This window comes from Sinohyriopsis cumingii, chromosome 7, assembly GCF_028554795.1.
Source record: "Sinohyriopsis cumingii isolate HCF-2022 chromosome 7, ASM2855479v2, whole genome shotgun sequence".
Taxonomy (NCBI): Eukaryota; Metazoa; Mollusca; class Bivalvia; order Unionida; family Unionidae; genus Sinohyriopsis; species Sinohyriopsis cumingii.
Genome location: NC_142967.1, coordinates 108848365 through 108919880, shown reverse-complemented (window position 1 = coordinate 108919880; position 71516 = coordinate 108848365). Strand labels below are relative to the sequence as shown.

Here is a 71516-nt window from a genome sequence, read left to right as displayed (position 1 = left end):
CTGCGTTGAAATTCTTTATTGATTTGTTCTATTTGGTATGACCCAGTTGGTATTGTAACCTCATTCCAGTCTGGGGTCCCATCGGGCTTATTTGTCCATGCAAAAACCAGCGAGTTATTAGGTTGTTGTCCGTTAAATGCGTCCGCTCGGATATTAGGCCAACTGTGATATACTCGCAATTTTGCCAGCGCTATTTCCTTCACTGGAACCGGCGATGGGAAGTTCACACTGAATTCGGGTTTCGTTGACGTTATCGATATCATATTTGTTTGTACCGGAGTGGTGTTCTCCGCGATCCGCTGAAGTAATTGAGACCCTTCGGGGTTCAGCGACATTATTATTATTCGTTGTTTTTAGTGTCTAATTTCAACAACCAGGTGGTTCCGGCTTCCAGTTGAAAATCCTCGATTTTTGACATCGCGGAGCTATATAACTGGACCATCGTGGAGAATTCAACATCGGATACGAACAAATTATCAATCGATAACGAGATCAACCCGGATAATTTCGAGTACGCGTCGGATACTATTTGATGTTTTACTGTATACTCGTTGAGTTTTTTCTGAAAACACGATGATATCTTCCTAGTGATTGCGTTGGCGACTCCAGCAATTGTTGTCATCGCGGAGATAGCGATTGGAACAGCGATCGGGGTTATCGTGGTCACCGTGGATAAAATAACACCGGCGCCAGCTACTATACCCGATACCGAGTACACGACCGCGTCGATGGCGGTTATTTTTCTGCGGTATTTTTTTATTTTTGCACGGTATTGTTCGGAAAGCGTTTTCAAATTCGCGGAAAATTCTTTTGCGGTATCGAATCGATATTGATGTGACGTCGGTGATACCTCTGATTCAATTTCCTTGGTGGTCATTTTTATTTTAAAAGAGCTAGTGTTTTTAATTACTTAGATTCGCTACAAATTCCACATACCATGTAATGTCTGCCCTAAATATATTGCTATCAACGGTCTTAATCACAAACCGTTCAGTTGCGTCCTTGTCTATAATTGTTGATATTGTATTGTTAAACCCGGATGAACTCGACGATGATATACTAAACTTCGTATTTGAAATCAATGTCAATCGATAAATACCCTTAACAGTTGCGGTGATATATACTGTATTCTGTGTAGGAGTCCAATCGAATGATCCATGCTGAATTGTGTATACTGTGTTGATGATATTCTCATGAGAGATTTTTATTCTTTCGGATTGATCTGTTTTCAATAGTGATTGTCTAAACGCTTCAGCAATAATTTTGATTTTTTCTATTTCCTGTCCATACGCAGTGATATCATTTATAGTTATTGTGATTTCATCCGGTTTGATATTTTTTTTACCAAAGAATTTATCAACGGCGCTATCAATCTTGTTAACATTTTTTCGTAACGAGGATAAATTGGTCGACAGTATCGTAAACTCCAAAATAGTATTCTTTATTGTTGTAATATTTGGTTCGGTTACCGGCGGGGTCCCGAAAAAACTAGCGGTAGTGAGCTGTATATCGGTGATAGATTTTTTCACCTGCGCGTCAAGTTCGGTCACCGATTTATCCAACCTTGTAAAACCGTCTCGGATTAATGTTATCGTCGATAGATGTTCACCCGGTTTGAGTCGTCCGTCGCTGGTATACAGCGCGATAGTGTCCTCGGCGGCATCACGCTGTCGTATTAAAACGTCATTCAGCGACACATTACTGGATTTCAATTTACCCTGGCGGTCTTGAAATACAACTATTTCGCCCGGGTCAACACTGGTTAAATTCAACGTATCAGCGATTTCATCCTCAATTAGTTTTTTTATGTCATCGGTTGCGGCCGTTTCCGTGGGCTTTTTCAGCGCCGAAACCGGTCGTCCCCAAATATCAATCATTATTATTGTAAATGTTATTCTCTAAAATCCGTTGAGCTTCTACGACCCCACTAGTATATTCGTTTACAACCATATGAGGTGGTTTTCGCGATGATGAAATCGCCGCGAGTACGTTCAATACCTCACGGCCACATATCGGTGGGTCGCTTAATCGCTGTGTTGGCAGCGTGGAATAAAAAACCCGGGCTGAACACGCCCGGATATACCGCATGAACTCTTTCGGCGGGGCTAACCCGTATGAATCAAAATAGACGATCGCACGCGGATCAATTGCGTATGCAACCCAATGAGTTCCCGCTCCGGAGGACCCATCGAGGTTAATTATGCCGGTTTCAATATTCCTTGGTGCCGCCGGTAATTGATCCCTCATAAAAACACCTCTGAAGTTTTTTATCGCTAGCGCGTTTGCGGCGTCTATTAAATCAAAATTAGACATAGGAGTCATAGACTCCCGAGTCAATAAACGGTTCCCGGTAGTCTTAGACCCTTTCCCGAGTACCATGAATACGGGGTTCCCGGTAGTCTTAGACCCTTTCCGGCCACGGGTCGTTTTTTTTTGTAGCCTTTCCCGGTTGCCTTCTTCAATGCCATTCCCGCCGCGGTACCAACGGCTCCTAACGCCGCCGCCTTAGCCACTGCTGGTGCGGCCGCGGCAATCAATGCCGGAATCGCAGCTAACAGCGGAAATATCCCACCGGTCTTTTCCATGTTTTTAATTGCTGCGGCTGAAAAATCTATTTGAACTCCCTTTTTATTCTTCATCGCATCATTGAAATGTTTTATTTGACGCGCCGTCAACGATATCTTATGATTACCACCTGCCATCTGTGACGGCTTCAGCGTTATTGTGGTTCCGCATTGTTTAGCCGACTTTGATCGTAATTTCTTGACTTGACCATCAGTCAACTCTACACTGACGACACTATACGACATTTTATTGTAAACGCGTTTATGCTTTCAATTACATGTTTTCCACTGGCGCATCAACGATTCTCATTCGTCCACCAACGCCTTCTAGCAGCATTGATTTATCGCTGAGAATGACAGCAACCGCTCTATAATTAACACCACCCGGGGCTATACGAGCTCTGAAGTGTATATCAACGACGGATTGTCTCGTTAAATCAAGATGTTCCAGCGAAAAATAATAAATCGGATACAGGTTTTTAAAATCAAGTTGTGATATTTGCAAACCAGTGTCGACGTTTTGATCACGACCCATATATGACAGCAATCGATGATACACACGTGCGATATGGTTGTCGCCGTAATTAAGCTGTATATCCTCGGATGGTTCCTGTTGTCCGTTTATTCTCAGCGAAACATCCCTGACTCCTAATTGATCAAATATCATATGGCTGCGTTCTTGACTGCCCAATCGTTCCCTATTCTGTAGCGCTATGAATATATGACGCGGGGCTGAAACACCTTGTTTTGATGCCAGGTGCCATGTAAACGTATCGGCGACGTTATCCTCTTTAGCATCAGTTGTTACCGCTAGCCAACTCAACAACGATTTCCCTCCCTGTTCCATAAATGCTAACAATCGTGCTTCCGTGGTAACTGATGGAGTCAACACCGGCATCCACAATGCCATTTTAGTTAAAACGACTTTACCGGCAGCGACGCCAGCAGCATGCCATATTGCATTGTTATCATCGCCCCTTCGCGTCAGCGCGATTGTATGCTTAGCCCCATAGACAACTTTTCTGACATTTCTGCAGAATCCAAATATGTGATGGAGTGGAATCGCGCATGAAAACTGTCGGCGTGGTCCTTGCAACATTCCTACTCGTGCTGCGAATCCTAGATTGTAATCATTGTTGGTGCTTTTTATAATATTGAAATTAGCGCCTGGTCTTGCTCTGCGGTCTGGATTGGCTGCTTCAGCCTGTGGGTCAACTGCGGTATCTCTTTCCGCCAGCACGTTGATGTACTGAAGATGATCAGCGTTATTAGTGGTGTCCTTTGCGAACATTATAGATGGACCCGCCGATCTTGTATAATCATCCGAATATCTCGCTAACCCAATTATCGTCGTTGCAACATCAACCTCGCGTTCTATTGATTCAATTTCTCGCCCGTCAATAAGATATCTGGCGCTCTCAAATAACGCCATGATACCGTTGTTGACGAAACCAACTCGAACACGATGGTCATCTGCGTATGGTGCATTATCGGCGGCATTTGTCACGAGTTCTCCCTCGATTTCGATAAACGCTTCACACGGCAGAAAGTATTTACTGGTATCTTGGACTTGAAGTTCAATTCGCGATCGTAGGTCAGGTTGCGCTGCATAATAAGAATAATATTGATAATCACGGACAGAATCATCCCTGCGTACTGGGGCGTCCATATCAAACGCGGGATCAGCGGTACGCGCAAACATTCTATTATTTATCATGTTGATGTTTTCAATTGCGATTTTTTCGTCGTAAATTCTTTGAATTTAAACCACTTCCCGCTATCGCGTTCATGAGCGCGTTGGTTGCCGTATCGGCGGATGGCGAAGTCGCCAACGACGGAGTCGTCGCCAACGACTGAGTCGCCGCCAACGACTCTAGTTTTTCTTCCACGGCGTTATTTATTACTTTACTGATATTCGCAGGCATCACTGTCGTTGATGGCATTACCGGTGGTTTCTGTTTTTTTCTCCTGGATTTCACCAACGACATTAGTTTGTCCCGCGCGGCTGAAAGCGCCTTTCCGGCAACATCTCCAATAGCACTAATTCCCTTATCACGAATAACATCAATAGCCTTCATTCCTAATTGTTTGGCTAACGGCGCTACTTTTGGAGCCATTCTTGTAAATAACCCCGCAATGGTGCTACCGAGACCATCTCCATAGTACGCGCGGTAAACAGGCAATCGCGAGTTTACCACGTAGACGAGTACTGGTTTATCGTGATTGTAGTGTATGATCATCCTTATTAAAAACACCAGTTTTCCAATTAATCATCCACGAGTTCGTCTATGAGCGTTCGATATGCATTAATGTCCATAATACCGCCTGCAAATAAACGCTTGCAAATATCAGCGGCCTCATTGATTATTTCCGTAGAGTTATTTCCGGCTCGTTTTCCTCCGATTAGTACTTCCAGCCGTGATATATCACTGAGAACACTATTAGGACAGGTAACGCCGTAGGATTCTTTACCAACAGAGTATCCTTTTCCTTTTTTTGGTGTTATACTCTTAACTTCCTTGTGGAATGCGTCGTAATCGGATTTACTACGATGTGGTAATGCATCTTTATGTTTACTCGCTAAATACACTATTCTTGCCCAGTCCTTTAACGACTTTATATTTTTCTCGTAACCGCTATTGATATGCTTCTTATCTCGTATGTTCTTAGCAAAATTGTTGGCAGTAAAATTAATTAATTCTTCCCTGTTGCTGAAGCCTCTAATTTCATCTATTGTGCTCTTCTTGAGTACAATACGGGGTATATTCCCCTCTTTTTCTTCCGGTATTTCTTCTTCTGGTGTTTCTTCGGGTATTTCTTCTTCTGGTGTTTCTTCGGGTATTTCTTCTTCTGGTTCTTTCGCAGTAGCGCCTAGTTCTTCCTCGTCGGCCATTGTAACATAAGGTTCTTGTGGTTCGGTTATAGCGAGTGGTGGTGGCCTCCGTGTTGTAGCAGCCGCTATTTTTGCAGGGAGTGTTTCTAAAGACCTTTTTGTTTGTTCGGTCTGAGCCGCTATCTTTTCAAGCGCACCAAGAACGGGTACAGTTGCCGCCGTAACATCCTTAGTCGCTTTAGTTACCGGGGTAAAGAGTTGTTCGCTTCCAACAGTAAAATCGGTTTGCATTTGTTGTCGCGTTTGAAGTTGCTCTCGGACCCTGTCTCGTAACGGTATGAACCTTCTAAGCGCTGCTAGCCGCTCTCTGGCTAGCCGAGTAGTGAGTGATTCACCTATCATTATTGCAATTGCGAAGCAATTTCTAATTTCTCGCCGGAGTTTTCGTCTATAATCCTTCTAATGTTTTTGATCTTGCTAGAAATCTCCCGGCGTCGTTCATAAACACGTCCGAGTTTTTTTCGTATTATTTCAACGGCAGTAAATAGTCCAATGAATGCATTTGCGTCATTGTGGTACAGGTTCTCATTAATCGTATGTTGTAATCGTTTTATAAAAAAATACTCGCGGGCCAGGGTAAAACGCCCCCGTTTCGACTGTTCGTTAATAATCTCATAATCGGATAATATTTTTTCACTGTCGAGACCATCAGATAATTCAATTCCTTGATTTTTTAATTTTGAAATCTCGGCTAATATATTATTGATGTCTTCGATATTCATTATTCTTATAAAACATCTTGTTTTTAAATAAAAAAAATGAAAACCCCGTGTATCAATTCCGAGGTGTTCATACTTTGTTTTCTTCCGGAACAGACAATAACGTTTCACACTGTCATGGTGACCTTGTCAGCGCCATAGGCGCTGGTGACCTTGTCACTCGCTAATTTCTGTTATATATGAAAATCGAATTCTGTGACTCGTCTTTTTTGAGATCGCTGTTTGATATACTCGTTCTGCAACAAATCGCACTGCGGGCATACAAATATCAAAATATTTTCCTGCCGCATTCATGGAGTGAAATGTTTTTTCCTCGTGCGTTGTTGTATCAAACGATTTGACACTCTTTGCTTTCTTTGGGTATTTACCGGTTTGGCCTTTTTTGGTGTTTTCACTCTGAGAGATGGCTTGCAGGTTTGTAAGAGAATTATCAGTCTTATTATTATTAATATGATCAATCACAAGCCCATTTTCGATTAATCCGTGAAAACATTCATAGATGATTCTGTGACAGAGATATTTCTTCTTTCCGGCACCAAACATTAAATACCCGTGATTATTTACGGTACCAACCGGCTTCTTCAGTTTGCGGTTTCTAACAATGCCGTCGCGAGACGCCTCGTAACTGACGAACACAGGATGCGGCTGAAATTCTTGGTCCATTTGTATAATAATACTATTTGTCTAATTTATTATTTGGTTTAATTATGAATCTTTCAACGTAGTCTTGGGGGGTTTTGATGACGAAGTCTGCGGTGGGATCAATGACGGCGTTTTTAATTCGCTTGTCATAATAGCGTTTTAGTTCCCTGTATCGCTTTCCGCCACAATTAATACACAACTGCGATTTTCCTCTTACACCGACGTGACAAACCAAGCACGGGAGGGGGCCAAGAGAACCATTACGAACGCTTTGTAAATGATATCCGCAGAATTCACCTCTACATGATTTATTGCACGGGGTTATCGACCCAATCATCAACCATTTGCAGTGATTCATTATACTATGTTCTTTCATTTAAATACTTGTTTTAATTATATGGATGAGTTTGAGAGATTGGCAGCAATTAAGCCCCGAAAAAATATTAAATTCAATCTCGATAGAGTCCTCAAGGACACACCAAAAGCGTTAATAAACGATAGAACCCTGTTGAATAAAATACGTGATTGTATTAATGAATTCAAACGTGATGGTGCATCTCATAGTTGGTCAACATTTCGAATTGATGGTGTTGTTGATGCTACCATGAACGACAACCGCGCAGCAACGATAATATCACAACTTGACGGTAAAAAGTATTTCTTCAGAGTAAAATTCATTGCCCGGGTGGAATCAGGTAATTGGATCATACGTGATAAATTTGAACCGGTTCTCAGCGACAAGAAAACAGTCACTGTCAGCCGCGATTCCAAGCCAGGGCTGTTAACCGGAATTGACAGACCATACTATGAACGAGCGTATCCTGAAACAGCAGTTGTCTATGGAATATACCCGTTAAATAAGAAACCTGATATCGGAAAACTAGCGCCGATGAAACAGTCAACGGGGATAAATTGTGTAGCAGAACGAGTAATAGAGCATTTTACAAATGCGTGTCGAGGAAACAAATTGACTGATTTACGACGTAGCAAAATCAACCAGTGGGAACTAACCGTAAAAGAGCGTGGAGCGACCATCAGCGACATAGCGAGATTAGAAACATCGCTGAGATTTCCAATAACCGTTACAACGATAACCGGTGAAGTATTATACGAATCGAAGTACAAATCAAATGGAGCCCCAATCAAAATTATTGATCATAACGAACACGCATGGACGCCCGCGATCACAATATTTCCACGGGATAGAACAGTAAAGTATATACCCGAAGAATTCCTGGGAGAACAATTCTCCAGGGATGGTTTTCTCGCGGAGAGGAAACTATTTGATGCTATTGCTTGTTTGTGTAAAAACGACCCTGTGTCAATGTGGTTACTTCGCAGCGCTGAAAACGACATGGATACCTTTGATCAGTTTGTAAGACCAAACGGCGAATTATATCGCACTGAAGCATTTCACAACAGGATGAAAAAAACCGCCATAGAATTTGAAGAGCATGATGAACAACTGCTAACAAATTGTTTTACGATTCCATCGGTTGTAGCTCATGTTGCAGCAAGGAAAAATGCGTGGAGACCAACGCGCAAGGAATTTTTACCAGATGTACAATCCAGTTGTTTGGAATACTATCACGGTGGACTATGGAACACTGAATACAACCGCGACGCTATGATTTCCGTTGATATGGTTGCCTGTTATCCAGCGAGTTTTCTCGGGTATGGATCCGCCGCTGAGTATTTCAAACGATTTGGACACCCCAGACATGAAATGACTCGTGTTGCTATTAATGGACCACTGCCTGATTTTGATTTAACCGGATTCGCTTGCATAGTATCATTTGAATTCGCGGCAGGACTCCATCGCTGTTGCTATATTTGGATCGGTAGACACATGGCTGAAAAGAAGTGGCTGCCAATAGCGCTGCTACGGTATATGATTGATTGTAAAATGCTAGTTTCGTTGATTGTCAGTGACGCAATTATATCATATCGGGCGCAGACTGAAGTCTGGTTACCAGAACCGGAGCGTCTAGATAGTATAATTGACGAGTCCAGAAAAAACATTGATGCCGACGAGGAATATATCATCGAATGGTCCAGGAGAATATTTAACCAACGAAACCACGAGGCAAAAGATCTCGGTAGAAGAATAATTGGTAAGTTCACACAAGGTGGAAAAAACCACGACTACAAACGATATTGCTCACGGCTGATTATAGATGACGCAGAATATGATTTCGTAATCAAGGACGCAGTGGCAAAAAATAGATACGTGAACTGCAAAACAGCTTTCTTGTCCAATGGAACAAGGTTGGGTACAGTTGTTACCTACAGCGATGGAGACAGCCCCGCGTATCCACATTTGAGGGCGTCTATGCTGGGTTACGCCGCTATCAATTTATTCTCGATGATAAATAGATTCCCCGATACCGCGGTTAGAGTAGCCGTTGATTCATTTTATATTGACGTAGCGTATAAGGGAAACGTAACCGAGTTTACTAGTCCGGACGAGAGTTGGGGTACATGGAGAATTAAAGAAGAAATACGACGCGATTATTCCCCGTCAGCAAATGTCATCGTTGAGAACAATTACCTACGCGGTGATAAATTGTCAGAATGGTCTAATGCACCATCGTGTTCTGATCCAATTTGTAGACACAAGACGGTTTATTTAAGCGGCTGTGGCGGGTCAGGAAAGACGACTCGGGCAATTGAATTATTTCGAACGCGGGCAAGTATAATCGTGCTTACACCGACCCATAGACTAGCGCGAGAGATAAAACAACGAAATGTTGACGCCGTTACTTATCACAGCTTTTTTCGATACAGCGGCGGTGAGTGGACTCCTGATCGAATGGGGGAAAAATTTATTCCCGACATTATCATCTGGGATGAGATATGTACTGTTTCGTTAGATACTTTACAAATGTTTCTTGAGTGGTTGCTGCGCGCGAATACAGCGGTAATCATGTGTGGGGACCATGGCCAACCACCACCATTTGTCGGCGAGGGTCCACATGATTGGTTAAGGGGTTTTGTGGACTATTATGAAGAAACCGATACTGATTACCGAGCACTTGATGAACAACTGCGCGAGGTTAAGAAATTAATCAGATTACAGCCGGATAGAATTCAATGTGAAATAATTCGCGAGGTGATTCCGGAAACGCCGTTAAATGAATTCTGGGAAACATGGAGACCAAACGATTTAATTGTAGCGAGCAGAAAGATAGTCAGAGACACACTTCAGCGGAGGTTGTTTGCGTTGCATAAGGAAAAGTTTCCAACGCGTCCAGTGCCGTTATGTTATAGACCCGCTGACACACGGCGGCAGAACATTGAAGTTGAAATCCCGGGCCCGACAGCGTCAGGGACAAAAAAACAAATTCTCGTGCTGAATGATATCGTGCTCGTTGATATCGGTGTCGTCGAGGACGCGCTACGTGCTGATAAATCCCCGTGGACGCTAGGATACGCAACAACAATACATTCCTCGCAGGGACTGACCATCACGGACACAATTGTTTGGATGGTTGATAATCGCATCGAATGGTCGAATCTAGTCTATCTTGCAGTGTCCCGAGTACGAAGGATAAATCAGCTTCGAAGAATTGTTGTTGACGGAGCCGGTGACGGAGTCACTGACGAAGCCGGCGACAAAGTCACCATCGATGCAAGCGTCATTGATAGAAAACTCTCGGGTTACCGCCAACAGGATAAAAAAAAACAGCGGCGTTTTGATATTGATGCCGAATTAATAATCTCGCTACGACAACAACAGAATAATCACTGCGCGAGTTGCAATTGTATAATGAGTTGGCGTTATTCGGATAAAGACACTCGCCAATTTACCGTGGATAGGATCGATAACAGTCTCGGTCATGTCAAAAACAATGTGAGGTTGACCTGTCTTGAGTGCAATAGACGCAACGGCGCTAGTTAAGACCACGTGGGGGCAATTGAGTATCGTTAGGTATCACTTGTAGTTGCTCGCGTGTAAATCCGCGCTGAGGAGCAGTTGAATCCAGTCTATAGATCGGTGGTCTACCAGTTGATCGTGTTATCGTTGATATGTTATGTGTGGTAACACTCCAAATAGGATCGGTAGCCCTTTTTTTACCGCCTTCAAGCTCTCCTGGTTCATATAGATATCTAACAGTGACATCGCCAAGAATCGGCTTGGAAACGTTATTTATTTTTGATTTTCCGGGTATATACTCGTATTTAATCGCGTCGCTGGGCTTCATGTTGATTGCTCGGGTAATCTCGTTATTTAACGCTGCAATTACACCTGGCAACCTTTTAACCCATTCACGAGATCGTTTTTCTTGGATGAATTCCTTCGCGTATTGATATCCAAATAACCGTTCAGCGAGAGTCCGATTGAATCGTTCAACAATTGCCTGATCACGATGTAGCGCAGTATGACCTCGTCGTATCGCGACGCTATGATGTTTCAGCGTTGATAAAACAGCGCCGCGAAATTCACTACCGGGATCAACTTGTAATAGATTTGGCCAGCGCAGAGGGCCTCTTCGATAAATTCTTTCAAACGCAGCGGCTACTTCAGTTGCCGACTTTGTTTTTAATGGCTCCGCTTGTTTGTATCGACTCGCAACATCAACTACGGTTAGCGCGTATTTGTAACCATTGTCATGCGGCAAAAATAGTATATCAGCCTGATGAACTTCATTAGGTACGCTGACATCAAAGCGCGAGAAGTTGATTTGTTTAGGCGGTGGTAGATAGATTTGCCATATAGCCTGTTTGGATAACCAATTAGCCGCAGTGGTCTTTGTTACCTTTGCAGCGCTTGCAAGCTTACCAATTGCGGCCTTCCCCTTCCAGTATCCTCTCGGAGAATAATAGATGGAATCCATCGTTTTTCTTGGATGATTGTTATTAATTACCAGCGCCAATCATTAATTTACCTTTCATAGCCGATTTTACCAACCATGAGGCCAATTTTTCTTTGACGGATTTATCAGGAATAGCATTTAGCGCGTGAATTAATTTTACATCTGCGATATGACGCTGTTGCAGATCGCTACTTTTGTAAGCAACATCATGAGCATGACACGCCTTATCGATAGCGTTTATTGGATACTCACCGGGTTTGGGCTGATTTTGATCATCGAGTCTAATATCTAATCGTGTTCCGGGGCCACAGTAGTTATATCCTGGGAGGTGCTTTTCTCCTGGATACTTTGCCCACGGTGTTCCGGGGAGTTTTGCCAATTTGGCTGCGATGTCACCTCCTCGCTTTTTTTTAAAACATCTCCGGGTCTAATAGAAATAAATCTAAATTTCTTTGTACCGCATTGTACACACTTACCAGTAAGCGCCGATCTATTATTTCTTGTTGTAACGGTTGTCATATCATTTGTGCCAGTACGCACTCTACACTTCACACAATATAGATCCATAATTTATGTATAGAAATATGAATATAATTGATTTTTCGGCGACTAAAACAAGAGAACCAGTTAAGCATGTTGCAGCGTTACCAAACTCGATCCGGATGATTATCATCGGACCATCTGGATCCGGCAAGACGCAATTGTTACTCAATTTAATAATGAGATGGATGAAGTGGGATAAGTTGTATTTGGTTGCTCCTAGCGTAGATGATCAACGATGCTACGAGGTGTTGAAAGATTTCAACGAGAATGCATCAGCGATCGCTAAAAAGAATGTTATTGAGTTTATTACGGATATCAATGATGCACCGGGTATTGATGATATTGATGGCGACGTTAACAATCTAGTCGTGTACGATGATGTTATGTTAGACAATCAAAAGAACCCAGCTAGGATATTTTCCAGAGGCAGGCATAAAAACACTGACGTGATATATGTCACTCAAAGATACACTCAGATTCCAAAAGTAATTAGAGACAACTGTAATATTCTTGCTGTATTCAACGGCGTTGATACACACACGCTACGAAATATCTGGCAAACTTGGTGTGGCGGTGACATGGACTTTAATGGTTTTCGAAACTTTTTTAGTCATGCTCAGTCGACCCCACATGGATTTGTAACGATAAATTTACATGATCCTCGGACACGATATCGTATCGGACTTGACCAAATATTCGGTTAGTTGTAAATAATTTTCATTGTAAATAACCACTTAGCAGCAGAGGGGGCGATGACATCGACGCGGTCGTCGATGTGCTTACCGGACGCTGACGACGCTGGGATCGGCGCGCAGAAGGTGTTAATTAAACCAAATGACGTCACCATCGTGTAGGATGGACCGTCGTCGTTTTTTTTTTACCAGGCGCTGACGACACTAGATCGTTGAGTGCAGAAAGTATTAATTAAGCAAAATAACGATTGGACAAAATGTCGGATTCGCCCCCTCTGCTGCTGCTTTCCGTTGTCATTTGGAGTAAGTCCCGCAATCACTAGGTTTCCATAACTGTCTGCATTACCCTTGTCACTGACCCATGTCACATTCGAGATCGGGTTACCAAAGTCACTGCTATAACACTCGAGTATCCCTGTGGTATTCTCAATCCACGGGAAACTATTGTGAACTTTCCTGTCTATTGTGACATTCGGTGTGCTAGGTTTGTCTAAATGAGATATGGAAATTGTAGTAACAGTTATTGTTTAAAGTATGCTTACACGACGAAATATGCTTTTAAATGGTGAAGCGTTTAGACATAGTATACGTGTTACTGTAGTAGAGGTAAAGCTAATACAATATTATCATACAATGAAGTGCACAATTAGTATGATTGTTTTTGTTACATAGACCTTATTTCTCTAAGAACAAACCAATTTGGAAACACGACAAAATTACATTTATCCTGTTTTTTACACACATTTCATGTTTCATACAGACTTTATAGTATAAATCCAGCATTTAATCTCAAGTTATGAACCTAACATAACTGATCGCGAAATACAAAGTCTATGTTGGACAGGGATGTTATTTGGTTTAATTTTTAAAAAAATCATTGTTTGATCAGGATGCTTGTGCTTGATAAAGTTGAAATCCATTTTTGTACCGACAAAACACATGGTTTAAGACATGTATGATCTCCACCGCGTGTGATATATTCATATGTTATGCAAAAGCCCCTTACACCAAACAGTCACAGGATGCTTCCTAGAAGACACAGGCAGCTGATTATCTATAAACCCATCACATGATATTCTCTGGTTCAGGTCACTCTTCATCACGGTTAGGTTAATCTGACTGATCGTTGTATACAGCCCGGTAGTATCAGTAGTATTAGTAGTGGTGATGTTGTTAGTCAGCTTTCTTGTACCCAGCATCCAAGTAATCGTAGTAATGGGTCTTGATGGACTGCTGGTACAGGTCAGCAGTTCTGGATACCCTTCATAAAATACAAAGTTAGTGGACACCGATAGAAAGACTGATGTCACCTCAACTGCAATAGAAGAAGGGCACAATACCACAAATGTTCATCATTGAACAAATAAAGAAAACATGAAATACACACATGCTTTATTAAAGGCTTTATTATAAATTATATGTAGTCATCAAAATATAATATAGCGGTGTGGTATCCATATCCTAAGATTGTGTGCCCATAATAAATGTATCCACTTAGGAACATACATGAACAATTAAAAGCAATGAAAACATTAAGATGCCTACGATATAAACATAAATATACTCTTTCTATATGTCTATCTGGCTGTCTCTCTTTAGATAGATAGATAGATAGATAGATTGCATATGTCCATTACGACAGGTGTTTCTGTATCCACAGCCGAATAAAGTAAAATTCGTGTACACTCAGACACTTTTCTAATTTGCATTTTCTTCCTCGGCTACTAGGGTAAAAACGTACAGCATAAGTCTTAATTCAAGAATAGTGCGACGTTATTTAGTATTTATCCTTTCTTTGTATTCATGAAGGTAAAAAATACGTCTCTTCAGCTACTATAATATTCTAGGACACATTTTTTTTCTTCCATATTATACAAATTTTTTTTCTTCCATATTATACAAACATGCATGTAGTACATTTTAATTATGTAGATCGATATGATGATGCAGGTAATGAAGACATGGAAATTGTTTCGGATGATTCCACACAATTACTGAATGAATGAGAGCGCTGTTTTCCTGCAACATACATGTATATATTTCTCTCTTTTCTTTTCTGTTAAAATTTAGGCAAGATACATCCAGTTTATTTACAAATCATAATTCAATGCTTTTTGCTGGCTGCTATACAATTAACCTTTTAGAATCGAAGTCTTTCAGCCACCACTAACATTTTGCATAAACGTTTATACAAATGTTTACCAATTTACCAAGAAAATATTTGGTTATACGCTCTGAAACCCTAGTTTTGAATACTTATATATATATATATATATATATATATATATATATATATATATATATATATATATATATATACTTTTAACGTACTCACATATTATTCAACGTAAACATTTCTGGATATTGCAAAAATACGTAGAATTACATCTTCAAGGTCTTCCGCTCCCCACGCATTAGGTAATCTTTGTTTACCACACCAAGACAGCAGCAGAGACCTATAGTATTAGCCTGCCTGTCCATAAGTGCATTACACTTTGACTAAATTTGGTGTTCAGGCCATTTCAGACACTATGGTGACATACAAGTTATGTAAACACATTTATAGCTTTGACGATTTTTACTACCCTGTATACTATTATTATTATTATTATTGCCTTTATTATCATTATTAGTATTATTATTATTATTATCATTACTGTTATTGCCTTTGTTCTTCTACTTCTTCTTCTTCTTATTATTAGTATTATTATTATCATAAATATTAACATTATTATTATTGGTATTGCCTTCGCTGTTGTTTTTGTTATTATTATCATTATTATTTGTTATTTATTATTATTATTATTATTATTATCTATAAGATGAATGTTTGAAATAGTGACGCTTTTTGGAATGAAAGTGGGAACAAAAAAGGTCAGATACATGTACAAACCCGTGCAGAAGCGGCTTCGGGTCGAACTATACGTAACTGAAGTATACTGTTCGCCATCTGTTCAGTTTTAAAATGGGTATGGGTTTGGAGCAGTGGAGGTGCAGGATTGGACGATTCATCCAGCCAAAGAAATCTCTAAAATCTACATCAATCACAAAAAAGTAAATCAGTGGTTTATCTCTGGCAGCCAAATGCGTATTATTTTTCCTGTTATCTGTGCATGGAGTAGAGACATCTAGGTCCTGGACCTAGTGGGGAGACCCCCAAAAACCAGTCAAGGAGGCAGAACATATATACAAGGGGCAAAAACGACAAATAGTCCTCTCGTAATACCAGACCACATCATCTTACTGAGGAACGAGTAGCAAACTCGCAAAACATTATTTACGTGGATAGGTAACTCTAAACCAAAGCGGACAAGTCAGATTTAGGCTAGTGCTTCTGTCCTAACTCCCGGGCTTCAGCAAATATTATGACGGAAAGGGAAAGATATGAATGATGATGTCTGTATAGAGTCTGCAGAAACAACTGATTCAAGCTTTAGACTTTTAATGCTCGAAATAAGAAATGAAGTAAGGAAACTTAATAAAAGATTTATATCTACTGAATTTTCACTAGGTAAGCTGACAAACAAAACTGAATTGCTGACTAATCAGAAAATATGGTCCTATGCAAGAAGATTGAGAACCTGACGGAGAAAGTTATTGATTTGAAAACACGATTGCAGGCCAATGAACAAAAGTTTGAGCAGCAAGAGGCGTATTCCCGTCAAGAGAGTCTGGTGTTTTATGGTGTCCCTGAAATCCGCGAAGAGAAGTGGGAGGATACCAAAAAATCGATTAAAGTGTATATGAGGGATGCACATGGTTTAGATTCAGAGAGAATATATATTGAAAGAGCCCATAGGCTGAAATAATAAAAAAACAAGACCCGTCATTGTTATATTTTCAAATTATAAAGACAGAGAGAAAGTGCTGAGACACTACAGTGAAACATGAAAAGAAGTCCTTGAAACAGCGACGAGGACCACGTCTGAGAACAAAAACACAACAGCAGCTAGCTGACCAGTTAACATACGTGTAGCTGAAGATTTTCCATTCGGAGTAAGACAAGTTTACGCCAATCTCTACCCGCCATCGCAAAAAAAGCCATTGAACAAAGGAAAGAAACTTTCTACAAACATGACAAGCTAATAAAAGACGGTTATACGTATTTATTTGATGAGGTTAGAAATATTGCTAATATTAGACGGTTACACGTATGTATGTCATGAGGTTAGAAATAATGCTGTTCTTGTAGACAAAATATAGGACTCCCGGCGAGGCCTACAAAATGTGTAGGAGGTGAACGGTTCCACCTTTGTCCTAGGTTGTTTGGTATGGAATATATCTGGTTTAAGTGAGAAAATTTATAGAAGATAGGTCAGATTTTATTAATTATGTTGAAAAATTGATATACTAAAGCTTTGTTGTAACATGGGCAGAAACTATCAGTTTAATATTAACGGTTATGGAGAAATACAAAGAAAATACACACTTTGTATATAAAAATCAAACGTTAGAAAAATTTAGGTCCTTTATATACCATGATACTAGTAAAATTCCGATGACTAATTTAGCATTGTTTACTATAAAAGCCTTAAAGATTAGAGAAACAGTTTTATCAATGAATCCTGCTAAATAAGTCTTTAGATCAATATCACAAACCTTGCTCCACACAAGCTTTAGAGTTACCCTAAAATCCGTTTGATTGCTGTACAATATATACTAGTATCATCGATCTGACTGCTCCTTTGATATTTGATAAAAACAATGAGACAAGAGACAAGATGGCCGCCATCGCTTAACCCTTCTTGAAGCAGCTGTTCCGTTTTTTAGTGTCGTTTTCATGATATTTGTGCTTGTTGCCTGTTTTCATCTTCATTATTGTGTTCATTATGTATTGGCTGTTAAATTCGTATGTGTTTATTCATCTCCTTGTTTTGGAAACAAGAACAATTAGACTTTCTCTCAGCTGTCTTGCTCCACTGTTTTTCAACAAACCGCCGTCACGTGATACTCGCCAGTCAACCCGTTTATGCTACGATGTACCCTCAGTAATTGCTTTAAATGGTCACTCCTTGGCTCTCCACACTACATTGTGCTCTAGACTAAACGAACTGGGATTACATTCATCATTACCTAAATGTAAACAGAAGCGAAAAAAGAAACGTTGTTTAAAAGCTGGCCGGCGTAGAACAGGAAGAAGAATTCCAGTTATCTCCCTTATTTCTGCGCAACCGTTTAAAAACAATTCGACCGTAATTCTAGATAACCTAATTCAAATCCCTATTAATTCGTCAACCTTTGTGTCAACTATCCAATAAATACCTCTGCGCATAGCATTATTTAATGCCCAGTCAGTAGGACCACCGGAAAAACGCACCAAAATTTTGACATATGTTTACTGATAGAAACGTGGCTAAAACATCATGAGATGAGCCCAAGTGTACGGATCTAACACCAACTGGTTACTCCATCAAGTCGTTCCCCCGTAAGTCTCGCGGAGGTGGAATTGCTGTCATCACAAAGAACTCCATGATAAAACGTCTTAACTACACCACGACGTTCAATTTCGACCACACATCGTTTGAACTAGTCCAAACCACACTCACACTGGAGCAAAGGTCAGTCCATTTTTTTCTGCTTATACCGCCCTCCTCTTAGTAGAAAAAACAAGCTGGCTGACTCTCTTTTTGGAGCAGTTTCCGAATCTCCTGGACTATGGAAATTCGATTGGTGGCAACCTGATTATTCTTGGAGATTTCAACTTTCACTTTGACTGTCCCGAAAACTCAAATACATCAAAACTCATAGATTCCAAAATGTTTTCAACCTCAAACAGTCAGTTAACCAACCCACCCATACCACCCATTAACATGGTCACATTTTAGACTGGATTCTTCATAGACCTGATGTTAACATTCTACGGTCCTCCCTGGTATCTTATGACCTTGCATCATATCACCTCTGCGTTATATGCCATCTTGACGTATCAGTCCCTAACCTTCCACCTTTATCTGCTACTAAGAAAAACCTCCGTATGATAAATAGAACCAAACTAATGCACGACATCCAAGCTAACCTAACAACATGCTTACCTCCTACCGCAGAACAATTCGATAACTGTCTGAGTTTTTGCTTGACAAACATGCCCCTGCTACCAAGTGCAGAGTATCAATTCAAAAGTGGTCTCCATGGTATAGCAGTGTTAGGGACTAGCTTCGCACTGCTAAAAGAGACCGCCGTAAAGCTGAGAGGCTTTGGCTTTCCGCCAGACTCACTATTCATAACCAAATTATGAAGTCGCTAAGAAGCATGTCACAAATATAGTCCATGCAGCGAAATCAGCCCTCTACACTACTAAGATCATGGAAAGTTTCAGCTGCAAAGAGCTCTTCGAGATTACTAACAAGATAATGTCAAGGAACAAATCAACACCACTTCCAACTACCTTCTCTCCAGTCGACCTTTCGGACATGTTTGCAAATTTCTTCCGTGACAAAGTACAAACCATTAGAGATAAGCTTGACACCATAATTTCAATTGACTCGTCGTCACCATGGATTTCGTACGTTCAATCCTGATGAAGAGTGCACCAAAGTCATGTGAACTTGATTCAATTCCAACATCGCTACTGCTTGGGTGCTTAGATCCAGTATTGCCTTCACTAACTGATGTTATTAATACGTCTCTGTTATCCGGAAAATTCCCATCATTTGTTCAAAACTGCCATTGTAATGCCTTTGCTGAAGAAACCAACACTAGAACATATTGATTTTAAGAACTACCGCCCAGTTTCTAATCTCCCATTCATATCAAAAATCTTAGAAAAGGTTCTATCCCAGCTTGTATCTAATCTAAATTCAAACAGTCTTTCTAGCAATGTACAATCTGCATATCGCCCTTGCCACAGTACTGAAACTACTCTTCTAAAAGTAGCTAGTGACATTCTATCTGCGTTGGACAGCGGAAAGATTACAGTCCTCACCCTCCTTGATTTGTCTGCAGCATTTGACACAATAGACCATTATATATTACTTTACCGTCTCCAGCATGTATTTGACATTCATTGTACAGCTTTATTGTGGTTCAAGTCCTACCTGGTCAACAGGAGACATATTGTATCTGCAAATGGAATACGCTCCACCACAGTTGATCTATGTTGTTGTGTTCCACACGGGTCTGTTCTTGGACCTGTTCTCTTCATTCTGTACACTGAGTCGCTCACAAGTGTTATAGGTCATCATTCAGTGTCTCATCAATTTTACGCTGATGACACCCAAATATACAAATCTAGCCACCAAACTGAAGCTGATGCTACCATCCAAGGTGTAGAGAGGTGCATTTCTGATTGATGTGAAATCATGGATGACTTGTAACAAGCTGCAGATGAATGATGATAAAAGTGAGGCCATTCTGATCACAACACAAAGACTTTCTCATTCACATTCTTTACCTCAAACAATAAATATCAGCAACGCCAACATTAAATTCACACAATCAGTACGAAACCTAGGTGGTACTCTGGACAGTACTCTCACATTGCACCAACATGTCATGAACATATGCAAGGCTGCGTATCTTGAGCTTAGACGCATCAGCTCAATTCGCAAATATCTTTCAGTTGATGCCACTAAAACACTTGTGTGTTCATTAGTACTTTCAACACTGGACTATTGTAACTCAATTATGTCTGGTTCATCTCAATATCTACTCCAGAAACTTCCAAAAGTTCAAAACACAGCTGCTCGGATCATACTTAGAGTACCACGATCAGAGCACACCTCCCAACTGATCTATAACCTACTTTAGCTATCCATTCGATCCAGAATCAAACACAAAATTTGTTCTCTGTGCTACGTTTCACTGTCGGACTCTAGTCCAACATACCTATCCGATCTCACCCATGTGTACACACCAGCAAGAAACTTACGCTCCTCTTCTGTCAATGGTACACTCGTTATTCAGACTATGAAAACAAAGTCATATGGACAGCGTTCTTTTACATACCAGGGCCCAGCAACGTGGAATGAATTGCCCACTCAGCTTAGACACAAAGACACAATGATCCCATTCAAGAGTGCTCTCAGAACTCACTTATTTCGACTGCAAGAACAAACTTAAAGATCTAATAATGTTTCCTACCTGAAATATTCTCAGCATATTTTTTATTTTTTAATGTTTTTCTAATTTCATGGTGTTTGTTTTTGTAATAATATTATTATATGTTTTTATCTTATAGGTATTGTCTAATGTTGTAAAGCACTTAGAGCTTCTACAGATTAGGCGCCTTACAAAGTCCTCATTATTATCATTATTATTATCTCACCTATGTCCCAAAAAAGACAATAATTATTCCTTTCATCTATATTACTTATTATACATACTAGGTTATCTTTTTTCGCACTATAGCATCTTTTTGTAGCGCATGATGTATGGATATGTATCATGGTCCAGTGGCCTATATTACAAATAAACACTATTATTATTATTATTATTATTATTAGTAGTAGTAGTAGTAGTAGTAGTAGTATTAATTACTTTTGTAGAATATCTAGAGAGGGGTTATTTATGTCAAATATCTGATTCCAGAACCTATCAAATATGTGTGGACCAGAAAAGAAAATAAAGGGAATAGTTTATCAAATTTGCAAAGTATTTAATGTTGATAGTTTCCCTCCCATTTGTCAACAAGTATAAGGCAAGACATGTAAGAAGAATAGCGATGCTGACGAGAAATGCTGCGCTGTTCAAACATTATATAGTAATAGCTATTTCCAATAAATTACAACTTCTTTCGAGTCAATTTGGATGTGTTTATTTGCATTATTACTTCTTCCTTTAATTAATGCTAAAAATAAAAGTTCTAATGATAAATGTAATATTATTAATTACTATTTAAAAATTTAGTTAAAATAGTGGAAATATAATTTGTTTAATATGTCTTTCTGTTGAGATTTTAGGTAGGAAAACAAACCCACCAATAAGCCATACATATTGAAAGATTTGGGTAACGAAGTGTGCATTGTATCAAGGTTTCCTACAGATCTATACAGTTATTTAAAATCTTTCACAAAAAAAGGAATCAATGGTAAGAAATAGTGACAGACTGATCAATGAAAACTATCACTATGATCAATTTGAAAAAATAGTCTCATTCTTATTTAGCACATTAGATCTGGAAAGTAATAGTCATCTAGAAATATCCCATTCTCTTCAGTTCAATTAACATCGGAAGTAATAGTCATATAGAAACATCCCATTCTCTTCAGTTCAATTAACTTGGATAGTAATAGTCATATAGAAATATCCCATTCTCCTCAGTTCAATTAACTTGGAAAGTAATTGTCATATAGAAATATCCCATTCTCTTCCGTTCAATTAACATGGAAAGTAATTGTCATGTAGAAATATCACATTCTCTTCAGTTCAATTAACATGGAAAGTAATAGTCATATAGAAATATCCCATTCTCTTCATTTCAATTAATTTGGAAAGTAATTGTCATATAGAAATATCCCATTCTCTTTAGTTCATTCAACCTGGAAACATGTCGTGGTAAGTCAACATTGCGGTTACAGAGCTTTCATATTGAGACCATGATATATTACTTAATAACACGGTAATGTAATTGCTGATATTTTTTTTATTAATGTTGCTATTGAACTGAATGAAATGTATAAAATGTATACATAGATATTATCTAGAACTGAAATGCTATTTATTATCCAAGTACTCGAATTTAAATGCTAGCCTAACTGGAGATTTTTTATAGTATGAGAGCAAGAGAAGGGTTGAACGACTCTGCTTAATTTCATGAGAACAAGAGATTGGTTGAACGACTCTGCTTAATTTCATGACAGCAAGAGAAGGGTTGAACGATTCTGCTTAATTTCATGAGAGCAATATATGGGTTGAACGACTTTGCTTAATTTCAACATGAAGTATGTAAAAAACATAACACTGGTGCAGCGGAAGGTTATTTTGAAGTGTCCTAAAACAATATAATCTAAAACAATGGTTACTTGCTCATACATTTGAAATTTCATATCTGTAAGAAAACCACAAAATAAAATGTATAAGGATTATACTGTTTGTAAATTTGTCATAATGAAATAGGATAAGTCAAAAAGATATTTTTGTTGCAATATACATCAGTAACAATTACATGAAATTAATTGCATAATATCATCCAACTGGATAATTTCTAAATCTGAAGGCACTTGTTTGAAAACAATTGTAAGAAGCATTTGATCATAGTATTGAATCTCATTAAATTATTATTTCATACAAATTCTTATGTTATTCAGATATTAAACCCCTTTCAAATAGGACTGTGCTAAAGGAATGTAATCAAAATGAAATTCATGATTTTTATTATTTAAATTGTCCTTATAATTATAATCTCGAATTTTGTCGTCCTCAGCTTGATTCATCAAGTTCTCTTTCTTAGAAACCTTCAAATCGGAATGCACACTAAACATTGAAGAAATGGAAAGCTGTCAAATAATGCTTGATTTAATTGTATATAACCTTATATGAATTATAAGCATCGTTGTAAATTATGACTATAATAACAATGCATCATCCTTACGTTATATTTAATGAACATGGTTTACTTATTCTTTACTGCAAACGTTAACGTGTGTATCATCTAATTTCACCTTTGACGTAGAGCTTTGGTTGGCTCGAAACCACTGCTCTGTCGGGATCAATGTTGTAAGCTCGACAGTAGATCAATTTATCATGGTCATCGTAACTAGGAGTGAAAGAAAACTGACTGATGTTAGAACTCCTCTTGTCTGATCCAATGTACCATTCTATAACTGGGTCTGGTCGACTGCTTCCAGGAACACAGACAAGGGTCACCGTTTTGTTCAATGTCACATTCAGCAATGATAGGTCGGAAACAGGCTGGCTGTTGAGTTGTAGTTTTACATCAGTTACCTGCACTGTTAGTAGGGAAGTGTGAATTACTATTTTCAGTTTTATATAGAGTTTGTGGCATATATCATCGGAGAGAGCTACGCGACATAACATGCTTCAGCGATTTTATAACAATCTCTATTAACGGAAATTAGGCTAAAATATCCGTTGATCACTTATGTATGTATGTATGTATGTATGTATGTATGTATGTATGTATGTATGTATGTATGCATGTGTGTGTATGTATGTATGTATGTATGTATATGTATGTATGTATGTATGTATGTATGTATGTATGTATGTATGTATTCACATATGCCTGCATCTATTAATATATTCAGTGAGAAGCATATACTTCAATCGACCGTTCAAAAAGAAATTAAACATGTGCAAAACTGTGTTTCAGGTATTCATTGGTCTGGTACACTTTTCTCAGGTGGAGATTCAGCGACCAGATTTACGTATCATTATGACAATCAAACTTTACTGTACTAAGTACCCATTCGACATAACCATCAAATAAAACAACCATATGTTGGCTAAGAGGCTTTAAACATTATAGCCCGTGTATATTTAAGATAAATAAATTAATACTCAACGTCTAAGGTAAATATACTAGGATGTTGGTTTTGATTATGTTCTTTTTCTTCTTACTGATTGCATTTCTCGTATTATTGGCAAATTTTGTAAATTGTACTCAGAATCCGGAAGAGAGCCAGTTATCTCTTGATCAATGTTCATCGAACAAAGTTTCCTAGCAGAAATGAAACAACTCATTGTTATATACGTACCAATGAAACGTCTCAATCCTCAGACTTTCCGCAGATGTTAGTGTGCAAAGCTTTATGCCTATTAAAAATGTGTTTCTTTTGTTACGTTTAGGCTCTTACAAAACGTAACAAGAAAAGAGTGAAGACAACAAGCTTTGTAAAATTTAACAGATAATTACGAATTTGCGAATCAGATCCAAAAATAATCCAATAATAATCCAAGAATTAAAAAAAATAGAAGTCCTAGTAATAAAAAGATCTAATTAAACTTAGTTAGAATCCCAATGAAATCCAAATTGGAAGGTGACGACTTATGCTGTGGTCAGTGTCGGACTGACGTGTCAACAGTTCTTTGTTGAATAACAGAAAATAAAATTTCAGCGTTTGAATTCTGTGTAAATTTCAATGACTGTCCTTGTCCAAGAATTAATTTAGAGCACGAGTATTTCCAGCGAAAAAATAGTCTCTTAAAATCCAAATAATTTGAAAAAAAATTAAAAATTCAACTCAAACTGGCCACACCAAAATACCTTTAAGTTTCAAAGGTTTAAAGCCAGACTTATAAAATTCTCTACAGAAAACAGTTATACACTAATTTAAGACGCAAAACAGATTCCCGTATGAGGGACACATGATCACCCTCCTAGAACAACATGGACGTTTTTTACATGCCTAACATCACGTACTCCAAGTATGGCATCGATTTCACTTTATTAATCCTACTCTAAGAAAGATTTTTTTTTTTAAATGTTAAATGTTGTTTACTTCAACTCTTACTGATTCTGAATCAAGGTCAGAAACTAGGTCAGCGTTATATATAAAGTTTCTATTATTAGTTGTTTATGAAAAATAGTCAGGTCAAAAAGAACTGAACTGATTTTCTGGAAACTGTCAAATACAGTAAATAAAGTTACTTTACAATAGCATGTAATGGAATATATATATATATATATATATATATATATATATATATATATATATATATATATATATATAACAACAGCTAACAAACAAACAATTAAATTATATCAAATATAAATTAAATAAAAAATACATAACACTTTCATTTCTAACCGACCTGTAGCGGAAGTGGTTAGAGCATCCGCCTCGGATGCGGAAGTTCACGGGTCGAACCTCGGCCAAGCCATAGCAAAGGCTTAAATAAATGGTACATGCAGCTGCCTCGCTTGTTGGTCAGCATTATGAGGTTAGTGCTAGAAATGGTCGGCCTGGTGTCAGGATAATGTGACTGGGTGGGACATGAGGATACTTGTCTGTGGCAAGATGCCCCAGTGCTAGACATCACTATAAGCTGCCACACTGCAGACATCGTAGCGATATGACTGGAAAATTGTTAAAGTTACGTTAAAAATCCAAATCACACACACACACACACACACACACACACACACGCACGCACGCACGCGCACACACACACACACACACACACACATGCATACACGCATCTTGACACAAACATTAATATACTACCTCTGACGTAAAGTTTAGATTTCTCCGATCCCACCTCTTTTTTCGGATCAACGTTGTACGCTCCGCAATAAATCTCCTTTCCATGATCTCCATCACTAGAGATAAAAGAAAAAGTATTATTTGTTCTTGAGATGTTCTCTTCTCCTCCAATATACCACTTTATGATGGGGTCAGGTCGGCTGATTCCTGTAACGCATATCAAGGTCACTGTTTCCCCACTTGTAACATTCAGGTGAGATGTGTTTCGCAAAGACTGGCCGTTATGTTGTAATTGAACTGATGAGACTTCAACTGACAAAGAAATTATAAGCTTTTATATATATATATATATATATATATATATATATATATATATATATATATATATATATATATATATATATATATATATACAAGTGTTGCATGAAATTTGAAGTTCAATTAATGTTGAAACGAGAGCTTCTTACATAAGTCTTGCACTTTTATAAAATTGTCTCGCAATTTATTGCTCACATCCATACACAAAGTCCAGTAAATGCATACAAATAAATTCAGTATCTGGTTGTAGCAATAGTCTGCGTTTATTATTGCGCCTTTCAAGATGGAACAGTGCCTCTAGCGTGTTTGGAAACTAAAATGCATTTACGTTTGAAGAGTCAAAGAGGAAATATATTGTTTCCAATGATGACACTAATATCTAACAGTAATAATTGTTTCTTGTAATCTCCGCGGATCTATGATATTTGATTTAATTCTTGGAAGATAAATAAATGGAACAGATTATTTCTTAAATGTCGTTCATAATTGTATTCTTAATTAAGACAGACATAATGCAGTAGTTGTATATAGTACTCCATAGTTGAATATTATACACCTGAATAATACATTGCTATTTTAATTTGGAGGTATGGACCATGCAGTCTGTAATGATGTGTGGACCATGCAGACGGAAGTGAAGTATGGACCATGCAGACAGAAGTGAAGTATGGACCATGCAGACAGAAGTGAAGTATGGACCATGCAGACAGAAGTGAAGTATGGACCATGCAGACAGAAGTGAAGTATGGACCACGAAATCTGAAGTGACGTAAGGGCCATGAAGTATGAAATAAAAAATTATTATCTTAACTTAAAGTAACTTACAACGGATCTTGTTCAAATAAGACAATTCATAATGGCGTCAACCAGATTTGTGGCCGAATGGTCAAAACAGCATTTTTCAGATATTCGAAATATGTAAATATCTATTGTTTAAAATATCCGTTACAATTCCGCATCAACGTCTTTGACAACAAGGCCGTCAAAGGTGTTAGGGCCATTGACGCTACAAACGTTAGGATGTAGCTGTATTTAAATATTTAAAAGATTATCCAGATTTTAAACAGAGAATTAAGTGATCTGTACTAGTAGCACTCGCCATTATCCATAATGTATATATTGCACAAGGGAAATCAGACAGCGTGATCTATTATATTTTTGGTAAGGGGTGGGGGTCTATTTAATTGTAATTTCACCCTCTCCCTCTCGGTAACAATAAGAACTATGAATACAGCAAAGTAACATTCGTTGTGTTTTTTTTTACAAAGTGTGACATTGTTACTGTAGCATTCCTGGACTGTCCATTTATGTGTTTATCCATATGTTACATTCCAATGATCAGTTACCACAGGATACCATAGTAACCCATCCACGCTTAATTCCCATACATAGCCCAGAATAAATTCACATAATGATAATAATAATAATAATAATAATAATAATGACTTTGCATAGCGCCTAATCTTTACAAGCTCTAACCGCTTTACAACATTAGACAACACCTATAACATAAAAAACATATAATGATATGATTTCAAAAACAAACACAATGAATTTTAGAAAACATTATAAAAAAAAAATATAAAAAAATGCCGAGAATATTTAAGGTCGGAAACATTATCAGGTCTTTAAGTTTGTTCTTGCAGTCGAAATAAGTGAATTTTGAGAGCCCTCTTGAATGTGATCACTGTGTCTTTGTGTCTAAGTTCAGTGGGCAATTCATTATAAAGCAAGCATATCAAAGATAAACGAGACAATATCAACTGATAGCATAGATAGGTATCATAATGGACATCAGACAAATTCATTTTAGGGGCCCCTAGTGGCCGAATGGTCTAAAGCGCTCCCCGTTACGGATCACTGCCATCTCACCTCTGTCTGCGTGGGCTCGAGTTCAATGCTCGGCTAGCGTGGGTACGTGGGAAAGCCTGCCAGTAGCTTCTCGTGGGTCGGTGGTTCTTTCCTGGGGTTTCCAGGGTTCTTCCTCCACCAGTTATACTAGCCGCCAAGTATAGCCTATCTTGTGCTGGAAAATGGCGTTATACCCTAGAACAACAACAAAAACAAATTCATTTTTGATGCAAAGATCTGATATATATATATACATATATATATATATATATATATATATATATATATATATATATATATATATATAATTTCTTTGTCTTTAAGAATGATTCATTTTATCAAGTGTATCTTTTCATTAATATGACTATAATAATTGTATTCTTTTTGTTATATCGCAATAAATGCTTTTGTAGAAGGATGAACATATAGACTTTGTGAACTTAGAACGGTAATGACATGCAGCAACAGATTGAGGCATACGTGGGAGTACATGTAACCTGCAAATCGTATTCCCTTGGAAGCCAGAGAATATATGTTTCTCGACGAATTCAAATATTCTATCCCACAGGAGAAAGTGACTGTCTTGTCGCTATTGTCAGACCACATGGTGTGGAGTGGAAGTGTGAGATTTATTGTGAAGATGTTTTCTGGGAATGCACAGCTTCCACCTGCCACTTTCACCTCTGTTGTTGTTGGATTGTACAATGTATGTTTTACCGAAGATGTCGTATCCTACAATAATAGAATATAGAATACAAAACTAAATTTGTTCAATATGACTGTAACTAAATATGAATAAAGTTGCCCTGCATGCAAGTAAATATTCCTGATAAATACATCAACGTTAACGTTTGAATACCAAACTGCATCTTAGTAATGAGGAACAATTTGTAATAACAATAATCACATGGAACAGTACACGTTTCCGGAAAGGTAACAATGAGCAATATTTAGACATCTTATATTTACAAGAGATCAAACACTCGAGCGGTGAAAACAATATCGAAAGGGATTAGAGGATACCGAATATTCTAGAACACTTGCAAAAATGTTTACACAACTTAAGTCGTTACTAGGACTTCTTCAAGGACACCATATCATAATCACTATCAGTGAATGTTAGGATCGTGAAATGTATGCATAGCTGGGTTTGAAAAGAGTAATAAATTCAAACTGTTATTTCCCTGCATCATGAAGTAAAGATATTTGTACAAAAAAATAAATAGAACTGATTGTAAAAGTATATTGTAATAACACTGTCCAAAACGCACAACCGATCCGGTGGTCTAGTGGTTAGAGCGTCCGCCTCGGATGCCGGAGGTCGTGGGTTCGATCCCCGGCCCAGTCATACCAAAGACTTACAAAAATGTTACTAACAGCTGCCTCGCTTGGTGCTCAGCATTAAGAGGTTAGTTTTAGGACTGGTCGGCCTGGTGTCAGGATAATGGGACTGGGTGGGACATCATGCTACATGTTTGCGGCATTATGCCCCAGTGCTAGACATCACTATAAACCGCCACATTGTAGACATCGTAGCGATGTGACTGAAACATTGTTAAAGCTACGTTAAAAATCCAAATCACATAACATCACACCAAAACGTACAGGCCATACTTATTTTAAACAGCAAGTCAAATTATATTTTATCATCGAAAAGAATATTATTCCGCTGACCATATAAGTGTATCGCAAGGTACAACGATACGTTGCACAATTACTTCGGTACCATATATTTTAATAAATTATTCAAAATTATTGTATATATTTTCCATAAACCGGACTGTATAACAAGGTACACATCAACTGTAATATAGGTGAATTACATATACAGTAAATAAGTAATGAGCCTTATTTGATCCGATGTTACAGATTAAGAGAGTGATACATTTCTCCGTTATAAAAAAATAGACTGAAATGAATCGGTTGGAGAAAGAACATGAAATGTCCAAGTCATCTTAAGGTCCTATCCAAACATCTTTTAAGTAAATTTGTGATTTCTCATAAATGTATTGTGAATATCTTTGAAAACGTTATTGAACTTGTCTTGCTAACAATTTTTGCTTTATTTTACTTCAGTTACTAAAGATGGTAACAATATCAAGTATGTGTCGGTTTAACAGACCGAAGGATTATATTATGTTAAAAACAAACAACGCATAATTTAGAGCAGTTTAAAGTGCACATTTTCAATTTTACCAAGAATTGATGTTTCCCGATTAATAATGTCTAACTGGTGGCAAACAATGTATGCACCTGCAGGAGAAAGGAGAATAAAACCACAAACTAATTAAATGTTATGCATCATTTTAAACTTTCAGATGACATAAGTATGTGAAATTATAGCGAGTCACCTGACAATGATGCATTAGAAAATGTGCATTTCAAGGTTGGTGACAAGAAACTGTAGGAATGTATTATTTACGATACGCTGTGTGCAAATGTTTGCGGGAACATGGGGAAATTGTTTACGAAAGAGGATTTCAAGTCTTTTCCGTTCGAATCGGCAAATGTTTTCACTCCAAAAAGAATGAATGGTTGTTATTATTACAAGACCAACTAATAATTATAATAGTGACACAGTAAATATATGATTGTTTAAAGACCGCTCAGGTGGCCTAGTGGTTAGATCATCCGCCTCAGATGCGGGAGGTCGCGTGTTCGAACTCTGGCTGAGTCATACCTAAGACTTTTTAAAAAATGACACTAACAGCTGCCTCGCTAGGCGCTCAGCATTAAGAGGTTAGTGTTTGGACTGGTCGGCCTGGTGTCAGGATGATGTGACTGGGTGGGACATGATGCTGTATGTATGCGGCATGATGCCCCAGTGCTAGACATTATAATGTTATTTGTTATTGAAGAATAACTGTAGAAGGCGTTATATACTATTTATTAAATACAAGACATCAATACATCGAGGAACTGGAGTAAAGACTGCCTTGAGAGTATTTTTCCCATGTAACTTAAACCCTAGTAAATGTATAATATAAACCAGCTGTTGGTGTGTATCAGTTCTAATCCAGTTGGAGTCCAGTTTGGAATATCTGATTTATTCTACTGTCAAGTGATATTTCAAAGCTAATTAAATTAAGCCTTACACTATAGACATCACTATAAACTGCACACTGCAGACATCGCAGAGATATGACGGAAAAATTATTAAAGCTACTGTGGTGTGACGGGGATTGTTATGTCGTCACTGTGGCAGGTTGGGGTGGGATGATCCTAATATTCTATTTAAATTTTTATAGAAGTACCACCAAGGCTATATTTCGGTTGGAAATTAAATTAGTGAAAAAAAGATTAAACCGCTCCGAGTCCCCATTCAGTAATGAAACGGTTAAATGATTGAATATATATAGAAAAGTGAAATTCAATCAATAACAATTAAATGACAATTCAATAATCAATTGATTAAACTTTCCCAAATACTTTACTTTCGCTCGACCCTGTGATAGCCTAGTGCATCATTTGATTTGTAGCGTGATATAGCTTTACACCTGTCTTTGTATCCTACTCATCTATGTATTCTTCTCTCCTATTCCTCTAATTCCTTTTCTCTTCCTCCCGACTTTCTCCAAATTTCTTCTCATCCTCGACCTTTCTAAATTCCTCCTCCTCCACTTTCTCCTCCTCGACTCCTTTTCTTCCTCCTCCTTGTCTCTCTCTACCGACTAGACTTGTCGACTCCGACTGGTCTTCTAGTTTCACTTCGGTTTCCCATCTCAGAGACTCGGGGCTAAACTGAATCGGAAGTTCTGTTCCTTCAAAATCTTCCTTTACGAAGCCTTGTATTTCCTTATAATCTCCTAAGTTGTACCGCCATCCGAATAACCCTATATTGCTCATCAATGTTCCTCGGCGAAACTAAATTTTCGCTTGCTAGTTAGAAGTTATGATTCAGATCGAAATTGTTACCACTACCTCTAACTCAATTCCGACTGGATGTCGCTTTTACCCGATCCAATCAAACTTAGCGGACAACGTCCCTCTCCTTGTCTGTCCACGTGGTGACGGATTTAGGACACGCCCCAGTCCCTTGCGGTTCCTCTGATCTTAGGACAAAGCCCTAACACCTATGTGGGAAGTCGCGCTATCTAACGCCTGTGCCGATTCAAGATGCCAGAACTTCTCCCTGGTCACAGTAACCTTGCGTAAGAGATTAACTCTAGCCTCGGCAATCTTCAGACATGAAAACATGGCTTGTAATAATACCTTAATTTATACACGACTTACGAAATGACGCTGTGCAATCGTGACACCTTCGTTAAAAAATCTAAATCGCACATACACACACACACACTGATTGTGTAACGTTTCCATTAAAATATTTTGAATAACGGGTTCTAAGAGTATGTTAACCGATGTACGAAATCTATAGCATTTCGTATAGCAAGAAGTTTTACCTAGAACAAGCCTCGAAAAATTGTAGGCCTCAGTGTCCACGTAGACAATATCAGACAATGTACTTACAGAGAAGTACCATTTCATACTCGGGGCAGGATATGTGCATGTATCCGTTTGACACTGCAGGGTAACACTGGATCTGGCAAGGTCTACGTCTGTGTCCCCTCCGTAAGTCAAAGACAAGCTGCTTGGAAAGGCTTTGAATAAATAATGATACTGTCAGTCGACACTTCTAACATAATTAACGATTATACGAATGTGTTTATTCATTGAGAATATGCTAAGCATTTGCATTGTTAATGACGCTCATATAAATTAGTTACAAATTAACTATCGTATAAAGTAGTTACAAAATAACTTTCGTATAAAGTAGTTACAAAATAACTGTCGTATAAATTAGTTACAAAATAACTCTCGTATAAAGTAGTTACAAAATAACTGTCGTATAAAGTAGTTACAAAATAACTGTCGTATCTAAAGTAGTTACAAAATAAATGTCGTATAAAGTAGTTACAAAATAACTGTCCTATAAAGTAGTTACAAAATAACTGTCCTATAAAGTAGTTACAAAATAACTGTCGTATCTAAAGTAGTTCCAAAACAACTGTCGTATCTAAATTAGTTACAAAATAACAATCGTATGAAGTAGTTACAAAATAACTGTCGTATGAAGCAGTTACAAAATAACAGTCGTATAAAGTAGTTACAAAATAACTGTCGTATAAAGTAGTTCCAAAACGTTCCAATTTACGGACTCTCAATGTGACAAAACCTTACACTTCATGAAATGTTTGCACTACATAACTAGTGTCTTTGTAATCTGTGATCTTTTTATTTGGTGTGAAAACTGATGACAATTACAGTAAGCATACACCGATTAAAAGTATTCTTTCCTTCAAAACAAATTAGCGTTATTATCTAACAAATACCTGTGAATAGGGGAAAACTCTGTACGATCTAAAGCGTTCTGCAAATGTGGACACTGACAAACAAAAGCCATCTCCCCCCCCCCCAAAAAAAAAAAAATAAAATAAAAAAAAAATAATCCAGAATATTCTTTGTGATTGACAACCTTACCAAGATGTTTATATACCTTTCTGTTTCTCTCTATATATCTCACTCTTTCTATATATCGTTTTCTTTATATATATATATATATATATATATATATATATATATATATATATATATATATATATATATATATATATATATATATATAATTTACAAAATGATAATTTTGTTTGTTCGCCATTTTTGTTATATTACATTCTCGAATTAAGACAAACACACGCAACAAATAAAACACATTCACTTGTAATTATTATCAAGCATGCAGAACAATAATTTATCCAGAATCCCAAGCTTAGTGAAAAATTGTAATGCTGTATTTACAGCTGTTTTAACAAGAGCTTTCAATCTGAATCTTACGTGTGCAATGACTTGACGAAAAATTTTAAGGAAAATATTATTTTAAACTTCGCACCTCATCTCCTGTTGATATTTGTCCACGCACAAGGGAAGGAATGTTTAATATAATATATATATTTGTGATATGAACGTCAGTGAGGATGCATCACTTTTACATGCTGTACAACTATTTTTGGCTCACGTAAGTGAAATTATGCAAATATTTATGGCGTACATAAGTAAATCAATTAGTATTATGAATATAAACCAAGGGTTTGTAAAATAAAAGTCAATATCTAAGCAACACTAATTTTAAACAACAGTCTGATTTGGGCTTTGCCACAAAAAAGACACTTAGTGGCTGGCTTAACAATCTCGAACTACATAAATAACACTCTAAAGCTGTACATATTACATTTCGATCTCAATTTGCTGCCTTTCTACTGATATTTTGGTTTATTATAAAATCATCCTTTTGTCATCACTTTTCCAAAGCTCCGTATCGTTTTTCCTCGTTCTAGTTTTATTAGTTACTTTTTGGAGGCCGAGTACGCGTCAAATATTACATTTTGAATTAGATAGTGTTACCTTTCTATGCACATATACTTCTAGCAGCTAAGAGTGAACTTGGTCAAACCTTTTTCTGCTATAACTGGTATATAAAGTATACACTATTGTGTTGTACTGGTCTTTGCCCATATTGATCAGTTACATCCGATTATCTAAGAGCTTCCTGTCATAATGTTTACATGGTAGTCATGACGCCAGTTGAAACTGACACAATTAATTCTAAAACAAACCAAGATATAAATTCAAAGGTAATTAAGTAATCACATTCCCCAATAATGGTTGGTGTTAAAAACGTTTGAGAATTAGGTCATTGATTAAAATGACACTAGCTATATTTTAGCGAAAACTGTGTAGTATTATTATTCATATTTCACAATGTTTTAACTGTTAATCACACATACCAACGGCAATGAGAAAGATAACCTGAAGCGTTTGTCCTCAAGCTAAGTAATTCATCAGCAGATCAATTTAATCTCCACTGTCTGTTAACATCACCCAATGGAATGGTGAGCGATGTTAACATTGAACCAGTCTGCTAATGAAGTCCTCAGAGTGAGGACGAAAGCTTCAGGTTAGCTTTCTCTATACTGTTTGTCTATGTGATTGAATAGTTACAACATTGTCAAATATGAACACTAACTATATGTTATGCGTATAATTTCGATAGTCTACAATTTTCCATTTAATGATCAATTAAAAATAGTCTTTTAGGAGATTTACAGTCCTCCATTTTCTGTTATTTCAGGCGTAAGCAATAGAGCTAATTTTGTCTTATTTATTGATTTAACCTTTTCTACTTTAACTGCATGACAAAGAGTAGAGAGTCACAATTCACACTACACGTGGACTCGTCATGGCACACTTGTCAATACATTGGTATGTGTGTACATACTTACACACACACACACACACACACACACACACACATATATATATATATATAAAATCCAATTTGCACAAAGTGGTACTGACTATAAACTAATAATTCAATGGTGACCTCCTCTGCTGACGAACATTTCCATGTTCCTTGGTCTCTGCCTCTGTCAAGGGATAATATGGTTACTTTTGCTCCATGATTATTTACACTGTATGTATGGCTATTGTCCTTGTTCGCTGTAGGTAAACAATTCTCGGTGGTACAAGATGTCATGACAGTGTGATTAAGCTGAATTGTGTAATGTCCATTTGACGAAGAACATGATATTGTAGCCATCTGTTTCTCCTCGGGTAAAGTTGGATTCACAGTTAGAATTACTCTGCCTGTAATTAAAACCAGTTCAATGATTGAATATCGTTATAGTTGTAACTAAATGTTCAAATTAATGCAAGTGACATTAAAATTAAACAAGATATAAAAGAAAATGCTATGTCTTCCCTTCTTCTAATATACAAAAAAAAACCCCAAATAATAATAATAATAATAATAATAATAATAATAATAATAATCCTGGCGTACCTGTTGGGCGATACGACGTAGCTCATGTATCCCTTTTTGATGGTGGTGGGGGTGGGTGCTAAATGCACGCATGAAGTGTCATGAATACATTTACAATTTGATTTCTGCTGATCTGGCAAAATAGTTTACGGATTGAAATCGAAATTTAGTATAAAGCATATGTACCATAAAACGTAATTTCCTTCCACATGATGTTAGTAGCAATGACTTGCGCCCCTCATCATTAGTACTTTAATACGGAACGTGCTAGGATTATGCAAACGAAAGAATATAAGTGGAACTGTGTGTAAATAATGACACGGACTGTGATGCTGATAATGGTGTCATTCGCAAAATGATAACCACGCCTTCGATTTTTTCGTCATTTGAAATGATTATCTTGCAAGAGAAAGGATATATTAATGTGCATAATGTATTCTATGATAAGGTTTGTTGAGAAATCATTATTAGAAGGACACAAATTGGAAAAGAAATACAGATCAAAATGTTTTTATTTCTCCTTTTACCTTCTTTCTAAGTATTTACGACTTTATTGATGATCAGGATATGCAGCAACTTTCACCATATTCCTATTTCATCTTGGTAAATTCAATAAAACTCCAATTGTTTCAGATTTTTATAAGTTGTAAATAGTCACCTATGGGAATTATCATTACGTCACAAATTTGGTATCGTATGGCCTTCTACGGGTAATAAGATTACGGTAGACGTATAGGCCATATGGTAACTAAGTTTACAGCAAAACAATTAGGATCAGTATGGTAAAATATGGGAATTTCAGAGAAAATCAAATTGTGGGCCAGTTTGGCCACCTACGGGAATAAATATTACGGTATAAATTTATGTCAGTTAATAGCAAGACACAACTTCTGGTGGATATCTCGCCCTATTTGCATTTTAGATTACAGCAAACTTGAGGACGTATGGGTTTCTGGGAATATTGTGATTTATTCAAAGAGCGCATGGACAATACCATTGTGATACATCAAGACTGTTGGCACTATAACACATGCGAGACCGGAAATTCATTCGTAACACTCTATTCTTTTGGACTTGTGATAGAACGTTTAGGAGTATTTTGAACATTAGTTCCCAGTACTGTAAGTTGCTCACAACATTTCATTTTACAATTTAGAGAAATTAAATTATTTATTAAGTTTGAAAAGCTTGTTGGTTACTTAGTTTAAGACAATCGAATCGTAACACAATTACTTAAATGACACTATGGTGATTATATGTTAGTGTTTTTACTTCAGATGATTATACAGCTGTTGGGAATTCCAGCAGTACATGTGGGATTTTCCGTAGGAATGGTTCAAATTTAGGTTAAATGAAGATGTGTATCAATAGGATTTGATAAGGTATTAATTCCTGTGTTGGGTTGGAATGTGGAACTGAAGCAGAGATCAGAACTTACAGTTGTGTTCAGATATAATGCGAGAGGAAATACTTATATAAAATATTCATTAGAATTATTAAAGTACTCATTCACTTTTGGATTACACCATATTTTGAAATATTGTGAACTCATTTAAACACATTCTGGATTGTATCATTGTGTGATATGAGGACATTCACAAATATTGGAATTCGTTAGGAACATTCTCTATACTTATGGACTAGTGATAGGATATTTCCGGATATTTGGTATTTAATACACAATAACTGTATCGCTTGAATTTTCACCTTGTATTGTAGACAAATATATTGTTTGTTGATTTTACTGAAGTGGTTAGTTTAACATTCTTTCTAATACAGATTTTTAGACATAGTGGGATAACAGCATGGTGTTCCCTATTCTTGCATTTTGCGATTACGACATCAATGATTTACGACTGTTATGAACTGACGTTTTAGTTTAAGGAGAATTAATCTAATTAAACTGTAAACAAATTTTAGGACATTTTGTAATGAGTTACAACTAACTGACGAGCTATTTTCAAATGTGGGGATGTATTATTTAAAATTTGTATTTCTAATCTTTGTTCTATATTTTAAAAATTCAATCTTGATTATTCTTTTTTAATTAAAGGGAAAAACGTATTCATAGCTTATGAGGAAATATTAAATAATTAGAGTGGCATAAACATCCAAACAGCGATGGCATTTGCTTATTTGTTTTCTTTCTTGGCTTCGTATTTATTGTTATGAATATATATATATATATATATATATATATATATATATATATATATATATATATATATATATATATAAAACCAACATTAAAAATAACATGACATTTAAAGTGTTGGTATAAAGCAAATTGATATACCAATACAATTGGTATATCAAATTGTGATCCGCCTGTGGTGCAATAATACGAATATATCAGCATTCTTTCAACCGCCGGCCTGTACATCAATGATGAATTTCTACTCATTCATTAATCACAAATGACATGAAAATAACGGTAAAAAAATATTAATAGTCCCTGTTTTCTGAATGATATTAAAATGGTATACAATTTCTTCGGAATCTTTTCTTTTTTTATATTCCCCTATCGTGCGTAAATTACAAAATAAGCACAAATCTGGAGTGAGAGAGATAAATATATTGCGTTGGATGAAAACATTAAAACTGAACTTGTACCAAGTAACCTACATTAATCAGGTTTGTCGTAACCTTTATGTTTACGCTTTCCTTTGGATATATCTACAGTGTCCATATTATCAAATATACCTAGTTGCAATAGCCAGTGACACTAGGCCTATATGTTCAATTTGTCGGTTACGAGGCACATATAATGTACTTTTTTAATCCTTTGCTGTTGTTTCTTAAACCTATCATACTTTTCTAAAAATCGATTATTAATTATTAAATATAAAAATGTCCAAATTGTTGCCCTCGCCTCTCTCTCTCTCTCTGGATTATCGTAGCAAAATGCGGACGAAAATCCATAAAAAAAAAAAACGAGCGTTGGAGATTTTCGCTTATGAATACGACAATGTCTCTGGATCTATGAATGGTGGTAAAATTAGTCAATCCGTCAAAAGGAGAGAGAGAGAGAGAGAGAGAGAGAGAGAGAGAGAGAGAGAGAGAATTGTGTAGTCTTTAGAAATGTTAATTAAAGCAGAATACTGACTGAGATGAACTGTCAATATATTAAAATATCTTAATTACCTCTTGCTGATTCGTCATTTTACTTAGTTTCTATTCCAAGCTAATTTCCATACGCCAGTACGTGAATGCCTGACAGCAAAGGTTTAGTGTACATGAAGCTAACCGTGTTTGTAGTGCACTACTTTCTTCGTAAAAACCATATTGCATGTTTAAATCATGAGTGTGTCTTATGTTGATTTAATAAATGTGAATAAAAATAGAAACTGAAAAAGAAAACAATTAACTTATCAATTTGTATATGTGATTGTGAACAAGAATAAAAATAGTATAACTACATTTTGTAGAGGACACACTCGCGGGAATGTGAGTTCATTCACTCGGTCAATAATTCAAAGTGCAAATATTGTGTATTTGTATGTGATATAAATAAAATATATGTATGGTATGTACGCTGTATCACCGATATACCACTGGTTGTAACAATGTTTCATTAAAAGGGAACTCGGACAAGCCTCGTTTCCTTTTAATGAAAAATGTATACATCTTGTGGTATATTATTGGTACAGCGTACTACTACTACTACTACACACACACACACACACACACACACACACACACACACATATATATATATATATATATATATATATATATATATATATATATATATATATATATATATATATAGTGTGTGTGTGTGTGTGTGTGTGTGTTTAATTTTTGTCCATGGTAGTACATTGTAATGATAATTTGTGAACAACGTATTACGCAGCTACTTTTTGTCGATGATCATAGATTATATTTTAGGATAATGGCCATTTGTAAGCTATAAATAGCTACAGAGCCATAAATAGGTTCTTTACTTGAATTAGTGTTACAAATAATGAACCGTTTTACAGTTTGGTATCACTGAGTAATACGACATTGATCAGGTGACGTTGTATTGAATAATAGATGAAATAGATCTGATAACCATATATTGCGACATAGAGTTGTGGGGATTTATAGAAGGACAAAAAAGTAAACCATTATTCATTCATATTCATATTACCGTACTTATTTTATTTTCAGTTTGCAGAAGTTCTTAATGTTATGTTTAGACCTAATCTGAGAGGAATCGTTAATTGAAATTATTTATTTGAAATACAAAGTACTCAAATGACTGTTTGGATTAAATAATGTTTTGGGAGTATTGTGAATTCATTCAAAGACGTTTTGAACAGTGCCATTGTGATACATCAAGACCAATTTTCGTTTCAGCACATTAAAGGATATTGGTACATAAGCACAGTCAAAGCCTGGAATTCATTCGGAAGACTATTCTATTGGATTCTTGATAAAACTGTTACGGTTGTTTTGTTATTGAATTCACAAAATGTAACTAGATTATTTGTTACGTGTTACAAATCTGTTTGGCTTTTCTTCTTTCTGTTACATAGTTTATAGAGTTGTAACACTATGCTAAAGTCAGGGGAAAAGGGTAAAATTTTTGGATATAGTTATTTTGTTTTTGCCTACGCCTTTAAGAATGGTATAAAGTAATATACTAAACAGTCAATGCCCACATATATATATATATATATATATATATATATATATATATATATATATATATATATATATATATGCAATAAACGGACAACGAACAGTGCAAAAAAGTAAATAACTTTCCTGAGCGCTTTCGATTCTTAAGGAGTCTTGCTCAAAGACAAGTACAAAACATCGGCAAGACAAACAACAACAACTAAAATCCCGCACAAAAACCGTTGTGTTTGCAAACCTTTACAAGGCTGTTTCTAAAGGAATTAAAACTTAAAATCCACTATGTTTCAACTGGCCTATTTCAATCCGTTTCGGATGCTAGAAAACACTCTTATTGACCTAGAAATCGATGAGCCATAACGATATCTGTTGTTTTATGTAAATTTATGCAAACGCAAATTATTCCGAAACCAGGAAAGAAAAAGAACCTTACTGGATACGCCGCCTTAAAACATTGAAACCAAGCGGTTTAAACCAAGAAGACTAGGAAAAGACAGCCATGCATAAATGCAATTATCTTTTGCAGCAGACACATTATCTTTTAAATAATTCTCTACATTTGCTTAATAGCTTATAATTGTTAATATAACAATGAAATATCCAGGATATAATTTGCACTAGCATAAATTTACATAAAAGAACAGATGTCGTTATGGCTCATTGATTTCTATGTCAATAAGAGTGTTTACAAGCATCCGCAACGGGTTGAAAAAAGGCTAGTTGAAACATAGTGGATTTAAAGGTTTAATTCCTGTAAAAACAGCCATGTAAAGTTTTGCAAACAACGGTTTTGTGCGGGGTTTTTTTTGTTTGTTTTGTATATGTTTTGTACTGGCCTTTGAAAAAAATGCATTAAGAGTCGATTGCACTCAGACTAGTTAGATACTAGTTTTGCACTGTTCGTTGTCAGCTTATTGCATTTATCTTAATCAATCCCTGACACACAACGTGATCCCTTGCTGGATCCAGTGCACTTGAAAGGATTGTTATTCGTCATATGATTTGTATTCTTTATAATATATATATCTATATATATATATATATATATATATATATATATATATATATATATATATATATATATATATATTTATATAGAAAGAGAGAGATTATCTTCATTTACGATTTGACACTTTTAGCATAAAAGAAGAATACATAAATCTCTGCAACTATGTGAATTTAGGTTAACTTTTTTGTTTACCTGCTGTAACTTGTATCACTGTGAAAAATAAGGCAGTTTCCAGCCACAAGGAAACTATCCACGTTTTCTGTGGTGGTCTGAAAAACAGAAATGTAGCATAAATTAGGCTTTTGAAAACTGAGTATAGAGAGATATAATCACTAGTAGCAACTAACATGGTCAATGTTTTGTATCAGCATTAGATGCAATACACTCAGGGATCATTGTGGGATGTTTTGAAAAGCCTAATAACAATTGCTAAAGGCGAATTAAATACATTTATGAACATAGTGGCAACATGATAATACCTTAAAACTTTAGGAAACACTTCTATAGGTATCTTATTTATACTGTTACACGCACACAGGTATTTACTTGACCGAGCGGTGTCAAACCCTGGCGCGATTCTTGCTAGAAGTCATAAGCTTACCCCGACTTTCCAAAGACTTCCATACAACTTCATTTGTAAATTAGAAAGCCCGACGTGTCCATTTTAAGTAGTGAAGTGGGACGATCTAGCGTCAAGGGGACTTTAATGTTAAAATAGGGAGTTTGTAACCTGGCGTCAAGGGGAATTTAACATGGGGAGCACAGAGTTTTTAACCTGGCGTCAAGGGGAATTTAACATGGGAATAGAACATGGTGGGACTGTATAGCGTCAAGGGAAATTGGACATGGTGGGACTGTCTAGCGCCAAAGGAAAAATTAACAGGGGAGATGGATATAAGACACACACACAGACACACACACAATAGATAATAGACATTTGTTTTAAAAAAGGTAGGCATGAAAGTGAATATCTTTTCGAGATATGGGAGTGGCCCTGAAAAGGGCCTTTGGTTTTATGTTAACATACCATGCTGTTAACATAGAGGGCATCGTATTAGTCTTCTTCTTGTCCTCAAACTCTGTCTTACTTCAGGGCCATAAATGAGAACCCTCTTTAAACATTCTTGCCTCTCCACTTGGATTCTTCTTTTCCACGCACAGGTTTCTCTCATTCTAACAATAGTCCAGGTGGATCGGAAGTACATGGGTAAGTCCATTCTAAACATCATGGAAGAGACAAGAGTTGACTCCACGTCGGTCCACATGTTGGTGACGAGAACAGGTGAAGGAATGCAGCAAACGGCGGTTATTTGTAGGGAGAGGAAGGATTGAAACCGATTCAGTTCATTGACCAATCCAAACACGCGTTACAAAATTTAGTCACCCTTTGTCAATCTTAAGAAAGCAGTCCGTGACGTCACATGTCCTATATAGAGGCACTAGCGTTTGTGCGCAGTCAATCCATGCGATACAGTGAGAATAAACATGGCGCAAACTTAGAAGACAGTGAATTGGGGTGCACCAGTCGTGGAGATTACCCAAGTGAACCCGGACCTACTTTCAGAAGAGGTAAATTGGGATTTTGTGGATTTTCTTTCGCAAGAATTTGTTCTGGAACCTTCGCCACCTTCTCCTTCATTACCGCATGTGGAGAATTTTAAACAAAGACAGAAAGAAGAATTGGAGAAATTTATACAACATAAAAAGGAAGCGGAACAAGCTTTTCGCCTACAGCAACAGCAGCAAGAAGAAGAGGTAAGAAAGAAACAACAAGAAAAAGCAGACCAAAGAAACAAGAGGGTGTAAGTCAAACGGTCACGATACTGTTGGACATTTTAGCGGAGTTAAGAAGTCTGAAACAAATGTATCAGACTTCTTTATTACGACCGAAGAGAAAAAGACCTTCAAGAGCTAAACAACCCAACCCAGTGACAACACCTACCGTACCACCCTTAATTATTTATACCAAGTCATCATCATCATCGACAGTACGCATTCCAGAAGTAGGCCTTGGTCGTGGCAAAGGCTTAAGGCAGTTAAAGTTAATTTAAACCAACAAATACCCCAAAGGTCCTTTTCAGGGCCACACGTGTCTCTCGAAAAGAGATAGTATTTCAATTTGCCAACATCAATTACAACTAAATAAATAACCTTATTTACCCCTATAGTACGCGTGAATGATTGTGTGTGTGTGTGTGTGTGTGTGTGTGTGTGTGTGTGGATTCCTATTCTAAAAATTACAACCAAGAGGCACTTACTTTTTATAGACTTTCTATTCTTGTACAAATTTTACAATTCAATTCACAACACAACATAGCACTTTCAAAAGTCCATAAACTTCTTCTTTTATCTGTCTTCACTCTCTCTTTTTTTGAATGTCTTCACTTTCACAGCTTTTTCCTCCTCTTCATCCTCACTTTCTTCTCTTCTTTTTTTCTCCTGTTTCTGTTTCTTCACCTCTTTACTTTCTTCCTCTTCTTCCTCTTCATCACTTCCCTCTTCTTCTTGCTCCTTTTGTTTCCAATGGCAATCTGGAGACCAATGTCTTTTTCTTGACAATGATAACAGGTATCTTGACTTTTGTCCCTTCTAACCCCTGTTTTGTTGGGGTTTTTTTTGACGGGCTGGACACTCTGAAGACCAATGTCCTTTCTTCTGACAGATAGGGCAAGTATCTTGACTTATATCTCAAAAGGAGGGTGAGTAGTCCATCGACTGGTCTGAAGAGAATTTTCTGATGACCCCTCGCAAAGCTCTGATGAAAAGTTCGATCTGTCTAGTCTCTTCCATCGTTCTGCTCAGTTTGAGAGTGAAATGAATAATGGAAGGGCAAGACACACACCTATTATATACCCTAGTCTGTCATGGCTATAAAGTAACCCATGGTGTTTAAACTTGAGTCATTTGACATTTTGCAGTCAAGATGAAACGATCCAATTCATTCGAGAAGAAAGAAGAAAGTAAGTGATCTATCGCCTCGTACCATCGCTTAAGTCTTGGCACAGATTCATGCTAGTTATTTTGAAGAGGACATGAGTGAACCAGAATCCAAACCCAGAGAGTTTTCCTCTAAACAAAGTTCACCACCCTTAGTCAGCCCTGAAAAGTACTATGCCATTCGAGAGACGGAAAAGCGTCCCTCTAGAAAATTTAGAAGCACAGCTTACAAATGCACGGTGAAGTTTAAAGATTTCAAGTCCGAAGTACCGTTAGAGAAAGCAGAAGGGTTCATCACCGAGATGTGGGATTCTTTGCTCACCACACTCAAGCGACAATGTCAACCCAAAGAATACGATCGCTTGAGACTTTCCATACAAAACGACGACTTGAAATCCCGTTACGATCGAGTTTAGCAGCCCTGCAGAATAGACCGCTTCCAAAGTCATGGACAAGATTCAACACATGCAACAATCCAATGACCAGTTTGACATCTCCGATGGAAAAGCCATATTGGACATGACCAACGTCTCTCCTCCTCAAGTGACCGGACATCGCAAAAAGGTCTTATTGGGGAACGACCTTCGCAGCACCAAAACAAGTCTCGTTCGAATTAAGAACCCTCAAGACCAGATGTGTTTAGCCCGTGCCATCGTGGTGGGACGCACGTATGCCAACAAGAACGACACGGTAGAATGGAAAAGAACCTGGAAAACTATTCAACAATCTGACCGAGCCAAACAACGAAATGAAGCAGAACTCCTGTTAAAACAAGCCGGGCTGTCCAAAGACACACCCTGAGGCATTCCAGATTGCAAAAAAATGCAAGATATCTTAGCTCCACGCTACACCTTGAAAGTGTACCCTCAAGAAGTGCGCGGGCCTCTCTTGTTTCGATGGAAAGACTTTAAGGAAGGAAAATACATTCACCTCTATCATCACGATGAACATTACGATACCATTACCAGTGTCCCTGGATCCCTGAGATATGGTTATTATTGTAAAAATTGTGACTATGGCTATAACAATCGAGAGCAACACAAGCATTGTGGATCGAAATGCTCAGGATGTTTGGCTTCTCAACCTTGTCTGGACCAAGGACAAGAACGAGTGCATTGTCCTGCTTGTCTGCGCACGTTTGTCAGTCCTGCCTGTTACCAACAACATTTGAAGACACTAGGTTCACAGAAGAAATGTGCTTGTCAACTCTTCAGATTGTGCCCTACCCGTGTACAAGGCATACTTACCAATAATGCCAAGACACACGTATGTCGAGGAAAGAAAAATTGTCACATTTGTCATCACATCGTGGACTTGGAACATCAATGCTAGATGCAAAAATACCAACCCCAACAAGAGAAAAAGGATGGTCACAAGAAGAAAGGCAATTTCATCTTTTTCGATTTCGAATGCATGCACGAGACCGGCATTCACATTCCTAATTTCTGTGTGGTTATCGAGCGTGTGAGAAGTGCATTCAAGAACCTATCTTCAGTCATTGCCCTCACTGCAGTAAGATTCCTGAAGGACGTGAAAATTTGTTTCGGGGACCGAACACGCTAGCCGATTTCGCTCAATGGATCTTAGACCCCATCGACAAGACGTGGAGCCAAGAGGACATCGAACGTTACGGAGACTGTCATCGTCATGCCACGGTGATGGCTCACATTTTCTCCGCATACGATGGACAGTTTCTTTTGAGATACTAAACGAACATGGTACCGAGCGTCCTAAAGTCACTTTGAACGGAACCAAAATCATTTTCATGCAAGTGCGACAAGTACAGTTTAAAGATTCGATGAGCTATTTCCATGCCTTTGAGTCGAATGCCTTAAACGTTTGAAATGACAGAAATGGCTAAAGAGTACTTTCCACACTTTTTCGATACCGAAGCTAATCAACATGCCGTTCTACCCCATTTGCCTGAGGCTCACTATTACGACCCCGACAACATGCGTACCGAACAACGAGAAGCTTTCTACGCTTGGTACCAGGTTCACCCCTCGGACCCGTTTGACTTTTCGGAAGAAATGCTAAAGTATTGTCGTTCCGACGTGGACATTTTACGGCGTTGCTGTGGAAAATTTCGAGAACTGTTCATGGAACACGGAGGGGTCGATCCTTTGAAAGAAACTTGCACCATTGCCAAAGCGTGTTCCTTAGTATACCGGCAAAGATTCATGCCTGAAAACACCGTGGCTGTCATCAGTCCTCAAACGACCAACTATGTCAAACGTCAATACTCATTCAAAGCCCTGCGCTGGTTATATTACTTGTGTGACAAGAAAGACAAATGGATTCAGCATGTCCGCAACGGAGGGGGCGAAAAGACCATCGGAACGCATTCGGTCGATGGCTTGGACTTAGAAAACCCCAAGATCGTGTACGAGTTATTACGGTTGCTTATTTCACGGATGTCCTGTCTGTTACACTGATCGTATCACTAAAAATCAGTTTTTACATCGAACCATGGAAGACTTGTACCAGGCCACTTGTCAGCGACGCCTAAAGTTAGAACAGGAAGGATACAAAGTGGTGGAAATGTGGGAACACGAGTACGATCACCGTTTGAAAATCGATCCCGAGTTTAAACGCATCATGGAAAGCTACCAGTTCATGGACCCCCTGCACCCGAGGGATAGTTTGTACGGAGGAAGAACCAATGCCACCTGTTTGCTGTACCAAGCCGACGAAGAGAAAGGGGAAGAAATCAAATACTTCGACGTGTGTTAGCTGTATCCCTACGTTTGCAAATATTGTCACTTTTCTGCAGGGCACCCGCAATTGTTAACGGAACACATCGACCTGAAAAACATTCGACAATACGAAGGCTTGATCAAATGTAAAGATTTGCCTCCCACCGACCTGTACCATCCCGTGTTACCTCACCATTGTCAAGACAAACTCATGTTTCCTTTGTGCCGTACTTGTGCCGAAACGCGCAACCAAGACCAGCCTTGTCATCACACCAAGGAAGAACGTGCCTTGACGGGGACGTGGGTCAGCGTAGAATTGTTCAAAGCTCTGGACATGGGATACCAACTGTTAGAAGTGTAAGAAATGTGTCACTTTCCCAAGACACATCAATACCACAAGGGTGACCCCAGTCAGAAAGGCATTTTCGCCGACTACGTGGATGCTTATTTGAAACTGAAACAAGAAGCCAGTGGCTATCGTTCCTGGTGTCATACTCCCGAAGACCAAAAGACATTCAAAGAGAAATACTGGGCACAAGAAGGCATTACTTTAGACCACATCGAGAAAAACGAAGGTAGGCGATCGTTTGCCAAAGTGATGTTAAATTGCTTGTGGGGTAAAATGGCACAACGACCGTGTTTACCCAAGACGGAGTATTTGACAGAACCTTCTCGCTACTTCCAGATGATTCACGACAAAACCAATTCATGATCTGGACTTTGTAGAAGTCGACGAATTTGGAAATGTCATCATTGCGGCTTACGTGACGGCTCATGCTCACTTAAAATTGTACGAAGCTTTAGAACTGTTAGGGGAACGCGTCCTGTACTTTGACACGGACAGTTGCATTTACATCGATCACCTGAGGCAACAGCACCCTGACATCGAAGGAGACCGTTTAGGAGCCTGGACAGAAGAACACCCCGACGAGAAAATTGTAAGTTTCGCAAGTGGCGGTCCTAAAACTTACGGCTACGAATACCTGGGACAAACAAAGAGAAGTGCACACGAAGTATAAAGTGAAAGGATTGACTCTAAATTATCGTACCAGTCGAGTGGTGAACCTTGGCGTATTGAAAGAAGCTTTGCAGTCTGGAAACGATGAACACTTTAAAGTTACCACCTATCAACCAAACAGGATTGTACGTTTACCCACTCACCACATCATCAGTCGACCCTTGGAAAAAAAGTCTATCAAATCGTGTACCAGAAGCGAGTGCGACTTCCCAATCACTGTACGTTGCAATATGGACACTTTGGTATAAAACATTGGTTGTAAGTGGATAGCTACTCACCAGAAGGATGACTTCGCCACAACAAGAATCGTGTGAGAAGTCCAATAAGAACTCCAAGTTCAAACCCCACCATTTTCCGGACTTCTTGCCTGACTATTGTGATTGTACCCGTCGATTGGACACGTTTCAAAAATAGCCCACGGATAGGGAAGCATTACCTACTTCGCATGTTTAGCTGGAACAGGATTTGTCTACTTGGGACCTGAGACTGGATTGGGATACGAAGTACAGTGTTTCAGTTGTGGCCTGAAGTTACGAATGGATTTATGTAACTATAAAGATTCAGCTATTCTGGAACATACGCGATGGTCTCCGCACTGTCATTACCTTTCTATGGCCTTTCCACCCATTACACTACGGTACAATTATGACGACACCTTAGAGACGGTACCTTCCAAAACAAGACATAAAAAAGGAACGATGTACAAGCTTGAGACTTCATAGCGACTAGTATAAAAAGGAACACCAGGCAAGATCAATAGTTCATTGTGACTACCAAGACCATGCGAACAAGATGAATACTTTCAGAGAAACACAAAACAAGTTCAGACAGGCACAATTCAAGTCTAGGGCCTCTGAAGTGGAATGCGATTGCAAGCCTTGTGATGGGAACAATGCTGTACGCTGTGACCTTAGCGATGCCGTAAAGCATCATGGGAACTTTAGTGTCACTACCCCTATCATGGAAAGTGATGCTGTGCGTTTCAAACCTGAAAAATCCACAAATACGGGCTCGTGTCTTAGAAGCTAGTCTCAAACAAGTCTTACGATGGTTCACGGTGACAGCACGTCAATTACTGCATGGGATCATTCAGATTCCTCATCAAACCAAACGCTTTTTTGATCGAAACAAAGTCGCTTTGACCCAACTGGCCGATCCCCGCATCGACACAAAGACCAACAAACAAATCATTTTGAAACCTGGAGGGAGCGGTACTCTAGGAGGTGCTATCATTCGCTCCCTCTTAAGATCGGATCCTAATGCTCCCAAAGTTCTCCCCAAGAAAAAAGTCCAACGAAGCTCCAAGAAGAAAAAAAAGAGCCACGGTGGCAAGACCAGGTCCCCAAGGAGACCCGTGTCTCCAAGAACTTCTCCAGTGGCGGGACCCTCCTCTTTCCGGTCACCACCCCGGAAAAAGAAAAGCCCTCAGAAAAAGAATCAGAGAAAAAGTCCCCAGAAAAAGAAAAGCCCACAGAAACCTAGTCGCAAGAGAGGAACTTCGGCCAGGACGCAACCTTACACTCGCAAACCATGACCTGCAACGGCGATGACCGCGTCTCCGGAAGCATCAGGTTCATCCACTTCTCCGTTGATGACACCAAGAACTAAGAAGTACTTGGAGACGTTGATCACACCAAGAACTTCTCCGTTGATGACCCCAAGAACTTCTCCAGTGGCACAACCCTCAAATTTAGTGGCAGTGGCCGCTGCTCACAAAGTACCTTCTCTCAGAATCAAAGTTCAAGAAAGATCTGGTATGTTACAGAGTTTACTGGATTTGTCCAAGCAAGAACTGGCTCGATTAGTCCGCTACGTACCCCTGCACGACGTGTCATACCTGTCGTCAAGTTGATACGACGTAAATACAATCAGTGGCGACGCGTTCCAGTATAAAAAAGGCCTGCGACCAAGTAGGGGTATCAGTGAACTTCCAAAAGATTTCACCTCAAAGAAGTGAACACCGTCACTATCGTCCAAAAAGAAAGAGACTAAGCCAGACTCGTCATCCGACAAAGCGCTTACCCAAGCATCGACGTTACCCTAAGAAAAGATACAGTCGTTCAAAGAAAAAGAGGATTCCTTGCGATTTTGGAAGAAAACATTGTCACCTTTATGACAAAGCGATAGTCCAAGAAAAGATGAAAGGGAGCGTGTTAAGTCATCGACGTTAGTGTATGTTTGTTGAATGTCCCGGAACCCACAAGCAAAAATGTCACCCTCCAGAAAACATTCCTCTTCTGAACCACAAGGAAAGAAAAGGAAAGGACTGCCTCCACCTTTAGTCAAACCTGGGGACATGTTATCTCTCCTGTCCAAAGCTTCTCCGCCCCTGCGAAAAAAACTCATTCAAACAGCCTCCAAAGAGGTCATCGATACCGTGTGCGAATGTTGTTTGAACGTTTTGAAAGGCACCATCCCTTTGTCTAATCACCAGAAACAATGCTTCTTCGCCAAATGGTTCAAAAGAAAATTCCCATCAGACAAAAGAAGAAGATGTTGGTCCAACATGGAGGAATTTTACCCCTCTTGTTAGGCCCATTACTGAAAGGAGTCTTGGGAACCGTGTTGGGAGGACTGGTGGGAGCAAGATAAAAAGGCCCTCTGGAGTCCCAAGATCTCAGAATCGACCCCTGACATCCCATGGAAGGACGAAAACTAGATTTAGTGCCTTACAAACGATGGATGGGATACCATCGTTGGCAAGAACAATGCACCCCGCATTTACCTCCCAATCCCAATTTGAGAGAGATGTCCCAGCTACAACACGAATTGCAGTCCTTGATGGATCGCCAAGATTTGTCCGAAACAGAAAAATCGCAAACGTACGGTCAACTCTTGCAACGACTGCAACTCTTTCACCAGAAAGCTTTAGACGAAACAGCTCTTCCCACTCTGAAAGATTGTATGACCTTGATGTAAAGTCCATCCACCACACTACCACCACCACTACTACCATCCCCAGGGGTCACCAGAGATGCTACCCCACGAAGACCTGAGGAAGAAGAGATACGAGAAGTGTTTCAAACACCGTCATCAGCTCCCATGTCTAGTAAGATTTGCAGTTTTCTTGATGACCCCGTCCCCCACATCCCAACGAGAAGAAATCAAAGCTTGGGTTAAAAAGATGATGTCCACTCCTCCTTCGAAAGAAGTGAAAAAGAAAGAAGGGAAACCAGAAGTGAAAAAAGAAAAGAAGACCAAAGTCATTCCATTACCACCTCCACCACTTCCTTCGATTTCTACTCACGTAGCCCATCGGACACATAAATCCGTTTCCAAACCACCCTTTCGTCCCGCCCAAAGTAGCATCCTCGAAGAGTGGGTGCCTTATTAAGAAACAAAAAAATGTAGAAGGTGTTAGCCGTCATTTACTACGATCCATCCCATGCTGCAGGTTACGCAGGAGTTCAAAAATTGTATCGTGCTGCCAAAACTCGACTGAAAAGTCTCCGTTTACCTCAAGTGCAACGATGGTTACAAGAACAAGCTACTTACACCTTACACAAACCCATTCGACGCAAGTTTTCCAGAAGTCGCACCCGAGTGGAAGGCATTGTTCATCAATGGCAAGCCGATTTAGCCGATGTCTCTCATTTGGCCACCTACAATTGTGGCTACAAATATTTGTTTTGTGTCATCGACGTCTTTTCCAAATTTGTCTGGGTCGTGCCCTTGACTTCCAAATCGAGCCACGAGTTAGCGCAAGCCCTGCAACGGGTATTGAAAGAAACTGGTCGTCACCCTCTTCGATGGCAAACGGACAAAGGCACCGAATTTCTGAACCAAGCTTTCCAAAAATAATTAAAGAAACGTGACATTCATTTTTTTCACCACAGAGAATTCTGAAACCAAAGCTAGCATCGTGGAACGTTTTCAACGCACTTTGAAAGAACGCATGTGGAAATATTTTACGCATCACCACACTCTGAAGTACATCGACATCTTACCGCACCTGGTGCAAATGTACAACCAATCTTACCATCGAAGCATAGGACGTGCCTCACTAGAGACGACTCCCGATAACGAAGTGCTGGTGTCTGATCGCCTGTTTGGTACGTCTTCGACGAGGACTGTCCCCAAGAAAAGTGAAGTGTTGGCCGTAGGAGATTGGCTGCGCATTGGCTAAACCAAACGCACTTTTGACAAAGGTTACTTACCTAACTGGACCACCAAATTGTTTCGTGTCACTGAACGAGTGCATGGCCGTCATCCTGTCGTCTATAAATTGGAAGACATGAACGGAGAAGTGTTAAAAGGAACGTTTTATTTGCCCGAGTTACAACATGTCACCAAAAAAGAAGACGACGTGTACGACATCGAAAGCATTCTCGAACGCAGAACCCGTAAAGTAGGTAAACGACGTGCCAAAGAAGTCAAAGTACGTTGGAAAGGATATCCACCCAGTTTTGATTCTTGGATCGACGCTTCGCAAGTCATCGACTATAAAAAGAAGTGACCATCATGCTCTTTCACACAGATTCAGCATCTGCGACCACTCCTTCACCCAGTTCTTCTCTGCAAGGTTTAGAGAAACAACCCTTGTGGGTGTGGTGTGGAGAACGTGTGCCTAAAACACAAATCGTCTTTTTCTGCCAAATCGTCGTGGTGTATTGTGTCATCGGTGCCGCCATTGCCAATTTGAGTTTGCAATAAGGAGACAAACAATTGTGGACCATTTTATTAAGCAGTTGCATCCGTTACCTGCTTCCCAATCCCTTCCTGAAATTCACCTCGAACGGGAACAACGGGAACCTTGTATCCGGTGACAGTGTCAGTCACCACTCCAATAACAACAACATTTGAATCATTTCCATCTTTTGCTACTGACAGTCAACGGGTGGTACAATTGTCACCATGAGTGCACGTATTATCTACATTGATGACAACTGTTACGTTTAAATTTATTCAGAGTAAGGAAGGAATTTTTTGTTTCATTATTTTTCCATCGACAGTACTTCCAGCATTTGTGATTCATCATGCATACGGAAATATTGTACGTACGTGAAGTACATTAAAACCTACATGGTATATCTACTGCGTAACCATTTCGTACATCTTAAGCAAAGCTCGCTCATTCACTGAGATAAACACGGACAAAGGCACGGACAACACCTGCAAATTGAAGTTAGGAATGCCGATGTACAAACGATCACGTTTTAACAATGTAGTCAAGATTGGGATAGTTTTCGATGAGACAGATATCAAAATTAAAGATTAACTCACATTTGAATTTAATAATTGTGCGATTCTGTTATTTCTTAACTATTTAGTAGTATGTTTCTTTTGCCAACAAAGCAAATTCATATTAAAGAGTTAGGTTCATATAAATCGGTCATTTAGTACTCACCAAATCAAATCAAAATTTGAAATTGAGGAAGGTCCCTATCTGGCATGTAGACTTGTAGTGAAGTAGGTTTTATCATTTGTTTTTAAGATTCCGGCATAAGAACAATCAGCTGTTGCAATACAGTTTATTTCGGTACCTTTTATTCATCTTTCGTCGAATATACTAAAGAACTAATATAATTACCACTGTGCAAAGAACAATTAAAGCCAGTACCATATCATCATAGCGTACCATTGGGAACGAGGTAGTCTATGATCCGTTGATATTAGTTTGATAAAGTAAAACTGAATGAAAGTAATAGGTACAGAACAGAACAGACTTATGTTTTTACTTATCCTATGACTTATTCTATGACTGTTCAGTTACTGAACATTATTGGAAGTTATGTATGGAATGGATCCAAGCTTAAGACCCTAAATTGTAAAACTGCACGGAAAGATCTGTTTATAAGAAATAAAAACTATGATGATCTTATCAGCTTCCTGATTTTGCTTGCAAAATGTTATATACTGATCACATTGTGCATCAAAACTTCCCAAATATACTCTATTATAACAATTGTGTTTTAGAATGGACAAGGCTAGAAACATATTTTGCAAAAGTGAATAACGAAAGTGACTAACTTAAGGAAAAGTGGACCCTTTTGTCAACTTTAGATATGATGTTTTTTTTTTACTTTTGACATCAAAGAAAGAAACATGCAATGTAAAACACCTTTGGGGTTTGTAAATGGGTGGTTCTTTTTGTACAATATTTGTGAGTGTATCCGTCTGTGTGTGAAATTGTGTGTGTGTGTGTGTGTGTGTGTGTGTGTGCCGTGTCAAAGTAAAGAGACACAAGCACATTTTAGGATGACTCGACAACAAAACCGCACTACGAAAGAGCGCGGACAATTAAGCGCAGTAAAGTGTAGTTTCTTTTCAAAGCTTTGAGTGGAAGTTAATGTCGTTGCTTCATTAGACGATTTGGTGGAGGCTAGTGGTGAATAAAATTATGCCACTTGCAGATTATTGGGAGGATACGTACATAGGAAGGCGAAGAAGAAACCACAGAGCTAATCCTCGCTTCGCTGTGAATATGTGGAATATGCATGATCGCGCTAATAAAAATCTTCCACGTGCAAATAACTCAGTTGAAACCTAGCATCGGGCATTCCAACAAACTGTTGATTGCAATCATCCATCGATTTTCATAATGATCAACCATTTCTGGTTGGAGCAACATCATGTCGAAATAGAAATGGAACGTCATCAATCTGGAGTGATTCAGTCACAAGCTTCTAAGAACAAATATGTCCAGCTCAACAGAAAGTTACAAGCGCTTCTTCTAACATATGCTAACGATAACGTGATGGATTATCTACGAGACATGGCCCACAATTTAGAAATTTAACTATAAATCAAAGTATTTATACGTTATTTAAGTGATTTCTAATCTTCAAAATGTTTACACTTCATCTAAATTATTTAGAAAGTTTTAATAATATGTTATTTGTATAACCTGCGCTATTGTGTCTGGCGCTATTTTGTCGGGTAATTTGGCGCTCTTTTGTCGGCAATTAAAGGGCGCTCTTTTGTTGGCGCCCTTATGTCGGAGCTCTGTTGTCGACGCTATTTTGTCTTCCGCTCCTTTGTCGGGATGCCGAAAATAAATTTACGGCAATACCTCATACACCTGCTTGGGTTGTGATGATGGGGAACATTATAATCATAACAACACATGTTCTATAAAAAGAAAGAAAAGAAAACAAAAAAGAATGTAATAGGTCTACAATTAATGTGTTGACCCGGGTTTTTTACATTCCTGTGTCGACGTTTTTAAAACACTGGCCTTGAAACTGTTTTCAAGATTTATCGACTTCAATTCTGCCCTAACATATTAAAGGTTTATCCTGTTTTCCACATTAACTGAGTTTTTAGTAAGTAAAGGAAAACAAATAAACTTTAAATCAATTTTCCTCCAATTTCTGATATGTAGTGTTTAATATTTAACTATTTAACTAAAAGTCTGAATGTTAGTGATATAGTGGTTTCATAAACACTTTACTCAAAAATCTGTTTCACTAGTCGCCTAACATATTGAACGTGCGTAAATATGTTTAATAGCATCTGCGACACTTACTGAGTCATTACACGTCAACGGCTCCACATTCTTGTATATGTTGGTAATTTCTACGATTGTTAAAGCGTACGTGTACGTGTGCAGACGACCTTGTCGTCCATATACTTCATTTGTGCCGAAGAAATAAAATATCAACCTCATGAACGTCGTTGGGTGTTTTCACGTCAAACCATTTACGGGAATCTTGCTTGTTACGGGTAAGTTTGTCAAAATGCTTATTTGGCCAACCATGTTCGAGCAGCCACGTGGATGAGCGTTCCCACGTTCGTTAACCTTTCGACGACAGCTTATACATTCCAATATCCGCAGAGATTGTAGTATATTGTGTACTAATTCGGTCAGATGCTATGCTCTGCTTATTCATATTTGTTTATTTTTATTATCAATATGTCTTACCTCCAGTAAGCGGACTTTGTCCACCTCCAAGCGAAATTTTAGTCTTGGTACCTCCTTTGATGATCCATCTGGCAATTATTTCTCCGAGTTTAGGACTGATCACATTCAATTCAAAACATCTGTATCAGTACCTTGGCCCGCAAGGATACAACCTAACGCTCGGAACATGAAATCATGTCGGCAATAAGAAGCATCAATTCGATGTATGCTTGCTCCCCGGACTTTGATTCTTCGAATTAAGTCGTATTTCCAGCAGAGAGCTTGGTCCAGAGTAATTGTGTCCGAGGATGTGCTTTTTGCCAGAATATTTTGCTCCAACGTGTCTCGGTTAGCTTTGTTAATGAAGCAATGACATCCATCTGGCGGCATTTTTTTATAAAGGGGAACTTCTTTGCTCCACACCAATCTAGTGATCGCAGTTCTACCATTACGTGTTTGAACCCGCCATTGATTAGCAGCACATACTGTCATGCGGCATCGCATAAAATATAAAGGCATGATTGGGTTTTACAACCAGTGACGCTCGGCATTGCATCACGAAAGAGAAAAGACTGCTTTTACTGGCATTGACTTCTCCGCGCAGACAACACCAGATTACCCAAGCATGGGGACATAGTTCCAGACTCACTTGGCGCGTTAATCATTGGCCTTAACTGATCCGGGAAAACCGAATGTTGTTGAATCTAATCACGAGATGCTTAACATGAGATCGGTAAAACTGTCTCTAGGTTTTCAGCCCTGATAAGATGTGCTCACCAAGAAGCAAACCGTCCACCACTGATTTATTTTACAGTCTGTACACTCATATTAATGAGGCCATTGATCATTGTAAGGATAATCGTGTCCTGTACGATGATTTGACGCTTGAACACCAGGGCAATCAATTGAGAATATTTTCCCAAAGTCGATACGAAAACACAGATAACGCGCACACGCATCTAAAGTTATTCGAGACAACTGCAACGTGTTAAAGATGTATCCGGGCATTGGCTCTCATGGTCTCGCAAACATTCGTTGGATTTGTTGTGTTGCCGCATGCTTTTTTTAATATGTTCGTAGATCTAACAAAGGACCCGTATTGGTTTCACACAGTTGATGTGACTATTGGACCGGCCTCCGTGAGACAATAATGAGCTCGTTTGTGCGCAAGAATCAGATAACGAAATTTAGCAGCTGTAATAAACGTAAACAAAGCCGAAATCCTCCAGGATACCAGAGCAAAGAAGGCTGACTGACGTTAGCAACGCCATGAGCGATCAAATGGAACATCTTTTCGAGTACAGTTTGGTGCTCGAAAACGTTTTCAAGATATGCTGTATGTTACAATATGCACGTGAAGTCCTCCAAGAGGGCTTTGAACAAATGTTTACGCCTCTGACCACCCCCTCCATCCCAAAAACGTTGTATCTAAGTACGAGGAAGCTGCGCAGCAAGAGAACAAGGATGCGAGCACCATTGCTCCAATAATTGGAAATAAATTACAACTTGGTCCGATCAGGCTTGCTCCATAACAATTACCATAAATTGAAGTAATGATAAGAGCGTTAAAGATGATGTCCGAGAGACACTTGCGCTTGATCAACAAGAACAACCACAGTCCATATCAAAGTTTAAACTAAAATTTCTAAGATGAAAATAATCAACAGAGCAGCAAATCTTTGACAATAATATAAGGTTTGCCGCTGAAATATCAACTGAAGAGCAACAAAGAGAGTACAATCAGGAGCATAAACTACCAGCGAATAGGCGCTACGCTCACGTCAAGGAATACCGGTCCGCATAGGTATACAAGTATCGGGTTGAACATAAAATAATAAGCAGTAACGATTTCATGTGGTCTGAGTTTAAGAAACTTGTGATCCTTTATCAAGCCATAAAACTAGTTGGAATCTCTAGTGTGGTCAGGGTGCGCGGATAACAACGCACCAGAAGTCATTAACGAAACCGCATCAAATTTTCTGCTGTCCCTCACCATTGACACCATGGATCCGGCGACTTATCGTTTTGTTAGTGTACGAACTGATTCAAGATATCTCATTTGCATTTAACGACAACGATGCTGATTTCTGACTGACTTTCTACTGAACCATTTCGTGTTTTGTATGAATTCCCGGTCGCGGCATGTTGTTTTAAATACAACTCCGATAATTTCAATGAAAACAAGCTCATCTACGAAACCAGCATTTGATGTTCCGACTAGCTAGAATAAATGATGACTATTCAAAGTCTGTTAGCTCAGTTATGGTATTTAACAAGTACGCAAAGTAACATGCCGTGCATGTACAATATATAATGCGACAACCTAATCATCATTACATCCCTTCCTGATAACCATGCATATTTAATGTTTTATAATCCCAATTACAACATATGGAATTTGCACAGCGTCGAAGACAGCGTCTTGAACCCTCATTATCATTTGCGTGCGCAATTTCTCTTTTTTTACAGAGATTTTTGCAAGGTTATTTTCTGGGCCAAATACACAGACACATTATGCGGTAAACCTAACGACAATGATACAATTTGGAGTACTGATGGTGTTGCTCATGGTAAAGTTTTGTTGTCGGAAATAGCATAAGGGAAACCTGTGATAATGCATTCAATGACTCTAGAAACGCGTTTTCTTGTCGCTTATGAGTTATAGAAGTACTTCACTAATTTCGTTTCACACATTCACCACATAATTGTATGAAGGCATCGATCAGCAGTCATCATGGCAAATAACTACCAATCATGGTATCAACGCACCTAGACATATATTGATATATTATCAATCAGCAATTGTGACCACCATGATGCGCATATACCAACACGAAGTCAGCTTGGATCATTGCATTAGCACGCGCAAATACTAAATTGCTAATCAAAATCGTTTACGTAACCAGTGATTTAGATCATGTTCGTTAGCAGACTTTTGTTCCTCTAAATTCGTCCACGCAAGTGGATAGTATACGATGCACTTGCGAAGAGCATATTTTTAGAAATATAAACGGCAACTACTATAACATCTGTAATGTTTATTTAATTCCTAAACTTGTTGACAACTTTGAATGTTCTAGAGAGCAGGCTGGTCTCCGTCCTGGCTCTGTTATTGTGTGCTAAAAGTTTTTACATCAATGTTGTTTATTTGAACAATTTCTAATTCCAACCCTAACATACGAATCGGAAACACTCGTATTATTGTGCTCAGTTTTTATTTGAGCTAATTACTTAAATTACTCACTGGAATTACAAAGTGCTCATTAATACTTGTTGCACTAGTTCATTACTTTGGAATTGTAGTGCATTGAGTTAATGGCATTTTATATTATATTATTGTAACATAGCAACAGATTGTTAACACTTCACTACATGCCAGGAAATTGGCACATAAACACATTGGAAAAAACAGGCATATCAACACATTCAGTATTGTAATTTTTTTGGATTTCTTCCGGAATTCAATATGAATTTTATACATCTGAAATTGGAATAAAACGTTTAGGACTTATTGCGATCTATCCATAATATTATAAGTATTTTTTTTTAATTTCCATTTTTTTTTCTAAAAAAATAATTTATTTGTTGAATGTTACGAAACTCTTTGGTTTTCGCTCTTTTCTGATATATTGTTTAAGATCAAAGAATCGTAACACACCACATAAAAGAAGACGGAATTGTGGGCATGTACGTTGCCAGCGTTAGGACAGTGTCACCGTTAATGTAGTAATTGTATGTTCTAAAACATATAATTGCATTTACAATATTTTAACAGTTATATAGTTTTACGCTAGCCGATTTTTCTACGCAAAATCTTTCACCTTTCGATATGAATTATTTGTTATTGCTCCATAGTGCATGTATTCGCGTGTGAAAATGGGGTAACATTAATATAGCCATAGAGCATAGAGGGTGTTGATATATCTCTAGCTTCCAAAATGTAAATCCCTAATGTGACAATACTAGCTCTTTGCATGAATGTAGCCATATTTCTTGATCTAATAGATGCAATTATTACTTTCGACTATCAATAACATATCCTCCTTTTTCCAAACACGATTACTTAGCTTCTGAAGTTTTTTACCCTTTTTTCTGCCTTCTTTTCTAGTGTAGGTGAATCAACCCTACAAGGTGAATTAGTTTTGTTTCTGCAGGCAAAGGATACTCTTAAAACTTTCCGCCCAAATCTCGTTTTACCTCTAAATGCACTTTAAATTACACCCAATAAATTATTATGACCCCAAGAAATTATTAATTTTTTCACTACTTTTATTCTTTGTTTACTTGCCCATTTCAAGTTTCTCACATATATTGCTTGGTACATGGCTCAGCCATAATAACTGTCATGGTTTGGTAAATTATAAATGACCTTGACCGTGACGTATCGTATTCTTCGTCATTGCAATTACAATGTGCTTTAGCATATCTGTTAGGTGTCATAGTTATCCCATAGCTAATTCCAGATCGAACCACTAGAACATATCATATTTGATTTGCAATTCTACATTCCTGTTATTTATTTTCAAACTATCATTGTGGACAAGTCATGGTGCACATGATTAATGTGCTTGAGCTAACTGATAAATATTTAAAATATAATTTAAATTTTTTAAATTAGACTCTACTGGATAAAAGAAAATGATAAAAAACATATATTGCCCTATTTATGTACATAAAGACATGAATGTGTATTTTTGACCCAATGTAGAAAATCTTTGTATACTTTCATGCTGTTGACCTAAATGTATCAGCACGTAAAGTTACTTACTTGATCTTATTACAAAGCCACTCATGTTTTACCTTTCTCTACTTATCAAATTTAACAAATATAATATCAAACATTACTCCTTTCAATTCTTTAGATGTACATTATGCTTTTCGCTTGTGTTTTATGATGCCAATCAACATAAAGATGTTATTTTACTCCATCTTTATATATGTTACCATCTTTACGATTTGATTAATTAAATCTTGAACCTAAATACTTCATTTGTATTCAATCCAATATTGTATTGGTTTCTAATCGAATCTAGCAACTCTTCTATGACAATACTATATTTTTATTCACAATCTCTTTCGTTCTCTTCCAGTTGGAAGACGAATTTCATTCTGTCAGATGTAGTAATATCTGTATGTACGAAGAAAAATTTGTTATTTACGTCATACTTTTTCTTTCAATCGAATTTCTGCGAATTATGTTGGCTTTGTAGCTTGAAGGGGCAGTTTCCATTTATCGAATTGGCTTGAAGTCTACAGTCTTATGATAGGACATTGAAAATCTTTTATAGACTGCGCATAATCAAAGGTACTCTGGTTGCATTCTCTAATTGAATTAACTCCTCAAGTATAATATGCACCGTCCTTACGAAGTGTATTGAGTATTTCAAAATTTTATTTCATCAATAGACCTTATATGACAACATCTTTTACAGATAATTGGTTTGATTTATATATCTACAACACTGTTTTGAACGATCTAATTTGTCTTATAAAATAACAAACCTTCCTAAAATAGTCCCCCAATAGTCCTACGCTTTAAATCTTTTAATTTATTTTACGGAGTGTCCTAAAATTACTTTTCTTCCGTGTGTTATCGATATATGTAGTATCTATATCAGTTATTCAATTTATAATATAAGTTTTAATTAAATCATCTGGGTTTATGACATTTATATTTTAAATTCTATAACTTTAATCCACAACTATGTTTGTCAAGTATTTGACACTTTTTTTAACGGAAGTCATGGATATATCACGAGCGCCCTAGCCGTTGATTGGGTAATAAATAAATGGTATCGTTGACGACCAACGTACTTTGAAAGTGAATAATACGATTTAATTGTTCCAGAATCTATTGGTGAATCAGATTGTGTTGATGTAGTGTGTATGAGGAAAATATACAATGATAATACACGTGCCACGCGCTCAGTTCTTCAGTTATATCTGACGAATAAGAATAAATGTACGACGATGGCCTTTTATCTCTCAGCGATAACGCAAAATATGAAAATTTTTGTTTCAAAATCTATGGATATTATTAATGAGGAAACTACTTATCTCAAGACGCGTATTCAGTCCTCGTATGCCCAGTTTCTACCTAACATATTTTTCGCGAATATAATTGATTACTCCGTACTGTATAAAGTTAGCCGCATAAAACTCACAAATAAAAAGGCTCCAAACAAAAAGATCAAAGCCATACTGCAAGCATATGATTATATTGACACAAATCTCTTGTTTCAAATATAACAAAAAATAAACAGATATCCATACAATGAAAAAGGCTTAAATGCATACTGCTAAAATATGATGAGCAAAACATAGAATTTCGAATACGCAAAACAGGAGCACAGCATTGCGATAGTGGGTATTAGGAAACAAGACCTGTAACAGAGACGCAGTTACCCTGTGGGGAATTTATTTCCTGCCGCTGTCTATCACAGGAAGAAGCTTCAGGCATTAAGGCGGGTATTACAAATTTGAAATGTATTCATAATTAATAATGTTGTATATAAACGTTCGTGATAGGCGCTGACTTTGTTTGTGGTATGTTGCGTGACCCATTTATATAAAATATGTGTGACCTGGACCAGTGGGTGTTCAAGACGAATGGACAAAGGGGTGGACAATTTAGAAGACCAGTGGCTTAACAAGAAAGCTAGACGATGGATGCCCCAAAGTGTTTTTAAGAAACATTTGGCGACCAGTGACCCATGTCTTTCAATAAAGGTTTTGCGAGAACCTGTGCATATGTTTTAATAAAAACAAGGTCACAAACGTGGGCAACTGGTCTCGCTTGAAGAATTTACCTCCTATTATAAATTATGGTCTGATTTTCCCAAAATGAATTGCTGTAAAGATTCCATAATTTATTTTTAAACATAGACCTAGCGTAAAATAGACAGCCGCTAATAGACGTTGGTTAGCCAACCATAACTTACAACAAATATATAATACGTGTGTTTTTCAGACAAATGCGTGAGTTACGATTTCTATAGTAAAGATTTATCATCCAAAGAACAATCTTAGATCTACCTCATTTCTTCCATTTTAACAACACATAATCAAATTACCAAATTTTGCTGAGAACGTGTAACGCTGCAATCTGCACATAAAACAATAAATAATAAAACATTTATTATAAGATAACAATGAGACTAATTTTATGGTGGGCGTTGAATGCCGTGATTCATATGTTCATCAACTTCGTCTCGAGCTTAAATGATAATTGGGCAAACAAGAGATTCACGTGACCTTTTCCGACTGGTTGTCACAGCCTTCAGGCATCCACAGTTAAGGGAATACCGAGAAACTTGCAACTTGTAGCAATAAGTTTGGTATTTATTTTTTTTTTCATGACAATACAAATTTTCAGAAGTACAACCCCACATTTATAAACATAAAAAAATCTCTTTGCTTTCATTGATTGACACGGTGTCTTGCTGATATTAACAAATATTGTCGCTTATCGATCGAGCATAACGGAAATTATATGAGTACGACATACTCGTTTATTCTTACATTCTCGATAGAGCGTTCGATACAGCTGTTGAATCCATAGTTCCGTATCACACGCCCATATTCGGACTACTTAGTAGCCTTTTTTGACGTCCAAGCTTATATATATTTTAGAGGCAATCAATCGAACTTTTATAAATCCAAGATCTTTATAAATTGCATTCAAACAGTAAAGCTAAATATTTAGAATGCGTAAAAAGGGAGTATGTAATAAATAAAAAAAAGCATTCGCGTTTTTTACTGAGTCGGGGAGAAGAACTCATTTTTTTTATGGCATGTGAATACGTTTCAGCCTGGCGGCCTCAACGTATCTGCAAGCCATATTAAACTCGTTCTTTCCGCCGAATCAGAGCAAAACACGTATGCAGTTTTGTGTATAAGGCATTTTTATTATTGCATTAAATAGATCATCAGCTTCTGCGTTTTGTGCTGAAATATCACCTTCCAAAACGGATGTGAAGTGATTCGAAATGCATGCATCTTTATCACAAGTTCTTGTGTCATTTGCACGACAGTCAAAGAGTTAGAAAGGAGTTTAAGACAGATCGCTTTTAATAAAACATACCTAAATACCAACCAAAAGCATTAATGTGTACTAAATCAGTATATAAACGTATATAAAGAATAAAAATTGAACATTACAAAGCGAAATGCGAAATGACATTTTTCGAAAGCTTTCACAAATTTATTTGTCCCAAACTACGAATGTTTTAGACAGACGATTTTTGAAACGCGACTGAAATGTCGTGGAACAGGCTAAAACAACATTAATTTGAAACTACCCTACATCTTTTCTTGTCACATTAATATCAGATTTAAGAGATTATGAAAACTATAGACTGCACAAAATACGTAAAAATAAGTCTTAACGCTGCACATGAGTCCCATTTGTTCCAAAATACTTTGATATCAATGTTATACCTTTAGAGCAATAGGTATGGTCAATGGTCTTCAAAATGATCTGGACACCATACGTTCCTGACAGGAGATTGGCATTTAACTTTGTCTGGTACCGTGTTGCTGACAAGCTGTTAAGTGACTGATACTACTATGTCATAAATATCTGCTCGAGCTCATTTTGTGTAAAAGTGTTGTTGACATCTTTATCAGACGGTCTATACCAGGGTTAATAAGACTTAATTTAGTAGTCTTTTAAGGGCTCGGCTAGTATCAATTCATAGATTCCAAACAAGCATGCACAGAAATTAACGCACAAAACAATTGTAACTTAATTCGTTGATCATGTTATGAAATGTGCTCAAGTGAGTAGGGGTGGGGGAGGAATGACTTTTTACACCAGAATGTCTGAACATCCACTCAATTAGCCGCATTACTTAATTCTTGCGCTTCAATAGGAAATGCATTCTAAATGCCATAATATGACATTATATTAGATTTGGAGTACATGATTATGTTAATAATTAAGACGTACCTGGTTACTGATTCTGAAATGGGTAGGTTAGCTACATCTGTATCTAGCTTATGACTACATATATGAACAGATACATGAAATTTAAATTTACTATGGTACCTGATTCATTGCATATGTCCTTACGCCCTTATTCAAAATATTGTTGAATCCAAATCACATATTTGGAACTAAGAAAGGTGTAATAAACATACCTGAAATCTTCTTTAAACATTTTCAACTTTCTGTTGCTGTAGAACTCTCAATTGGTATCCCCTCAAAATTTCCTTAAAAAAAAACAAATGTCGTTTGATCATATATATTACTCATAGTAGCTTGTTTTATTTAAACATTTCTTATTTACTATATTAACTTAACTGGGTCTTGCTGCAAGCTATCATCGCATTAGATAAACCCTTCCAAATGCAAACATAGTGGTACAAATTAATCAAACATGACAAGCACTACTTAAAAAAGCCACAAATAAGATATGCTGATAACTAAATGACAATGGTTCAGAAAAAAGTTAGATAGATATAGATATATATGAAAAACAAGTAAACAACGATGTTTCCAAACTTCAGAAAAAAATGCATTTAGTATGCAACGCACCTTCATAAACTACAATCCTGCATTTTACAGTCTGATCCGAGTATGAATAATCACAAAGCAGATAACAGGAACGCTGTTGCCTTGTGGGGTATTGTATGTTTAAAGTTTGATGAAATCGTTCTCCGTTTTGACGTGTTCGGGTAGGGTATTCCGTATGAGAATAGAGAATTAAGGAAAGTTTTTCTTTGTTGTGTCAAGTCTGTCGTTTATTCGAGAGAAGCTTACATAAATTGTATATTGATGCTTCTCCTACCAAAGGAAGCAGCAGTAAATGAAATGGGATCTTTGATATAATATGCATGTTCTTTATTCCCTATATTGTCCCAAATGCTCTTTGCAGCCCCGTGTACATCAGGTACATCATTAGGTCTATACTAATCAGCTTCAGTTTAAACAGCATGACACGTTACACTGCTACTGTCTAACGAAATGCCATGTTCTGTTTTCTGCTAATCATATAATGTCAACTGCTTTTTGTTATTTTCTCTAGTATGATAAACTTTGAGATGCTGTATGTTCCTAGATAGACTAGTTATGTCATATCTTCTGCTTCATTACAATGTACTGGCATGAGTCTGTTTTTAAAAGAATGCTAGTAGTTTGTAATATCAATCGTCATTTATGCGTAAGAGTATTATTTTCTTCGTGGGGTTTTTTGTGGATAATTTTAGTACCTAGTTGGTCTCGCACTGGACACGAATCAAGACCTCTCTTTCCCAATATAGTTTCTATGTCTCTTTGAAACGTAGACCATGTTGTACCACCAGCAGCAGGAGTAAAATGTGAAATCACATCCCTTAGTAACACCCCAAGACAATGTGAAATCAGATCCCTTAGTAACATCCCAAGACAATGTGAAATCAGATCCCTTAGTATTAGTAACACACCAAGACAATGTGAAATCAGATCCCTTAGTAACACCCCAAGACAATGTGAAATCAGATCCCTTAGTAACACCCCAAGACAATGTGAAATCAGATCCCTTAGAAACACCCCAAGACAATGTGAAATCGGATACCTTAGTAACATCCCAAGACAATGTGAAATCAGATCCCTTAGTATTAGTAACACCCCAAGATAATGTCAAATCAGATCCCTTAGTAACACCCCAAGAGAATGTGAAATCAGTTCCCTTAGTATTAGTAACATTTCAAGACAATGTGAAATCAGATCCCTTAGTAACACCCCAAGACAATGTGACATCAGTTCCCTTAGTATTAGTAACACTACAAGACAATGTGAAATCAGATCCCTTAGTAACACCCCAAGACAATGTGAAATCAGATCCCTTAGTAACACCCCAAGACAATGTGAAATCGGATACCTTAGTAACATCCCAAGACAATGTGAAATCAGATCACTTAGTAACACCCCAAGACAATATAAAAGTGTTCACAATGAGTACTTAAAAGCCTGCGAATGTTTATTGTTAAGCAAAATATTACACACACACACACACACAGAGAGTTACACACTTTCTTGAGGGGTATCACTGGTCAACGAATAATTTTGATTTGTGCTTGTAAAACCTCAACGATGACCGGTGTTAATTAGGTCCCATTCATACAAGTTGGGACTGTCAGAAACAGCAAAGGGCCTTTGATTGCAATAATAGTTTTCCCCGTCGAAACCGTATACTTTATATTTATTTTATTTGTAATTGTGTACATCAATAAATTGTATCAAACGTAGATTGCATTGTGATGTGTCTATGGTTTATAACTGTTGCGACTTCCGTAATGTTTATCTTGCCTCAGATTTTGCTATTATCTTCAGGAATTATGAGAGAAATTTTACAAATATTGTATTTTCAATACATACATCACGGTTAGGATAATTTGTTAAATTCATTTTCTATTTATTACTCCGTTGCCTTTTCAAAGTAATTGCTTTATGCTGATATCCCTTTAATTTATTACAAGTAGCCCTTTCCCTCGGGCAGAAAGGCATGATTGGTTACTGTTATTGAGCTTAACACTGTAAAAGGTGATAGTGCTGTGTGTACATAAAGTACAGGTATATTTGACAGTTTATACGTGTTAATATTACCTGATGAAATACGATGTGCCTTGTTTTAATGTCACCTTCAGGTTCACATAACTATTCGTGTTGGTGCAGCTGATATTGTTGAATTAATTGAAATCCAATATGCACGGAAAAATGTGAATTATCAAACTGAAAATAGTATTCCAACATGAATTATTTCAAAATTCGAATGTACGTCTAGTAACAAACTCCTTAAAAGTCCCAGCGCAAGACAAATGAACACAATCGGTTTGTTAATAAAACGGCGAGTGTATGACACAAGCTTATGAAACGCGATATTATGCCTTGATCGACTGACCAATCGCACAGTCTGTCTGACGAGACTAAATATAGTGTAATGTCATGTCATTCTAAAGTATTTCAGGAAAAAATATGACTGCAAACTGCTTGTATGCTGACACTACCAATTATTGTTCGCATCAAATTTTTCATGCACACAGTGGCAATTTATTATTTGCCTGTAAAGACAGAAGCTGTTTAAGTTTTCTGGCTAGCAAACTGACGTGCCATAGGGTTGGGGTCTTAAATATCAGTTTCGTAAGACAAAGCCAAATATGGGCGTGAGCCTATTTCTTTTGCGTTGGCCAGAATCTCAAAATATGGCTTCGTAGTCTCTACAGTATATCGTTTGGGTCTAATTACATTATTACGTAGGTACTTCTTGCAAGATCAGGGCATTTGATTCTCTTGAGAAATCTTTGGAATCTATCTAGTTCATCTATTTAATTAACCTAGCGAATGTACTTTTTGCTGACTCTGAGATACAGGGCAAAGTATGTATAAGTCGATTCGTACTTCATCATAAGAACGCAATCTTTGCTAAATAAGACACAATCATAATACCGAAATAAATAGATTTTAATAGAAAATTACTTTCAATATAATATAATCAAAAATTACTTATGATACAATTTAAAGAAAATTTCAATCTTATTACTTGTACTAAAAACATTATGTCATAATAGAAATATAAACTAAGCGAAATGAGGATCAGGCAAGAGGTAGTCCAAACATTTAAATGTATTTACATTTCATCTAAGTAATTATTATGATTTATTTAACATTGCCGCCAACCAGACAATTCTTTCTACCCTATATTTCCAACTTTCGCCTTCCGTTGCTTCATGTGACTACAATTTTACATCGCTCGTAGTTCCAGAGACATCGTCACATGACTCGGGCGAAAACATGATACGCTCTTATTTTCGCCAGTTTCCTTCTAGGAAGGTTCGCAGAGAGAGAGAGAGAGAGAGAGAGAGAGAGAGAGAGAGAGAAAGACAGAGATATGCCGGTGGGGTAGGGGAGACTTACCATAAAGTCTTTATTTATTACCTATTCCTATGTTTCTTTTTTGGTCTGCAGTCTGCTGCCTTACAAACTCGCACAGTGATAAATAAATTTTGACGGAGGGTAGGGCGGCCTTCAAAAACTTTACTATTAAATAATATGTATTTATACCCCTATTAATAGCTTTTGTAAAACATGAAGAAAGAAACAAAAACAAAGAATGTATTAAAAAGTAATTAATCTACCATACAAGTCTTAATCCCATGGAGCTTGTACACTTAACGTTTGCGAAGTGCTACTTCTTGATTTTTGTAGGTTACTTGGTGCAAATTCAGTTTATTTTTGTATCTCACCCCACATACTTCCCCGTACTCTCCATTGCATGAGAGAGAGAGAGAGAGAGAGAGAGAGAGAGAGATCAAAGGGAATGCAGAGAGGATATCGATGAAATTCTGCACCAAGTTTAATTCATTTAGAAGACAGATATGTTAGTATTATCTTTATCGTTATTTTATTACAATAATGATTAATCACGGAAATTCATCACATGTTTAGAAATATAGAAGCGATAGCATACTTTTGAAATATAAACTAATTTTGAAACAATATTTATATATGCGTTTTAATGCGCAATAGGCGGATCACATTTTGGTATATCAACTTTCTTTAAAACATCACTTTAATGTACCCTTAGTCTGTTGTAACTTGCTAAAATACCAAATGTAATTTGTTTAAGCGTACGGGAAAAATATTAACTTTACAGTGTTAATAACCAGGACTCCGTGAACCAGTGGTCAAATTGTTGGAACGCAAAATCACAAGTGGCAAACTCTAACTGAAACGTCTGAGATTTAGTAACCACTCGGTGTATAAATTTTTATTTTTATATGTTTGTTTTGTTTTATTGTTTTGTTGTTGTTTTTTTTTTGTTGGTTTTTCTCTGGGGGGTGGGTATAATTGGCAAGTAGTACAATATTTATGTATATGGTTCAATGACAGTTTAGCATAAACTGGCTACATGGTGCCGATTAAAATTTAAGTTATTTAAGAATGAAAAGTATAACTGAGGAACCTGACCATGCGTTTTGAGATTAAATCACGCGATAAATGCCAAATTTATCTACGACATCTTCATATTGTACACCATGTGAATTTGAAGTGCACTTAAAATACATGGAGGTAGTTCCAATATGTCGAAGGTTAAAATCGACGGCGAAATCTTATCTATGCTGATTAAACCTTAGAAAAATCTAAACATATTAATTCACCTTATTACAAACATTAGAGACAGCATAGAGGTTTATTAAAGAAACAGTAGCATTAAGGTCAATTTATTTTAAAGTTCAAAAGCTACACACATGAATATATAAACAGAAGATAAATGTATAATGAAATGCTTTTATGAAAATTTCAAATTATTTCACACGACAGAAGTTCGAGTTTTAAAATCAATTCCTGATAACATAAAGTTGTAAATAATCATTTTACTAGTATGTATTTCAGATGTACAAATTCCTGATAACATAAAGTTGTAAATAATCATTTTACTAGTATGTATTTCAGATGTACAAATTAAAAAGAAAAGCTACTTTATAAGACTTTATGGCCTAGTGGTTAGAGCGTCCGCCTCTGATGCGGAAGGTCGCAGTTGGTTCGAACCCCGGCCGATTCATACTTAAAACTAATAAAAATAGTGCCAACAGCTGCCTCAGCATTAAAATGTTAGTGTTAGGACTGGTGGGTTTGTTGTCTGGATAATGTGACTGAGTTGGGTATCATGCTACGTGTCTGCGACATGATGCCCAGTGCTAGATATCACTATAAACTGCCACACTGCTGACATTGTAGCGTTATAACTGAACACACGTTAAAGCTACGTTAAAAATCCAAATCACACACACACGCGCGCGCTGCGATATAACCTATCCCTGCTGACGACGCTGTTTAAAAGTTTATTTTGGGTGAGCAAGAATACGACTCAGATCAAACATTCCCACCAGATTTCAGAAATTTATTCAGATTAGTATGTCGGATTTGCAATGTGGATGGTTGCAAATGTAAACATTAGATATGGTGATGAAAATAAAGTATTTTTGATTACAACAATCCTTCATAAATGTTGTCAAAGTTACAATAAGAACATACACTGCTATAAATGATGATGTGGTAAAAATATGATACAATTAGCCGAAAAACAGTTTTGTAACAATTCGTCAGAAGAAAAACAACGAAACAAAGAAATTGTGGGTAAAAATTAAAAAAATAGACATAAATACATACATACATTCATACATACATACATACATACATACATACATACATACATACATAGTTATGAGTGGGTAAAAGCGCTAGTACATACATATGCGCACACACATGTGACTCAGGTCATGAGTTATGTACCAGTTTACTGTTGGTGGATGCAACCCTTCACTAAATTATACTTGTGCGAGCTATATTTAATTCACCTATAGTCTGTTCTAATGTTTACGTTTTCTATCATTCGTGACAAGAAGTACACCAATGTACGTGTTTTAGTATGAGTGAGTGTTAGA

The 71516-nt window shown here is 37.6% G+C and overlaps 1 protein-coding gene across 1 annotated transcript; it reads right to left on the bottom strand.

Moving 5' to 3' along the window:
• Nucleotides 1–13850: 13850 nt before the first annotated feature.
• LOC149795913 (uncharacterized) lies at nt 13851–31988 on the bottom strand. The gene is made up of 4 exons (XM_089963885.1): nt 31740–31988; nt 28640–28874; nt 23469–23756; nt 13851–14185 (listed from the first exon to the last, which is right to left on the bottom strand). The coding sequence occupies exons 1-4, from the start codon at nt 31986–31988 to the stop codon at nt 13851–13853; spliced, it is 1107 nt and encodes a 368-aa protein (XP_089820011.1).
• Nucleotides 31989–71516: the final 39528 nt, after the last annotated feature.

What these genes read in the sequence shown, in the direction of transcription:
- LOC149795913 (XM_089963885.1), bottom strand. Translation starts at nt 31,988, where the DNA reads ATGAGCAATATAGGGTTATTCGGATGGCGGTACAACTTAGGAGATTAT. An exon ending in CAAGGGAATACGATTTGCAG is followed by an intron (nt 23,757 to 28,639) that starts GTTACATGTACT and finishes CCCTACTAACAG; the next exon opens with TGCAGGTAACTGATGTAAAA. An exon ending in ACCAAAGCTCTACGTCAAAG is followed by an intron (nt 14,186 to 23,468) that starts GTGAAATTAGAT and finishes CTTCTATTGCAG; the next exon opens with TTGAGGTGACATCAGTCTTT.